Source organism: Corapipo altera, unplaced genomic scaffold, assembly GCF_003945725.1.
Source record: "Corapipo altera isolate COAL_440 unplaced genomic scaffold, ASM394572v1 49, whole genome shotgun sequence".
In the NCBI taxonomy this organism is placed as follows: domain Eukaryota; kingdom Metazoa; phylum Chordata; class Aves; order Passeriformes; family Pipridae; genus Corapipo; species Corapipo altera.
The window spans coordinates 20,817,104-20,886,527 of record NW_020884879.1 but is presented as its reverse complement, the minus strand read 5'-3'; the positions used below and the strand labels follow the sequence as shown (position 1 = coordinate 20,886,527).

Here is a 69,424-nt window from a genome sequence, read left to right as displayed (position 1 = left end):
CTATCACTGTTCATCTGTAATTCAACAAAGAATTCTTGAGTAATTCTTTCAAGGGAGGTAGAAAGTACTGTTATCCCCATTTTATTGACTCCAAACCTGAAATAGACAGCTCATTAACTAATTTGAGGCCCCAGAAAGAAAAGTTATCAAAGACAAGCTTACACTGTAGGAAGTCATGAAAAGTTCACGCTCTTAAGTAACAGGAAACACTGCTTTCTGCCTTCAGAGTAAGTTTCATCACCAACATTTTCCACATGAATATTTAACACTCACAAAAATGTCACATTCTCCTCTTTTCTTTTTTCTTGTTTTATAGGAAGAGTATCCCAGAATACATATTATATCTTCTGTTCATCTCTGCTCTTAATCTTGTAGCTCTCATGGAAAAGTTTAACCCACATATCATTTTACTTAAGACTTCGTGCATGAATTTCCTCTCTGAATCTCTTGGCCATATGAGTAAAACCAAGACCCAGCCGTGTCTCCAGGAGGGGATGACCTGGAGTTCAACATTTCTGTACAGAGACGACCTGTGCCAAGTGATCCAAAAAAATCTCAAGAAAGGTTACCTCAGAGAAACCAATGCCTCTAAAAATGCTTTTTTTTTTTAGTAAAGGCTATAAGGTTTCTAGACAACCACCTCAAACATAAATTCAGACAGCTAAACACAGGCAAGAAAAAGCCTTGTCCTCAAGTGGGTGAGGAAGACGCTCCACTGATGTGAGACTAGACCAGATGGCACAAGAGCCTAGTTAGCAAAGAAGACAAGTTTCCGAACCACTCTACATCACTCATTCGACCCTTTCCTAAAAGGCTGTCTCTCATGTTAACTACAATTTTCTCTCTGCAATGAATCCTCAGCCACTGTTTATTGTTTGGCATCAGTTGGGTGGTATCAATCCTGGCAATCTTTTTTTGTCATGTAAATATCTAGGAAGAATAAGAACAAAACAATCAATTCATATCCCATAGACCACTGAATCATCTCCTGGCAATGACAACTTCAAACCACTATTTACATGGCTGGAAAAGGACTTACAACTTAGATGCTTTGTGACATTGGCAATCCTTTTGCCCTCTACTTGCCCACACTTCAATTTTCTAAGACTTTCATCAGGGAAGAACATTAAGGAAAGATGGCTTGTAATGCAGTATCAGATACAGTGCTTCAAAAACTTCAGCTTTTAATCACATTTCATTTTTAATAGTCATCTCCCAGATTACTTATTTTTCAGACAGAAGCTTAAGTCATTTGAACAACTTTGTGAGCAATTTCCTTTACCCTATTTCTTCAGACATTTGGAGTAATTTCATATGTACCAGCTCTTTACATTATTTTCTAGCTCATCACTTTTACTATCGTTTAGACTCAGAGCTCATTTCTTCGATGTACCATAATTTGTTGTGGGAGCACAGGATTTCAAAGGACAAAATATCTTCATCATCTAATGTGCAGCACAATCTACATGTCAAAAAGAAATAGGAAGGTTATTATTTATGCTTCCTTTCAACCCACTCTCTTGCACAATAGTCAGATTGCTACATTCAAATTACAGCACACCACATCAAAGAAGCTTCATTTAATACCAGGCAAGGAGAATTCATACACTGAGTCTTGAGGTGTAAAATCCTGTAGTTTATATTGTATAGAGTAAGAGAAGTCCAGCTCCCTTTGTCCCATCATTGTTCACTGCTCATTAGACTAATCTGTAACATCATCCAGAACATAGGATTTGGATCCTATGTGTAACATTTCTTCTATTTCTCTTTTTCTTGCTCCGGTTTATTTTTGTTCTTTCCTATTTCACATTTCCTCTTTGGTGGAAATCTGATTTAGCCAACCAAGACAGAACCTCTTTTCATTTCATTTTCAACCCATGCCCTGAAAGGTGGCTGATGCAAGTTGCCTGAGTCTTGGGTTGGATGCTAAGATAGCATATTGTGCCTGTCCTTCTAACTCGTGAAACTGCAAGCTAAAAATCCACATCAAAAATAAAAAGTGCAATGTTAGTTTTTGTTGTTCTCTCCATTTTTATGTCTACTTGTGTTGTTTGTTTCCCAACAAATGATATAGGAGCATAAACTTAAGAAAAACTATTGAATCCACTCCAAATATGTTTTTCCAAAAGGACATTTGATGAAGTCTTTAATACTACCTATAATACAGTTTAACAAGAATTCCCTTCTAAAACATTTTCATACACAAAGGAAAGCAATTAGAGGATGCTGATTAAATGAAAACTTACTTTTTATTATGTATTTTTACAGATTTTATTTTAAAATATATATTTAAAAACCCCACTTAATAAATTAAACTTCAAATTCTATAATTACTTTTCTTCTTTTTTTCTGTATCTTTATTAAAAGATTAAAACAATTGCCAGTGTCAACTGCAGACTTAATAAACCAAGGTCTTCATGCTGAAACTTCATGTCCCTACTATCATAAAGTGAGTCAGACTAACAGATGAGACCATTTAGGAACACTTATGAAAGTAACACCATTAAAAATAAGGTTTGGGGGATTTTTTTAAATTATGCAGGTAGTATGGATTTGTGGGGATGTGAGTATTAATGCCTGTAGTGGCAAAAGGTAATAGTGATTTCTGATTGAAACCTGACCATTTTAATATTGACTTTGTTCCATCACATATGCTATCTCCTTTGAAATATGCGTGACAGTTCTGACAGCAAACCTCCATCTAGCATCACTCACCTTTCTTACAATCACCCTTGGGGTTTTTGCCATCTCACCCTACACTTGCAACACCTTCTCCTTCCATTACATCCAGCCACAGCAATCTTTTCATTCAAAAGGCATCCTAAAGATTGCCTTCCTTGTGAGCACATAGAAGGATATTACTCACTCATACAACTAATTTTCCCATTCATTTAAAATTATTGAGTTTTGCGGAATGCTGCAATATGTTAGTGATCAGCTGTGTCTGTTTCTAGGTGAAACTACCACTACTACTTCTAAGCTGTGGTACCTGTGGTTCTTTCCCAAACCTGGTGTGAGATGTGGCTGTATCCTACCAGCATGCTGGCATCACCCTACCTTCTGCTTCCCTCCCATACTCTTACATTCACTGGGAAATAAGACATGTGGGCAGTTCAGAAGAAAAGGATCGGCATTCCAAACACGGGAACAATGTCCAGATGACAGCAAGACAAGTAGTGCAGAACACACTGTGGAGTGGACTTGCCTCTCAGTGATTTAGGGGTTTCCTACCACTCTTTCTCAGTGAAACTTGATGGAGCTCAGATCTGCTAAGGAATTCCCACTAGAGCTCATCTCTCCTAAAAATAGCCTTTGTTCCATAAAATCATCCATCACGATAAACACTGCCGAATAATAAATTCTATGTCAAGGCCTCAGATGAGTGATTGATCTTCCTGTGATAACTCTTGTTCTTTCTTACCAACTTCAGTCTGAAATGTTACTTATCACTTGTTTCATCCTGTTCAATATAAAGTTACAAATCCAGCCAAAAAATAATTATGCTTTTCTATGTGTCTGCAAATGTTTAGCACACTTCTGGGCTCTGCAAGATAGCAATAATAATAATCACTGAACAGTAGCCTCCAGCCTTAGAATAGCCTGCAAATGTTAATGCCTAATTAACATGTCAGTGTGCAACATACCCTTGAATTGGAATTCACAAGGTAAAGTAGAAATAGAAAGACACCAAAAGGCTAAATAAACAGAAAGCAATGGATAGAGTCCTTCTGAAGGACAGAGATTTTGTTCTTCAAAGCCAAAAGTCCTTATTATCTGCAGCATTTTTTACCATACATGAAGTACACTATTGTATAATATTCATTTAAAACAAACCCCATTTTGCTACTTCACAAGGCATGATTCTATCCAACTTTACATGCATGGATGTCAGGTACAGCAGTACTTCAAAGTCTACTTCTAACAGAGAAGGAAAAGCCACTTGAATTTTGGCTAGCTCAACACAACTGAGCACAATGCAAAGGCTCACTGAAGTGTGGCAGAACTGAACATTGCCACCCTGGCACTTACTGTGCTCATTTCCATATCAATCCGACACATGCTTCTCCAAGACAAAGCTGTTTCACACCACTGCAGCTATTTGAACTTTGGAAATAAATGGAAAGGTTTCTGTGTTATGGTTAAAAAACAATGAATTTCATATCCTTTGTGCACAGGACACAGTTAATGAACACTGCCCTTTATAGGGCTGTATTAGTGATTGTGGGCAGAAGGAATGCATTGTAACAGAGCTGTGCTGTGCAGGAAAGACAAGCATCACTTTAAATTCAGAACACAGGGCTGACTACTAATAGTGATGCCTTTCAGATTAGAAGATTATATTCACTGCAACTTTGTTAGCTTGCTTAATGAGCCTATAGCAAAACCTGGGAATCGGCAATAAAGTGAAATTTAAGTCATTTTACCAAGGTCACACAGAAACCTGTGAAACAATAAACGGTCTATCCCATTTGTGTGTCTGCTCATGTTTTGATAAGACCAAGTTTCTTCTTTGCCCCACAGAGAAAGAAATACTTTTGAGACCTCTCACAAACCAAGAATAAAATATATTGTGCCATACAAAACAGTAAGATGTAGAGCATTAAGAGGGAAAAACCAAACATCAAAAGGACCAGAAGCTCTGTCACATCACATTAAAACCTACGGCACTATTGTGTCCAAAACAGTATTACTGGGAAAGAACCACCTCTTTCCTGCAAGGAAAGCAAGTGAATGTTTCAATGATGTAAAACAAAGACCATTTAAAATCACTACTTTTAGCTAAGAGCAAACTAACCATTTTTAAACTTGAAACTTCACAGGCATGTAAAGAACTCATTATTGTATATGAATAAGACTCCTCAATCAAAATGCCTGAAATCCCTGCCATAATAACTTTATTTAGATTGAAAAGAAACCATGTAATCTACTACTCAGTTAACAATAATTCCTTATTCTCTGCTCCCTGGGTTTTCCTTACAATGTTCTTTTCACAGTGATTACAGGGAAGAAAAAAGAAGGCAATAAAAAAATCCCTTATTTGGAAAAAAAGTATCAGAAAGTACATTCAAAGATTATATGTCAACTTGCCACAAGTCGAATTTTATTTCATCACAAAACAGCAAATGAGGAGAACAATTTTTGCTCCCATACTCTTTGAAGAGTAGATGCTTTTAGGTACTTTTAAGAAAACAGAAATAGAAACAGTGCCTGGTATCTTTTTGTTCTCCAGCAACAGCAGGATAGCAGGCTCTAAGCTCATAAAATCACAGAAGGATTGTGGTTGCAAGGGACCACTCAAAAACATCTAGCTCAGCCTCTGCTTAAAAGCAGGGTCAGCTAGAGCAAGTTGCTCATGGCTGTGTCCAGTCAGATTTTAAATATGATCAAGCAACTACCCCTCTGGGCAATCTGTTCCATTGTTTGATCACCCTCACAATAAAATGTGCTTTCTTATGTTTAGATGGAATCTTCTGTATTTCCATTTGTGTCCTCTGACTCTTGTCCTGTTACTGGGCACCACTGAGAAAAGCCTGCTTCCAACTTCTTTGCACACTCCCGTCAGGTATTTCTGCACATGGGTAAAACACCACTGAGGCTTCTGTTCTCCAGGATGAATCATCCCAGCTCTCTTATCTTCTCACTGTCAGATGCTCCTAGCTCATAATCATCATCATGGCCCTCTCCTGTACTTACTTGGGTGTGTCTCCATCTCTCCTGTACTGGGAAGGCCAGAACCAGACACAGTTCTCAGATGTTATTCACCAGTGTTAAGCTGCAGGGATGGATCACCTCTCTCAACCTGCTGGCAACACTCCTCCTAGTGCAGCTCAGGACACCATGAGCTGCCTTTGCTGCAAGGCCTCATTGCTGGTTCCTCTTCAGCTTTGGTCCCCCAGGACCCCCAGGACTTCTGCAAAGCTGCTTTCCAGCTGGGTAGTTCCCAGACCGTAATTGTTATTCCACGGAGTTATGCCTTCCCCCTTCCAGGGGCAGGAGTTTGCATCTCCCATTGTTCAATTCCATGAGACTCTTAGCAGCCCATATTTTCAGCCTGCTGATGCCTCTAAATGGCATCAAAATTACCTGGCATATCAACCATTCCTCACAGTTTTTTACTGTCTACCAACCAGATGAGTGTGTATTCTACGACAGAATCAAATTATTAACAAAGATGTTAAACAAGATCAGACTCAGATATACCATTAGTAACTGGACTCCAACTTGACTTTGCACCACTGTTCATAACACTCTGGACCCACCTGTTCAGCCAGTTTCCAGTCCACCTTATTGTCCACTTACCTAGACCATACTATGAGAAATAAATAACCTGGGTTTATTACAAGCAAATGAACTGAGTAGAAAAGCAGAAGGGAGGGGCTTTTATTAACCAAAGAGGTTTTTTTTTTTTTCTTTTTTAATTAAAATAGGTGTGGCGCGGAGTTGTAAGGTGAATGGTTCTGTCTGAACCTGACACCAGGGAACTTTTTGTGGCCAGGAACAGGGAAAAATAAAAAAAATAAAGATACATCTTCTCTGCCTCGCGGCAGCCTATTACATCCAGGGGGGTAGGTCACAATCAATCAAAAAGAAGGGTAACACTCCTTCCCTGGTCAGAGAAATTACCTTTTAAGGTAAAAAACGGCATTCATTGAATATGTAACAACTTACATAACCAAAAAAATTTAAAAGGTGGGGATTTAAACGGGGGGTGTGCTTCCAGACCCTAGCAGCTTTGGACACCTGGTGCACTGAAATAAAACCTTCCATTACGCTTCGTCTCACAGGTTTTTTGCCATCTTTTTAAAACTGAAGGAGGAATTTTTCCCCACAATACTTCCTCAGTTTGTCTAAGAGGATATTACGTGAGACCACGTCAAAAGCCTTCATCAAGTCAAGATAAACAACTTCCACTCCTCTTCCTTCATCCATAAAGGCAGTCATCTCATGACAAGAACTACCAGGTTGGTCAGACATGATTCCTCCTTCCTAAAACCATGCTGACTATGCTTAATCACTTTATTGTTCTTTGTTTTCAAAAATGGTTTCCCAAATTATTTGCTCTATCCTCTTCTCAGGGATTAAATGCTGGCCTGTAGCTCCCCAGATCCACCTTCTCATCATCCCCTTGAAATAGGATGTGATATTTTCTTCCTGCTGGTCCACAGCCCAATGACCTTTCAAAGCTGATTGAGAGTGGCCTTGCAGTGACATCAGCCTGCTCCCTCAACAGTCATGGACACATCTCACCAGGTCGCCAGACTTCCACATGTCCAGTTTGTTTAAATGTTCCCCAACATAATCCTCTTCCACCAACGTAAATCTGCCTTGCCCCAAACGTTCCCACTGATTACAGGGGACCAAGACTCCCAGAAAGTTTATTTTGCCAGTAAAGACCAAGGCAAAGAAGGCAAGGAAAGCAGGACCCCAGCAGAATATCACAAAATCTATCCATTGTCAAAATTGAGTGTTTTCTTCTTATTCCAGAAGGGTAGTCAGCTGTCAACAAGTCTTCAGTTGTCAATTTTGCCCAAGCATCAATACAATCAATTATCAGAATACTTCCAAAAATTCTTATTTATTAATGATACATCATTGTTAGCAGACGGTGATCATAACTGCTTGTTATGACCAAGTATAGTGGTTTGGACCAAGTTTTCCCCCTGCAGTTATAAAATGGTACAACCCCAGGAGGGTGGTAACCCTTGAAGTTTTCAAGTTTTGTCCAATGAGTGCTTCTGCAACATATAAACATATCACAACCAAATGGAATAGAAGAGTTGTAGTTTGGTGGTAGAAGAAGCAGCCATGTTGTGAAAGCCACAAGGAGAAAAGGGTAAGAGCCCCTGGGGGGCTCTGGCCCCCCAGCCCCTGGCTGGGGGAAGCTGCAGGGACTTGGAACAGCGTAACGCTGGGCTAAGTGCCTGTAGTTGAAAAGCTGAAGGAGATGTTTCTCCACCGTGGGCAGCAGCAGGAATAGTGGCAGCCAGGACTGACCGGAGAAAAAGCGGTGGCACAGAGCCAGAAGAGATAAGACGGAGCAGCAAATAAACATGCAGCAAAGCAGAAAGAACTCCTGCAAGCCTGAGAGAGAAAGAACAGCAGCAGAGAACAGAACTAAGTTCTACAGAGAGGAAGTTTGAGGGTAAGAACTGCAAAACTCCCCTAAACTTCCTTTGAGATCCCTCCAAAAATGGAGGGGGTGGACTCTTACTGATTAGAAGTCCTAGATGGAGTAAAGGAGCTAAGAAGCTCGGTTGTCCTGAGAGCTCAGCCAGGACAGTGTATAGGAGGTAGACCTTGAGCCCTCCCTTGCTGCAAGCTACAAAGAAGCTCGCAGCCATCTTGAAGCAGGGCACAGAAGCTCTGCAAGGGGCTGAGTCCCCTGAAGATACCAGACCATCACAAAGACCCCCTGTGCTTCATGATATGACCGTGGTGATAGCGACCTTTGTCTGGGGTGAACGCAGCCCACGGAAGACCCTTCACCTGCGTCAAGGGGCTGCGAGGGGCTTGGATTTCCCCCTCGCGTGTGCTGGCAGAGATCCAGCTATCAGCTGCTGCAAGAAAAGAAGAGAGAGAGCCTGCTGCCTTAGAGACATTGCTGCTCTGAAGAAGGGATCTGTCCTTCTTCCCTCCTGGACTTTTATTTGGAGGGGAGAAGAGATCTGATCCACTGTAAATACTTATGGCATGGTAGAGATAGTTGAGATCGTGTGTATAATGTATTATAATATTTATTTGTACAGTCATTGTAATATATTCCCTTTCCCCCATTTTGAGTCCGTGTGATTGTCTGGAAAACACATCTTACACTAGGTTGAGATGTAGGAGGGGGTTTAGACTAGGGAATTGGATTTGGGGAATCTCAAACCATGACACCAAGCTTAAGCAAAATATATCCAGCTCGGACATGGGCTGAAAATGCTGATGGTGAGAATAAAAAGGAAGAAAGAAGGAAGGACACAATTTCCTAGGGATCCTGCTACAGGACAAAAGTAAATGTTGCAACTCATAGTATTTTAAAACTCACAGTTTATTCACCTGAAAATTCTGGCCATAACACCCATAAGGTTCTCTATCCAGAAGCAATCCTCGAGAGAAATATTCTTTATAACTCAAAGCAGACCTAGCCTCTGGAAGGCAGAAATTTCTTAACTCCTTAGAGGCTGCTGCTTCTGCTTTCCTACTTGAGGACTCCCATCTGAGAAAGAATCACAACAGGCATAACTGAATAGAAAACTTTTAAGTCCCATTCATAGCTCAGTGAATCGTCAGAATAATATGCAACAGCTGAACTACACATGTGAACCTGGTATTCCACAAAAAGCCTATCTTGTCTACTTTTATTCCATAAAAAGACTATTATCAGGATACCACCTTGAAACCAACTTAGGTGTAACATGATATTATGAGTAAGGTTAGGGCATCAGAAGATACAGATGTCAGCAGGCTGAGAGTAATCAGTTGGGTGCCAAAGGGGCAACCAGTATCCCACACCTCAGAGTCTTGGTCAAGGGTCAAGTCTGAAACTCAAAACCTGAGCTAGAAAACATGAAGACCCAGAGCTAAGAAAGAAATAGACTTTGGGAGAGCCTAGTCCTCAGTGTAGTACTTCAAACTCAGAACAAGGAGTGCAGGCTTCCAGGAGCCCGTAGTGCACAAGTGAGGTACCCCGTGATGTGTTCTAAGGAAACTTGAATGCAGTCAGCCACAGAGCAGTGAATCACAGAAAGTCAGGCCAAACCTGCAACGAGCCAGCCCACAATGGAATTTAAATCCCATCTCTTACCTCTCCCTCAGTCCTTTTTGACCACTGGATATCTGGAGTAGCACAACCTCCCAAGGACAGGAGCTCTCAAACAGTATATGTTAAAAAGGTCATGGTTTTTCAGCCTTTCAAAAGCCAAGGTCCCCCTGAATATGTGCAGAAATATTATCACACAGACATAGGAAGTATTAAGACACAACATAGACACACGCTGATACAATACCTAGGAAGTGGGGACACTTTAGAATGACATAGCAACTGGTGAATTTCATAAAATGCCCCCATTTTATGAAATTCCCAGTTCCAATGCTTATGTCTACTTCCAAAGTACCCAGCTGTACTTTAAAGTTGTGTAGTTTTTACACCTGGAAGGAATTAAACAAAGAATTGCCTTTGGGAGAAACTCCATATCTTCTAACACTGAAGACTATACAGCTGAGAAAGAAAATTGGCCGTTTCGTCATAAAACAAATATCCTCCATGTCATAGATTTCACAGTACCCTGAGAAAGACCCAAATCCCATTGGAAAGTAATGGGATTGAATGCATGGATTCTAAAATACAATGGAATTTGAGTGCCTGTATCCAATTGAAATGCAATGAGATTTGAGTACCTAAGTCTCATAACTTGATTGAAAGTCTACCTTCAGTTTTTCACATGATCATGGGGGCAGGTGGGACTTTGAAAATGTATCACATTATGCCTCAACTAGCACAAAAGAAGCTGCATTTAATTCAATAACATTATGCCAGAGTGCTCTCCTATAGGATTATTTTTTGGGGGTTATTTTTTTAAAACAGAAGGAGCCATTGCTGAACCACTAGTGTTACACAATTAACAGTTTCTGCATTCTTCTTCCTAGCAGAGAAAGCGTTGGGAAGTTCACGGAGGTTGCATAAAGTTCTTTTACGTTAATAGGCTTTTCTGATTCTGCACGCCCTTGCCCCCAAACAAGGTTAAATTAAGCTAGCAAACCAGCTAGCATTAGCAAAAATCATGTCTTTGGCACAAAGGATTACAATGGCCAGACAGATTTTGATCAGACCTATAATATATATACGCTAATCCTCTGGAAAATCAAATAACTAGCACATGAAGGCAGAACACGGATGACATCTGGTACCAATATGTGCAGAAAGAGCCCAGCAAATATTTTCCGCTGTTTTACACATTTAGCAACCAGTTTTGTTGAACTTTCGCCTCCATGAAGGTGAATTGCAGGGTATTGCCACAGGGTGGCTCATCTCGCCTGCGATGGGAGCAAGTAGCTTACACAAGTATCCAAGTGAGGCTGTTCTTTCCCAGAGCCTTACGGATTGCTACAGCCGGAGTACACAGGGAAGAACGACTACAAAGAGAAAACCAGGAAGGGCACAGACACAATTTTAATTCATCTTAACCTTGCATAGTTTCTCTCCCGCCAGTGAAACAACAGTCTTTCCTGATGATTTTGTGGGTGGATAGCACCTTGTCAGGGCACTGAGCCCACATTCCTCAGCAGCCAAAAATCCTACGGACTTTTCTGGAATTTCCAAATGACCAAAAAAATGCAACCTCACACCTTGTTCCTATACCTGTTCACTGTGACAAAATATATCTTGTTTGCTTCAAAGCATATGGGATAGGACTCTTGTTCGATCGACAGTGGCACAATGAAAACTGACTTCACTATCATTGGGCAGGCTGTTAAAAATTTTATGTTAACCTGTACAATAAAATCATGTCTCATCTCTTAAGACAGCAGACTAGCAAACTGAAAAACATGCATTCATAACTATCAAATGCTTCTAGATGTGGAAAAAAAAACAACTCTCATTTGTTTTCAAAAACTAGATTGGTGTAGGTAGGGGACTTTATAAATAACTATTTACAGTTAAAAAAATTCAAACAGAATATACAACAAAATTATTGTAATGGTCAGACATGATCAACTACTACAGAAGTGTTCTTAACAAGTGGAAATTAGTATTCTCTTGTTTCTAACTTTTTTTTTTCTTTTCTGCTGCTATATGTTAAACAACATTTTCATCTTGAGTGATATAAAGTTTAAATTCATAATAGTTACATGCTCAGCATATCTGGTTCGGCACTGCAATTTTTCAAAATGCAATTGATTAAATTTCCTCAGATTTAAGATATTTATTTCTAAAATGCATTTCTAAAATCCAGTGCATTTTCTCTTCTGAGTACTACATATTTAAAACAGAATTGAGAAGTTAAAGAGGGAATTAGATCCAAAAAAGATCCCCATGGCATGGCTTCTGAACTAGTCATTCACAAATAAATGCTTTTCAAAACTATTAATTCTACTCACGACAAATACCAGCTACCCTGCCAACTCTGAGGAAATTGCTTAAAAGACCAGCATCCATAAAAACCAGTAAGTTCAAAATTAATTCCAGACAACCCAGCATAGGCTGAAACAATATGGCACAGGGGAAAAGAAAACAAACAAACAAACAAAAACCCCAAACAACAAACAAACAAACAAAAACTCCCACCACAGCAGCTCCCTAGTACTCTAATAATATAATTCCTGTAGAAGAATTTCACTCTGAGGGTAACAGTAGCCCCCAGGGCAGTATAATGACATGGGCAGTGCCACAGGCCTATACATCTGTTTGCAGTCACAGACTAGATCACTACACTATTTGGGTGCCCGAGCCCTGCAAAAGGTATCGAGTTTACTATAAACAAGCAGATGAGCTGCACAGCAGGAACAAGAGCTGCCATATCTTCCAGAGCCACGAAACAGGAGAGATGTCGGGCAGCAGGCACAGCTATTGCTCTAGCAGCTGCCAGCACCGTGAAATCCTAAAATGCCCATGTACCTGCCAGAAAATAGATCCAAAGAGGGGGAAAGGGCAACCCCAGAAAAACTCAAGTACGTGGTAACCTCCGGATGAAAACTCGGCAGACTTTCTCAGAAATTCTAGGTACTGTGTTTTTACATGATGTATAAAAAAAATACACATAATGTACTTTTAACACAAACTGTGCTATGTTCATTTTCTCCAGAGTTCCACACTCCTGTTTACATACCCTAGGTCGCTACCAGATAGCGAGATGTTGCTTTATTCCTACCACTATTTCAGAACAGTGATTTCCTCCTCCCCTCCACACCCACACACAAGGCCCCCAATTCCCTCAGGAAATTCCCTGATCACTTTCACCCGTGTAATATCACGGCGCTCCACTGTTACTCCCGTTCCGCTGCCCTGCGCACACCCCGCGGTACCGCGGTGCTTTACAGCGGTCCTACGCAAAACCACGCTAACAACCCACACTTGGAAACGGTCGAGGGCTTTCCCGCACCCGGGATCCGGGAAAGCGAAGGCCTCCCTTCCCTCCCGTTCCTTGCTGTCCCGCGCAGAGGCGCAGCCGCCCACAGGGGGCGGCCCCGCCCCGCGGGAGCCACACGGCGAGCCGGGGCACTACAACACCCACAATGCACCGCGCTCCCGGACACGCCGGTTCCTGCAGTCCGCGCGCGGCCCCGCCCCACCCGCCCGGAGCTCCGCCCCCGCGGGGTGGGCGGGGCAGCGCTGACGGCGGCGCGGCGGAGCGGGGCGCGCGCGCGGCGGCGGGAGCAGGTGAGCGGGGGCGCGTGCCAGGAGCGGCGGGGTGGGAGGCGCCGGCACCGGGAATGAGGGGAGCGGGGGCGGGAGCCCGGGTGGGGGCGGCCGCAGGAGCGGAGATGAACGTCACCGCCGCCTGTCCCACGCCAGGCAAGGACGGCTCTCGCCGCCTCCGGTGGCGCAGCTCCCGCAGCTCTCGCGCACCTGTGCGGAGGCGGCCGCGGGCGGTGGCACCGCCGGGTGTGAATGCGCTCGGGCGGGACAGCGAGGACAGCCTCCCCCGTTGCCCGGGGCGGGGGTGAGGAGCCGCGCCTCACCAACTGCACCTCGGGGTGGTTCCTCCGGCGCCACGCCGGGACCCGCCGATCCCCGCAGCCCCCATGCGAAGGGACGGAGGGGTTCGCGGGGCCCCGCCGGTGCCGCGGGATCGGCGGCCGCCCCGGGAGTTACGTAAAGCGGTGGCGGCGCTGCCCGAGCGCGGCGGGGCCGGGCTGGACTGTCCTGGGCTGTACCGGCGGGGCTGGGGCGGTTCTCCCGTTTCAGAACCGTCCCGTCACGGAGGAGGCGGCGCATCCTGATGTGCAGGTTTTGGAGGCAGGGTACATTCAGTAGTTTCTAGTTCTGTCACAGACTCTTTGGAGCAGGAGTTCCCCACCTCCGTGTGTGCGTATGCGCGAGGTGTGATAAATAAGCCCCCCAGTTTCGAGTTCATAACCAGGTGAAAAATGTTGTCAGGTAACTTGGCTGAAGGCGGCACAAAATTGTTATTATTTAAAAAAATCATTAAACCTAACTGAGCAAGTTATTTCTCTGAATATTCCACTTGTTCTTCAGTGGACATTCCACAGTAACACTTAAACCCTAAACATCAGAGGTCAGCTCGTCTGCGTTGTCCAAACAGGCGTAATATCTGTAACCAGATCACAAATAGTATTGCATAGCTAAAAGTCTTTTAAATCCAATTACAGCTGTTAAGTAAGGATTGCTTTGTTTCCAGTCTATTATCCTTGAATCGTGTGGCTTACATGTTTCTCTTTGAACATACAAACCATTAGCTTAAGAGGGTTTGGAATTGCGATAGCTGCAAGCTGGAGGCGAACCCTTTTTAAGTGGTTTCATTACAACGTCTTTGCTTCACCCGCAGAAAGGGAGGTGGCTGCTGTAAACACCGGGATAAGCTGGTGTCATGCTGCTCTGTAGCATGTGACGGCTTGGTTGCCGGGACCGTCCTATCCTGTTTCAGATCTAGTAGTCCAGTGCTTCCAGCAAATGTTCTCTTCCTTCTGTTTCGTTCTTAGCTTAGAGTTGGGAACCAAGCTAAACCAAACACAGATTCTGAAGAAGAAGCAAATTTCCTGCAAAAAGTAGAGTGAATATCGAGACAAGAAAGTGCAGTCTCTGGGTTGTCTCATAGATGTCGTGAGCGATCTGTTTGCTGTGAAAGTTTGTGTGGTTCAATGATTCTACTGCTTCTGTGCAGTGACATGTGAGACCAGTCCACGGTGAAGCTTGGGGAGTAGCAGTGTACAGCTAAATCTTCCCTTCTCGCTGCACCAACAAAAGCAAGGAGTGATGTGGTTTGTGTAAAAGGGTTTTTTAAAATGAAATTATTTACTGTTTCTTTTATTGCATGAATTGGCAGTAAACTATATTCGTAGAAAAGGCTTGATTCGTAAGATCGTGACCCTCATTTGACCACTATTTTTTTCTAATGTTCAGATTGAGTAGAGAATGTCCTTTAGAAGAAAATAGAGTCATCATCACCATGTAATGTGCCCGTGATTTGGAGTGGCCTTGCCGAGTACAAAAGAAACTAAACTAGAAAACATACCCTGGGAGCAGGCTTAGTGCAGTCCAGCTGCTAATAAGCATTCAGGCAGTGGTACCAAATTACAGCTGGTCTGACATGAAAGCTGCTGAAGCACCTTCAGTGTAGGTGTTGGCTTCTTAACACCAAGTATTTTATTCTCAGGTTGGTCTTTGTTATGTTGCATGCCACTATTCTGTGCAGCTGTTCAGAAATGCGTGTGCACTGAAGAGTAGTAAATGAGTTCAAGATAGTGAGTTTTTGACTGGCATTTCACTTTAAAGAAAGGAGTTGTTTTAGGAAACACACTTTTCACAAGTATTGTAACTTGTGAAATTGTCTGTGTCCTTGTTTGTTTGTTTGTTTTTCTTATGATAAAGTGCTGAAAAGCACAAGTGTTTTTTTTCTTCTCAAAATTCTACAGACTCCTAAGTGAACTTCAGCAGATTCTCTGAGATGGGGGCTTACTTTCCTCTCCTGGTTTGTAGTCATGCAGCACAAGATAATCACTTTACTTACAGATTCTTCGATTTGTTGCAGTCTGGTTTCACCTGGGTTCTTCTGTTTGTAGGGATTTAATATCACACATTCTAGTAACATACCTGTGTCGGACATTCTTTAAGGCATGTTCTCAATTCCTTACGCAGGTAGCATGGAAGAGTCACTGAAGTGGCAAGTGAAAAAGGAATTACCTTTTTCAGTGTTTCATTTAGATATTTATTTATTTATTTAGAGAATATTGCTAGAGAAAATTTACCAGACAATACTTCATACCTTGATGTGTCTATTTGTATTAAAGAAAAATTATTGCAAAGTTTACTGTTCAGGGCAGAAAATAGATTTGCTTACTGAGATACAGGTGGAAAAAGGACTTTAGATCTTGGTGTAGCTCCATGAGAACATCTTGTCTCAGGAGCAGGTGTGACTTGTTTTCTCTCATACTGAGGATGGCTGAAGCAGGTCAGCTGCCTGACACGTGGCTTCAGTCACACAGCCGAGCACAGGACTGTGCTGCAACAGAAGCTGCTGGATAGTCCAGAGCCTGTACCTGACCAGCAAAGTCAATCAGCAGGGGTTTATGATAGTGACGTTTCAGCTCCCTGAGGTGCTGCTGAGCATCCATCCTCATCCACAGGGAAGTAGAGGTGTTCCCGAGGAATAACTGCCAGTTTGAAATTGTTCTTGCTGGTGAAGTTACTTGAGCAGTGTGTGTGAGGACTTCCTGATACAGCTAAAAAGATGACTGAATTTGTTTTTTTCCTTCACTCAAGGAATTTGTTCAAGAGCATTTTTCAGTCTTGCTGATGCTGGTTCATTTAAAATTTATTTCCTTATTCATGTTCTCTAAGATTTATTTAGAGCAAGAGAATGAAAGCATCACTTTACCCTCACAGTTAGCAAACTCATTTGGTTTTTGCTGCAGTACATGATTGATAATATGACGTGAATCAGGCTGACCATTTCCCATTCCACAGCCTCCTGCACCATCATGGTTGATTGGTATATTCCTGCGTGAAATGGGTGGTAGCTCAAATCCTGTTAGTCCAAAAAGGTGGCGTTTAATTTGCATCTTGTAAGAGTTCTTATTTCGGTACTTTGCTAAAACAAGAAGTTTTTTGGCGGTTTGATACTGCTGTCTTAATTTTATTTTGCTTTTTTTTATACATATACACACCTGCACACAAAAGATTGGTTTGAAATGGTTTTGTTGAAGAAAAAAATATTAAATAATGTGTTTATGTTTTTTGCCTACACTTGCTTTTCCATTTCAATCTGCTGGAATGGAAAACTGGCTGTTGTTAAAATCCTGCTTCTGATGTGCATGCTTGTAAAACTTAATTGCTCCAATTCAAACTCCAGAAAGTATGCCCGTTTAACATTGTGACAAATACCTGCAGCATTATATGCAATAGAGTTGTTTTGAAAAACACTGAAAACAGATCCATTATACTTCAGTGAATGTGTAATATGCAAATATGGTTTTCACCTAATTTGTTTACTGTCGTGTCTTGATTCAAGTCATGTGTATTGTTGCATGTGTGTTTGGCTCACGTAGTCTGCCCTGAATATCTTACAGAAGCAATTCTGAGAAAACCTCTCGTGCTGTTAAAGTCTCTAAAGCTACATCAGCTTCTTATATGCCCAAAAATTACTGATGCTTTGGGTAAAACAAAATAGTACTTAAATCATAAAGGACAAAAATATTTTTCTCTTTGTAATCTTGCTTTAACTTTTTGTCATTTTAATTTTAATAATTGTGAAAGAGCTGTAAAGTTCTCTGTCAAATATAGAATACGATCTAAAAGCAGCATTTTATATGAAGCCTAATTCCTTGTGAAAATGTTTAGCCATCAATACTGCTATGTATCATCTCAAAGCTCATACAGATTTTTTCCAAATCAGTATCTTACTGTTACTTTGACTTAGAAATGAGAGCAGTATTTTCTGTCCTTCACTGCAGGTACTGTTCCTGAAAAGAAGAGGAAACATGGCTTATACACTGAATGAAGCTTAAACTCCTGAACCAAAAACTGAGAGGTTTCTTCATGAAGGATGGCAACACCATATGTTCCTGTTCCTATTCCTATTGGAAGTTCATCATCCAGCTTTACAAACAGAAACCAAAGAAGTTCTTCTTTTGGGAGCATCTCGACAAGTTCGAGCTCCTCAAAAGGACAGCTGGAGGACTGTACAATTGGTAGTTTTAAAAAGATGAGCGTGCCTGACCAGATTGGTTCTACGTCATCTGCGTGTAGCAGTCCACTTGTTAGGACTAAATTTACAGGTCTGGATCCATCCATAGAATATTGTACTCAGCCTGTAGAAGAAATAGAGCAGAATACGGATTCCAGGAGCTGGGAAGATCGACCGTCCACGCCTACTATACTGGGCTATGAGGTGATGGAGGAAAGGGCAAAATTCACTGTAAGTTTTTGGGTATAGTGTAGTTCATCCTGTAACTCCAAGATAACAGCTGAATGTGCTTTACATTCTCCTTTAGTAATTAATCCTGCAATTCAGGGATATTGGAGTGCTTTACTAGTTTTAACAGCTTAGCTTCAAAGTACTGCCTGACAGGAAAATATCAATCCCGTTACACAGGTGGAAAACTGGAACTCGGAAGCAGTCTTTCCTGTAATTGTGTATGTGGAATAGCAGAAATTCATTCTACTTCAGGTAAATTTCAGCTGGAAAAGTCAGGAATTCCTTGCAGAGTTACAATTCCTTGTTAAATTGAACTTGTAGGAGTTCTAGGTAGCTAAACATCTTAAATAAAATGTAGTTTTTTGTTTGAAATTAATGATAAGAAGCCCTGATATTTGCCTTTTACAGTTATTAGTAGCTTAAAATATTTGCACTGAAGTGTAAACACATAGGTTTCAACTTCTTGCCCTGCTGACTTTAGTTTCTAGTAAGGGGAAGTCTGTTCTGCAAACATCAGTGAGAAGTCACTTATGCCGTATCTCATGCCAGAACACCAACCTAACTAGTTTGTATTGATTTTTCTCAAAGTGTACTGTAGCTGGCAATTCATTTTTTTTTACATGCCATAAATATATCAGTGCATTTCTACATTTGTTTTTGTGGATGTGGTTGAAACATTTCTTTGAGATAATTCAGTAATGTTTGTGGGACTGATGGAAGCTGTTTGTTACTGATTATTAATTACTTCAGATGACCAACATTAATCAGAAATAGGTAAGGAGAAGGAAATAGCAGACAAACTTCTTTTCCTTCCTGTTTTCTTTTATATTAGTGTGGAATCTGGTACCTTTATGACAGTAAAAATACTAATGAAGTCAAGTTCTCTTTGCAAAATATTAAATATTGCTGCTTTTTAAGTATTTGAGAATGATAGCCTGTCTTTTCCTAAGATTTTTTGTTTCTAATATGTTTATACATGGTAGGATAACAGAAGAGCAGAATTTTTTTTCACATGTAGGTTAAAAAATTCCTTTTAAAAAATAACCTTCAAAACTAAAACAATTATTAATATTGCTATATTGACAAAGATTAGACCGAAAATATCACAGAATCATTTAGGTTTGAAAAGACCTCCAAGATCCAGTCCAACCTTTGATCACTGCCTTGACAACTAGACCATGGCCCTAAGTGCCATGTCCAGTAGTTTCGTGAACACCTCCAGGGATGGTGACTCCCACTATCTGGGCAGTCCATTCCAATGTTTAACAGCCTTTTCCATGAAGGAATTCCTAACCTGATGTCCAACTGGAACCTCCCCTGGCGCAGCTTGAGGCTCTGTTCTCTCATCCTGTCACTCGTTGCCTGGGAGAAGAGGACAAATCCCACCTGGCTACAACCTCCTTTCAGGTAGTTGTAGAGAGCAAAAAGGTCTCCCCTGAGCCTCCTTTTCTCGAGGTTAAACACCCCCAGCTCCCTCAGCTGTTCCCTACAGGACTTGTGCTCCAGTCCCTTCACCAGCTCCATTGTCCTTCTCTGGATACACTCCAGCACCTCCGTCTCTTCACTGAAGAAGGAATATGTCAAAAATATACCAAGGCATATTCCAGTGTGCATGTAAGGTGTCCTTCAGCTGTAGTTACAATGACAACTTTGACTCCTTATTTTATGTAGAAGGCTAGTTAATGGTACAAGTGAAACACTCTTCCATTGTTAAAATGCTTGGATGCATTTTTGCTCTTCCTGAATTCACTTCTACTGTGTTTGTTTCTGAAAGCACATAATTAACTGTTTGTTTTCAGTTGGATGTTGAAAATAAGCTTGCTATTTTGAATTAAGGCCAGCAAGTAATTAGTCCTGGAAATTTGGATTGCTTTTGCAGTGCTAAATCAGTAAGATGGAAGACAGTGGAAGTTGAATTGAGATCACTTGTAAAAGAGAGGGGACTTAATTGCTGAATTTGTTTCTTTTACTATTGGTAGCATCTCATAGTTTCCAAAAATATGAATCTGAACTACTTAAGCTGGGTGATGTCCTAACTTCAAGAGTTAGATGTTAGTGCATGTTGGAGTACGTGGCTGCTGAAGGTTATGTGAGAGAAAACCTAGGCTGAAAAACATCTGCTTGTAAGCAGTTGGTCTCAAGCGAATTACCAGTCCTGGAATGTTCAATTAGCACTTTTTTTCTTTCTTTTGAACCAAGTAGAAATGATAATGAGATGCTGAATTGGCCAGAGATTGATACTAAATATTGGCATATTTTCATGGAATATTTTGTATTTGTGGAATAAAGCAATTCATGATTGACTGGAATTAATTGAATTTGTTGAATTCATTTGTAATTTCTTCCAGGATCTCATGTGAAGGAATTGAGAGTTGGGTTTTTTAAATACTCCAGTTCTTGTTTATTAATTAGTAATCTTTAAAATAAATTTAAAAAAAAGGCTAACCATCTTGTTTTCAGCTCATAGGGGAAAGCCAAACATATTTTTGGAGACCATTAATCACAAGCTGATTGCACTCCTTATCACACTTCAGTTGACCATAATTTGTGAAGACTAAAAAAAAAAAACAACCTATCAAATGTTTACTTGGAAACCATTTAAAGTGAAGCTGAGACTAAATGAATTTTTTTTCATGTGTGCATTTTTAAGCAATGCCTTTGCAGAACCTTTGGTAGAATAAAAGAATGTAATAGAATACTGATTAGCAAGTACTTCCACAAGAATATTCCAAAGCTTCTTGTTCTGTGTTTTACTGTGTACTAGCGAAGAGTCTTCATATTTTTTTATTTGTTTTATTTATGAAAATTGTTTATAGTTTTAGTATGATAGGAAAGCTAAAATACTTGAACAAGCTTTTATACATAAAATGCAAGACAGAAGAATTACATTTTAATGCTGTCTTTGTAGGCACGTCATACAACTTGAGTTTTAAAAGCTAATAGCTTTCTCCTCAGTCGCAATCCGTGACTTCCAGAGATGATGTTACTTAGAAGTGAAGTTCTGTGTTTAAAACATAGATAAGTACTTGCCGAAAAATTGCTTTTAGTTTGCAAGGTAGTTATCTGTAGTTTCTGTAACTGTCTGCTACTTAATACATTATAGAATACAAAATTGCTAAAACCAGTCTCACACATGTACAGAGGTTGGCAAGCACAAGGGTTATCATATGTTGGGACTGCAACAAGAAAAATACATTTATCAGCTAAGAAAACGGCTGTGAAAGCGTGACATACTGGAAAATATTTTACTATGTAACAGATTAGAAAATGTTTTAAATAGAACTTGGTTAAGTGCCTGTAAGAGATTTTTTTATCCTTACTACTCTAATATCTTTTTCTGTGTTGTATTTTATTTTTTTTTTAACTAGAGACACATAGACTGGGAACACTAACCCAGTACAATTGCAGAACCTTTCTTTCCTTACATTGGAGAAAGTAAGGTTTTGACATTAGACACTGTTTAATGTTTTCTAGTTGAAGTTATGTTGTTAGATTCGTTGTGTTCAGGCATTTGAGCATTAGTCCTAAAAAGTAATTGTTTGATTTATTTTTTTTATTATTGTTTTGTTTATTTATCCATTTTCTTTTAAATAGGAGTATGGTAGTGCTGTGCTATTGTCTTGCTAAATCTGATTCAAAGGATCCATTACTTCAGTTATACGGTGCTAGTATAATCATTCTGATGCAGTTAGCAGAATGAAGTCATATTTTACCTGGAAAGGCAAAAGCTAATTTTCAAGACAAATGCAACCAAAGGAGGATGTAATTTTGTTCTGCTTCACTTTTCCTTGTGAAGCAAGTCAGATGAGACCTTTGAAAACAATATCACGGTACCTTATTATTAACAGTCATCTTAAAAACAGATTGGCCTCAAGGATCAATGAATAAAACTATAAGTTAGCAAAGGTTAAAGTAGATCACTAAAACATACTTCCTTTACCTCTTTGATAGCTGAGACTTGTGTTTTGCTCGAGAATAAATGTGGGTGCAGTTTCACAGACCCTTTCTTATAGACAGAAATAGTTAAATGTATTTAGGAATTACAGTAACTCCTTCCTTAAATTCTGAAATTAATTTATACTGTTTGTACTGATAATTAAGTTATTTGGGTTTCTTTTAATCTAATTAGAAATTTTTTTTATCCATCAGTTTGTTTCCTTAAGAGATAAAGGATAATTTCAGCCTTCCAGACACTGCAGTGTGATATTCCTGTCTTTCTACACAGGTATACAAAATACTGGTAAAAAGAAGTCCAGAGGAAAATTGGGTAGTTTTCAGACGGTACACTGACTTCTCCAGGCTTAATGACAAGGTGGGAATTATACACTGATAAATTCTCAGCTGTCTTGCCTCACTGTTCTTTCATGTCTTGTTTTCTTTGTCTCTCACATTTTTGTCACTTCTTTTCTTTTCTTGATTTTTTTACTGCATATAAAACACATACTATATTAATGCCTGGAAAATCATGATTCCTTATTTTTTCAAAGATGCTTGAAATCACTACAGCTGATATAAAGAAGGTGTAACAGCTTCATCTGAAGCTTAGTGTGCTTCAGACTTTATTCCTAGTCTATGTGGTAAAGGAAATTAACTCTTCAATGTTTATCCTCCGCATGGAAATAGAACTAGGGACTTGTATTCTCTTGCAGGAACGATCCAATAATTATTCAGTCCATTTCTGTGTAACATACTCTGCTTTTTTCCTGATAAACCTGAAGTTTCATGAAGTTCTTTGTATGTTGGTCAGTCTTCAGTTGCTTTCAACGTCTTCAAAGCTAATTGCAAAATACTATATCAGAACTTTAAAGATGAAGATAAATAGGAATTCTCGGTCTGCAACTCAGTGATTTTAGAACACTTGAAAGCAAAAAATTCTTGTCTGAAAAACACAAGTTTTTATTATTGGTAAATTGTACTTAGCTACCAAAAGTAGAAAAACAGAATTACAGTTTTCTTTGCCCACTCTTCACTCCTAAGAATAATCTTTCATTGCCAATTTAACATATTTTCTGCTATTATGTTCTTTCATGTTTCAATTTGTAACCTTTATAACACTCCCTTTTTTTATTTTTAACCTTACCTGCTTGGATTGATGTGCCTAATCAACTAAGAATTTAAGTGAGCTGAAGTTTTGAACAAAGACTTCGACTTACACATTTCTCCGTGTTCTTGGTTTGACATGTTTGTATATCTTCTAGGCTACCTTTAAAATATCAGTGCAGTCTGAAACAAAATTGTTGAATGTTAATTAGTTTGCAGGTTTCTTTTTGAAGAAACTTCTGTCTTTTAAGATAGTCCTAAGTGAAGGAATGTCTTGGCAATCACAAAAGTCTGACTTCTCTTGAGATGATGATCTTGGTATTTCAACTCAAATTTTGGAAATCACATCATACAGCAGTTTGTATCTTGATCAGCTATGTCCAGTATAGGTCAAGAATTGGCTTACCTGCATTGAATTTTAATGTGGTTATCAGTGGTTTGAAAAATAAAAATGCCACAGGTATTAATTTTAGAATAAATATTTAGATTTTACAAGTGAAGTCCATAGTCTTTAGCATCAAATCTTTGACAAAAATGTTTGGCTTTAGCATGATTTCTAGGTATGAGGATTTCTGTTTAAAAGGAAAATATCTATTTTTAGCTTGAGTCACTGTCTGAAGCTTTTTCATCTTTCAGTATACATCTTAAGTTTTATTATGTTACTTTTCTCTAATTCCCTAGAATGTACAGAATAATGGTATGTTTCAGTTCCCAGAGCTGGCATTTCTGTATTATGAAAAGCATAGTGTCTTACAGACCAAAGATTAAATGGTTGTATGCAAGCATCAGTCATTAGAAGGCACAGAGCAACACTTGCAATTCTTTGTTCTCAAATGGCAAATATAGACATGCAGTTGCATTCATGTAAACTTTCAGGATTTTCTATACCCTTTCTCCTAGAAATCCAATGTAGGCAAAAGAAATACACTATCTTGTAAGTCCTTTTCCTCACCACCCTTCTCAAGGTTGGTGGCAAGTTATTAATTCCCTGAAATGGTACTAGGAACTTGGCATTAAATGCCAATTGAACTGAATAATCAATCACTGTGACTGCTCTGTGACTGTGAATCAGTTTGAGATATTAACATAGCAGGAATGGCCTCTCAGGAAAACCAGGCAAAGAGCAATAAGGGGTTTTGTGTGTGTCAGACATACACTTACATGCATGAGTCCAAACTGAACTAAGTTGGACCTCCACAGTGGCTAAAAAGGTAGAAAATGTGGGAGTAGCAACAGTGTCACAATGGGGGCACATTGTGAGGTGCAGATGAACCTCACAAACCAGGAACAGATGAACAAATACAGCTCAGCTAACTAATAAAAGAAGTTACTGAACTTAGTAATAGCATTCTTTATTTGTCCTGATCTCTTAAAGAACATAAAGAAGGCAAAATAGCCATAGGATCCTGGAAGGTGTTTTGTACTTCCAGTATTTTCTGAAATATTTTTAGTAGGGAATAGCTAATAAAATAGAAATGAATGGAAGTAAAAGAGCTCAAAACCATTAACTGCCCTTTTTTGAATGAAATCAGTAAGTGCAGCAACAGGTTAAGACTTGAACAAATTTCAAGTGAGGAACAAATTCTTTGAATGTCAAAGCTATCTTAATTTCCAGACAATTTAAAAGGTTATGAAAACTCCATAACTACTGAAAGAAGGCAAATAGAAGATGACAGCAAAGTAATCCAATGTAAAGGAAAGATAAGATATTGCCAGTATGGGTACACAAGAAGCCACATAATGATCTCAAAGTCAAAAGTAATTAAAAAATACATATACAGGTTAGTAGAAGGAGAGTAGTACAGGCTTCTGAAGACTAAGGCAAAAGTGCTGAGATGCAAGGTGGACCAACATGTGATGCTAAGAGCAATGGGAAAAGTATTATAAATCATCAGAGGCAGAAGGGAAAGAGGCAGTAAAATAAGAGATCCATTACTTGAGAGCAAACTATGGAAAGCAAACAGTGAATGTTACAGCAAAGACTGAAATAGTGTCTTTTGCTATAATATTAACAAAAATTTAATCTTAGTGGGTGTTGGAACATGCTGGAAGGAGAGGTTAGGAGCAAAGACAAATGCAGACATTTGGCTAGATGCTTAGGTTTTGGTTTTTTATTGCACTTACTGGGCTGGAGAAGTATGAGAAGTACTTTGACCCCAAAGAACTGTGGGAAAAGAACTTTCTAAAGTTTGTTACTATGCTGGTAGAGATGTTGAACAGATAATGAAATGACCAGTCTTAAGAACCAAAAAGTTAACCATTTTTCCCCAAGATTGCCTCATGTCAGGTGCGTAATGTATCACATGATAATGTGGGAGAGAGACATGTAGAAAAGGTGTTGGATACAAGGAAGCAATCATGACCAGAATAACTTGTCTGACCCTCCTGCTGGGTCTGAGGAGTGTTAAAGAAAGAATGCCCTAGGAGTGTGCTGTTGAAAATTAGTCTGCTGACAGCAGTTGGCTTTCTCATACTCTTCATCCACAAAAGTAGTAGTCTGTGGGTAGGCATACTCTTTCCTTAGAAATAAATTACATGATCCATGTGACCAGACAAGTGAAGTTAACCATTATGCAGACATCTGTGTGGTTGAAAAGCTTTCCCAGCAATGGTTATCTGCGGTCTCCTGTACAACTAACACAGGAACTCATTTTGCTATAATCTCTGGGTTCAGTCCTATTCAGTATTATCAATTTAAGAGCTGTTATGGAGCATAGAGGATACTTATATATGTGGTATTTATGATTACTTGGTAGTAGATGAAGGAACGGTGGATGACCAAAGATAAACTTAAAAATATCAAGAGGAGTCTAATATCAAGATGAAATTCAGAAAGAGGAAAACATACACTTAAATAATTAAATGCAGAAAAAAAGAGCAAGGCTTTGACGATAAACTATTCTGTAAATAAGAAACTGGTATTTATGGTGGGATATTTTAATATACAATACTTGTGATGTTTAAATGGCACCCTTCTCATGCTGTGAAATGGTACTTGTATGAGAAAAGGTGATCCATTAACGTGGTTCTTCCTTGAAACTATGTAGAGAGATTCTATCTGAAATGCAGTATCTGTAAAAACTTAATCTGCTGAAAGAGCTACCCGTTAGCATTTTCTGTGAGTCCATAAAGAGTACTTAAATAGATAACACTTGTCAAGGGTTAAATTTTGCTGAGCAAGGATCAGGACACCCACTGAAGAATTGCACTGCAGCTTTGTAAACACTGAATGCTAAACTGTTTTCAAGGCAGATTCTAAAATCCCTGGCACTGGAGCGTTCATGTAAATATATTAGGTGTATGCAGTACATCTCTGACAAAAGTTGGCTTGATCCTGTATTCAGAAAAAAAGATTAAACAATTCTTGTGGCAGTTGGGATATCAGATTTTGTAAAACTAGTTTGCTTTTTCCTGCTGGTTGTAAATCTTCTTCCAAGATTTTTCTGTGTCAAGCATCCCTGCTAAGAAAAGGCTTAAAAAAACTGTTTTTTATGCAAGTGTTGATAGTTAAGCATATTAGAAAAATAATTGGCATTTTTTGATAGGTTCATTGTTATATAGTTTTATGCTTCCATTCATTTGCATATTTCATTTCGGAATTAAAAAAAAAACTAGATATTTCTAATGTCACCTATACCCCATTGCTACTTAAGTAACTCAGTACAATTTTACATGTTACTACTAGGGTTTGAGCTATACATGCGTACTGAAATTTTAATATTCTGGGTGTACAAAGAGCTACTCTTCACCAGAAGTATCGTCAGGCATGTGTTGTAATTTAGCCTGCTAGCCTCCCAAAAAAGATAAGTTGCAGAGTTGTAGATCTGTAATGGATTTTTACAGATAGATAGATAATACTTATTGTCCCTGAGTACTTCAGAAGAAACACCACTGAAATGCTTAGTCATCTGATACTGGACATTAAATAAGAAAGCAAAGGTTTTCATTCCCATTTTTATCTGGTAAGTTTGAGAGGTCATTGGATTGCATAAGGCAGCACAGCAAGTGACAGAACTATGTCTGCAATTTATGCTGTAATTTGAATTGTACTACTTATGCTTGAGACTTACCTTGTGCTTGAACTTAGCAGAAGTCAGAAAGATCTCATAATTCTGAGTGAAGTCAGTGCCTGTGTCAAAATTAGTATTTTGATGAGACTTTTTTCTTGATTTTTATTTTTTTTTAATTGGGTTTCATTTCAATTTCAGCTAAAAGATATGTTTCCGGGCTTTCGGTTGGCACTTCCACCAAAGCGCTGGTTCAAGGATAATTATAATCCTGACTTCTTGGAAGATCGACAGTTGGGACTGCAAGCATTTCTCCAGAACCTAGTAGCTCATAAAGATATTGCTAACTGGTATGTGATTAAACTTTGCTTTTGCATTTGTGTTTGGTTTTTTTTTTTCCAAACTGCTCTTATCAACTCCTAGACTCTAGCAGTGTGTCTTTGAGCAATGTGGTAAGGGATTTATTAGCGTTCATTTTGTGCATTCCGTCATTATGTGAATTATTTAGCATCCTTTCAAATTAATCCTATCTTAACATAAACAAAAGAGAAGAATTGCAGTATTTCGAATTGTACATGGATAACTAATAACAGTTGTAATATTTAAAATGTTAGACTAATCCCATATTACTCCTAAAACATTACTTCTCTGTGCTTAATGCAGAATTGATATACCGTTAATTTATACTAGGATTAGAAGTTATACTTTCATAGTGGAAAGTACCTACACTGTTTGGAATCAGTTTTTAAAATGTAAATTAAACTACAGGTTTTTAACTTACGTGATGCGCGATAGTAATAGGAGTACATCTGTAGATTGCTATATGTAAGTAAATTGAAAAGACAAATAAAAAATTTCCTAACAGTTTAAAAAACATAATGTGTTTAATCAACAAAGTGCGTAAGTCTCTTTGAACAGTATTTTCTTTCATACAAAGTGGGAGATTATTCCAAAGCTGGAAGATGAATAGAGCATAATTCTGGCAAATGAAGTGTAAAATTATTTTAATACAGAACAGAATGAAATTTGAGTAAGCAGATTGCTAGAGGCAGAGCAGTTAGTTCTAAAAACTTTTTCCAGCAGCAGAAATAAAAAAGTTAAGGTTACTGTACCAGACGTTCTTTGAGGAATGAGTCTGAGGATGTATCATCATCTGAAACTTCATTCAAAACAAAGAATAAGGAATTTGCTAAAGCAAACAGCATTACCTCAAGAATTTTAAAGGAACTAAAATGTAAAATTGCCAGTCTGGGGTGTGAGACCATATAATGCTTATATCTACTTTACTTTTTAGTAGAAGGGCTGTTACTGCTTTTGGCACACTTTTATAAGGTTTGACTGCTGTATCTGGAAACTAGAGATTCATATATAAGTCTGACTTTTGGTACTGATTTTAATAAAAAAAACCCCAAAGTGGTTAGGAGATGAATAAAAATAATACTTGAAAAAGCAATAATATCTTTTGTAGAGGGAAATCTAACAAGCAAGTACTTACGACAAGGCTCAAATAGAATGGTTAAAAGACAAGGGGAAAAGGATTGATGGAAATTTAGGAGTATTACATGTGGAAAGCTAGATCACAGTTATGGACACCAATGTTCAGGAACATCTTGAAATTGTCTGAGATCATGAACTATTGTAGAAGGATCATGATGCACTGAGTGACTAATACTAGTTTTCTTGTCTTGAAGTACAAAATGACAGCAAGTACATCCATGCAGATTTGTAAACTCTGTTTTTTACAACCTGGAAAATAACTATTGGTACTGATATCACTGGTTTTCTGAATCAGTTCAGTATTCAGCAATAGTCAAAAAGTTTCATTAAAATTGTTAGATGAACTTAAAAGGGGATAAAAGTTATTGCTATGGGAATCTGAATTGTACTTCCACGTAGTCCAGTGGTAAAACACAGCATTCAGTTTCAAAAGAAGTGTCTGCTAGAGGTACAGAGAAAGCAAGCAACAACAGATGAAGCTACAGAAAAATTTCCCTGCAAGAAGAGTTCTTTTCTCTTTAGTCTCTTGTCTTGGGTAAGAGCTGGCTAAACAAGGCATAGGAAATCATCAAAGGGGATAGGGAAGGTGAGTAAAGAATGTTAATATTTGGATGATTCATAGTCATCTTGCAGTATGTCACACTGAGTGGTGAAGCTTTGTTATGAGATGTCAAAGACAAAGCTTAAATGGTTTCAAAAAGAAATTGAGATCAACCTGTGAGTTTCTGTGTCAGTGGCTATTAAATGTAATTATGTGGGTGAGGTATGCAGCCAAGAAGTTTAAGAACTTCCTTATTGTTAAATTACACAATGATAGGTGTGCCAAAAAAAAGGAATTATTCTCTATTATTCCCTAAATGTCACTTCTGTTATGCTGCTGGAGACAGACTAGTGGGCGGAATGGACTTTTAGTCTACTTAAAATAATCTGAAGGCTTTGTGCTTCATGTTGTTGCAGCTAGTTTGGTATTCAACTAGCTTGCATATATCTTAATAATGGAACATTTTGGACAAAATACTGTGTCGTGATTTAAGGCAAAAACTGAAACCATAACTTTTAGACTGCATTGCTCCTCTGATACAAAAAGGAAATAAAATGTTTCTGGAATCTCTTTGTATTTTGGCTAATGAACAGATGGTTACCTGAAATGTGATTTTCGGAATTCTGATCTTGGCTGTGTAACACTCTGCATGAAGACGAAGTTTTTTAAGAAACTTTATAACCTACTGATACAGGTTATATTCTAATATAACCAGTGGAAGGTCTGAATTCCTCAGGAACTGATTATAACTGGTGAGGTTCGATCCACCTTAATATTTTTATCCACTTATCACAGAATAAAAGTTACTATTAATGGAAATTAATATTTGCACCTCACATGAGCAATGATGAGCATCTGACCATGCTTTCCCATTACAAGTTCACCATTTACTTCTACAGTTTTGCAAATAAGTCAAAGTGCTTGGGTCACACCAAAACCAAATGAGCCTTTTCTCCTTGTAGAGAAGTCTCTTTATTTCTCTTTGTGCTTTATGTGCTTTATCATCACTGGGACACTGACTGTGGGAATTTTGCCCTTCAGGGATAGGAGACCTCATTTGGTTATACCTATTTTTTAATAAAACTAGATTCACAAAGTAATTTAAAGATAAGATGTAGGATGGTGTGAAGAGGACTAAATTTAACACCTATTTCATGGACTTGTTCTTGTATTTTGCATTATATTGAAGTTTCAGTGAAAGATCAAACTGAAATTCTCTTAGAGTTTAATGTGTTCAGGAAAATTTCATATAACTCATGAAGTGGGAGAAAGAAGATGTTTCTGCTAAACAGAAATGTCATCTGGCTTTATAGAGATGATACAGCTCTCCTGCCTCTGCCCCGTGTAAGAGGCTTGGTCAGCTTTGAGTCAGGGATCCAATGTGCCACACTGCCCCTTATGCTGGCATTGCTGCCTCCCTGGAGAGGGATGTCGGCCACTACACAAGTGAAGAAAGAAGCCATGTACAGGAAACTCTGCTACGTGATACAAAAGATTTCTGTGATACTTTTAAGGCAGGATCTTCTATTTGTTAAATGAAAGCAAAAGGTGTAACACATGGAGGGGGGAAGCAGGGTCAGAGCAGACTGAGTAAAGGTAGGCTGCAGATAAATGTTTATGCCATCAGGTGCGTATTTTAGGTAAAGAAACAATCTTTTTGTTGACCTGTGGCTTTAGGTTTCTTGACCTCCTTATGTAAAATAATGAATCTACAGCTTTCAATTTTGAGTAGTTTTGAAAACTGTAGAAAAAGACACGGTTTTCTGCCAGCAGCCACAGGGAAAGCAAAAAAGTTTGACCTGATGTAAGCAGATGATATATGTGGATTAGATATTTTTTACATTTATTTTTCTGGATATTTTGATTTTCACTCACAAGCATTACTGTGTGTTATGCCATGTTAATGTTACCCTTTAATAACACAAGAAAATAACTGAATACATTTAAAATATGTTTGAGCTGCATATGTGAATAAGGATTAAGATGCTGAAGAAAAATGGTGAGCAGAAGTTTTTCCACATAATCAGTTCTTCTGTATTGGGCAAATATGAGTTACTTCAGCATCTTAATGGTTGAATTGTTCTTTTCATTTTAAAAAAATGGACTTGAGCATCATGTCAGAAAAGGGTCATCTCAAACATATTAAACTATTTGGAGAGGAGGGAAAAAAAAACAACCCTGCTCTTCACCTTGAAACATACTTTATATGCTTGAATAACTTTCATTTTGTTTCAAGTTATGTTTTCTGTTCATTTCCCTGATGAATTGTTGCCAGCTATCATTTTTTGTGCTAATTGGAGTTGATAATCTTGGTTTAGGTGGCAGAATTTTTCATTATTTATTTGAGTACATGAGAGAAGCTCTTTTAATAGTACAGATTTAGGCTTATGGCTTGCACAGATCATGGACGGATAGTTGTAAAATATTTATCACATAAATTAAGTAGGGAGAGGAATGATTATAGAAAAAAAAATTTCAGTTTGGTGTAAAGGCTGATGAGGTAAAAGTAGATACAAAGACAAGATTTCTCGCCAACCTTTGGCCACCTGTACCTACACATATGCAATAAGCATGTGAAAGCAGACTTAGAAAAATCGAACAACAAAATAGGCATTAAGTGTAGTTTAGATAAATATTCTTAAGAGCCTTTTTAGAACTAAAAGTGATGCTATAATCAGTGATTCGTGTTTGAAGAAATTTCTCCTCATTTTGCTTGCCACACCTGAAGCTATTTGATTAGATTGGTAGCTGGGTGAAAGTTTCTTTTCTTGTGTTTGTACTTCATGTCTACCACAAATGCAGAGAATGAGTGGAAGGCAGAAAATTACTGCCTTTTCTGCCTTCCACTCAGGAGGTGGGAGGAGGAGACAGGAAATCCACTTTTGTGTATTCATTGCAGTAGGAGATGATTTCAAGTAGTGAGTGCAAGCACAGCGTTGCTCATGTTACTGCTTGCTAATTAATTGTGAATACAGTGTTCTTATTGGAGGTTATTTGTAGAAGAATGAATATAAACAAGCAGGAAAATCTTAAAAAAGGTAGCTGAAGGGACGTGTTTGGAGATGTTTGAGTTCTCTGAGAAGTAATCTAAACTTGGAAGGTAGAATGAGCAAGATGCTTGAAATACTCTGTAGTAAACCACAGGATTACACATACTTCCTTCTTCTGACTTTTGCAAAGCGATTCACAGAGGGGGATGACAGCTGTTACACAATTCTAAATGGAATGCATTAGTTTAAAATGTATGTTTAGAGATGGCTGTGTAGCATATCCATGGCACATCTCTTATTATTTTATAACTTATTCTTTATATTAAAAATTACTTACTGTATGTATAAAAATATGTACTATATATATAAAAGTTATATACTGTGTATATGTCAATGGATTACGATCTTAGCAAAGTGGATACAGGTGGACATGCTTTAGTACTGATGTTTAGTTCTCCGTATATTACCTGAAGGGATCTGCATATGGATATTAACAACAAACTTTTTCATCCATCTTATAATATTTATTTTTCACCAGGGGAATTTTTCATACATCTTCAATACCAAAGTGATAAACTTGTCAGTTGTCATGTAGCGACAAATTGTATTAAAATTGAAAAAAATGAACATGAAAAATCATGTTCTAAAGTTGCTTACTCATCTTCATAAGTTACATTTTAAATACTCTTCCTGGTGAACACATACAACTGAGGCTTAATACTTTGTTAACATTATTTTGCATACTTGGGGGTAAAATTTGAGGCTAGGTGTTTGTGTCCTTTAAAGAAATACTTCCCTTGTATGATCATATTTGTTGTTGCTGGTTTTGTACTTCAGTAATTCACTCTCTTTTATTTGGTAAAGCCTTGCAGTGAGAGAATTTCTTTGTCTGGATGATCCTCCGGGTCCTTTTGACAGTCTAGAAGAGAGCAGGGTAAGTGCTAAGTAATAGGATAAAATCAGAATGCAAAAGGCAGTTGTTGTTAGAATATTGTAAGATCTGTTGCATGGTATGGAATGAAACACTTCTATTTCGGTTCTTTCACAAAAATCACAAAAGGTTGTCTTTATAAAATGGGTCCAGTCTGATTATTGGTGCATGCTGATCATCTTTGCTCTACTTCATCCCTGTCCCAAAATATATCATCTTCCTTTTTGTCTTTTATGAGCCGTGGATGGCGTTTGTTTTTTAAGGCAACTGCAACTGCTTATATAAGGGAACTACTGAATATAAGGAGAGATTTTATAAGGTTGCATTCATCACATTATTATAATGCTTATGCCTTGGACTTCAGGTCTTGCAGTGAAATGTTTCTTGCTATAAAATCATAGAATAGTTTGGGTTGGAAGGAATTAAAGATCATCTAGTTCCAACACACCTGTCGTGGGAAGGGACACCTTCCCATGTAATGAATGTAATGAAAAGATTAATTCTGACCACTAAAAATAGTGTTCTTGCAGAAAATTAATTAGTGACATGTTACTACACTACAAGTAGTGTAGTAAAACAGCAGCCTTGCAACATGCATGTTTTATTAGAAGTAAATTTCGTTGGCATGCAGAGCTGTATCGAGTCTGCCTAGAACAGATGATGTTAATTTTCTTGCTTTATAGAATAACTGTGTTTTAGAATTGTACATACATTGTTAGTCTTGTAGAAATTGTGAATGTTAACTGATGCTCCTTCAACTAAATTTATATTTACCAGTTTGTTTTGCATGTAAGTAGGAGTGCCTTGGCTCTTGCTAGATTACTGTGTGCATGTTTTTTTTACAAGCTCATATTTGATTTCTGTATAATCACTTTTCATTGTTGCTATTTAAGCTGATGAAAATTTTTAAAAATTACCATAATTATTTGTTCACATAATTAAAAAATCTAAGTGCCGCCTTCATTGAAATTTCGATAATGCCTGCTGTGGTGAAGTCTCAGTGTTATTCTCCCACCACAGAAATTTAATCAAACCATTAAAATAGCTGTATTCTGTTAAGTTGTTAGAGACAACTCTTAAAATTCTGCTCTCCAAAGGACACTCCACCTTATTACAGAGTGATTGAGGTTGAAAGAGACCTCTTGAGATTGTCTAGTCTAACCCTCCTGCTCAGGTAAGGTCAGCTACTGCAGGTTGCCCAGGACCATGTCCAGTCAGGTTTTCAGTATTCTACAGAGGAGACTTCACAACCTCTCTGTGTAACCTGTTCCAGTTTTAGATCACCATCACAGTAAAAAAGTGTTTTCAGGTGTTCAGATTGAATTTCCTGGGGTTGAATTTGTGCTCATTGTGTCTTGTCCTGTCAGTGGGCACCACTGAAAAGTATCTGTCTCCCTCTTCTTCAGTCCCTCTCATCAGGTATTTATACCCATCAGTAAGATCAATCCAAGTCTTCTCTTCTCCAGACTAAAGTCTCTCAGCTTTCTCTTCCTTTCATCACATGAAAGATGCTCAAGTCCATTATCTTTTATTGTGATATTTGAATCATGAGACCTGGGGTTCTGGTGGACAACAGGCCAGCTCCCTTAGCACCCACAGGTGCATCTATCAGGCCCCATGGACTTACATGCATGTACAAGCTGTTTAAGTGCTCCCTGACCTGGTCCCTTCTCCACTGAGGGTAAATTTGTCATGCCCTTCCTTGTCTTTTCCTCTGGCTGCAGAGGTCTGGAATTACTGAAGGCTGGTCTTTACCAGTCAAGACAACAGGTCCATGGTTTCCCTAGTCTTCCTTTTGTTGATTATGTACTTGTTGAGTTCTTTCTTGTTTTCTTTGCTAGATTCAGCTCCAGGTTGTCCTTCACTTTCTTAACCCTGTTTCTGTAAGATCAGACAGCAACCTTATATTCTTCCTGGGTCACCTCTCCATGCTTTCACCCCTAGTACACTTGCTTTTTATGTGTCAGTTCAGAGTTACTTGCTCATCCATACAGGCCTCCTGCAACCTTTGCTTGATTTCATACTTGTTGAGCTCTACCTGCTGACCCAGAAGGTGGTGATCCTTAAATATCAACCAGCTCTCCTGGAGTGTTCTTCTCTCCAAGGTAGTTTCCCGTGGATGCTTTCTTCCAAGCAGGTTCCTGAAGAGATTGAAGTCTGTTCAACCTAAAATCCATGGTCATGGTCATGCTTTTTGGGTTGTGGCTGTTAGGAGCCTGAAGTCCTACCAAATACCAAAAGTAACTTATATCCATCCCTTGCAGGTTGTTGCTTTGCTTTTCCTAAACTGCCTAACTACAGGAAAAGCACTAAGGTTCACATATGTATTCCTGGAGTTCATTTTTAAAGGTAGCTCAAAAATTATGTCTGTTTTGTCTTACTATTTTCATACAAAGCATTGCCAGGAAAAAAAAATCTTCTCTTACTGTTTTCCTGATAATGGAAATATGGATGTCTTCTGTTTGGTTTATGTCTGTTCTACTATTCCAGTTCCATAAGGACTTGCCAAAACATATTTATCTTTTTAGGGGGAGGGATACAGGTACGTCTTCCTTTACAAGCTAACTAGACCTTACAGAAATTTAATCACAGAAAAGTAGACAAAATATTCACTAAAGCAATCTTTTTTGTCATGTCCTTGGTAGCTGTTTGCACAGATCCTTTCCCAGCCATCTGTGTTTCATGATCCACTGAAGAAGGAAGCAAAGCTGTCTTCCAACTGGCTTAGTTCTGTTGCCCTTTCAGAGCTATAGGGAAAATTGGTCCAACCTGGGTGTTAGAACTGTCCCAGACTCCAGGTTTCCAGCTATTAAAAGAGCAAGATATCTCATTACACACCATTCTCTTTCTCAGCTTTGGTTCACCTTTCTGCTATTACAACCTCCTTCAGAATATGTTGATGTTTTCTTACTCATTGAGAACAGTGACTTCCTTTCCTCGGGCAGCTGATATCCAGACTGCAGTAGAGATGAGTTTTTCCAAAAGGCTTTCAGTTCTCATGCAGAGCAATGAAACAGTCTACAACACTTATGCAATATTTTTTAGCTATTTTGTGAATAGGGAAATTTCCATGCACATAAATATAAAGGTAGAAATAATATATATTCTTAAATAATGGCCAGTTTTGAGCTAGGGGCCTGCAACACCAAATATTTGTATAAAATACAGTCAAATTTACTTGATTGGCGTGGATGAAACAGGATGACTGCTTAACTGGAGTGATAGCTAAAGCAATCACTACAAATGCTGTGTGAAGAGTAAATTGCATGCCACATGTTCTTGGCTCTATTAGACATGAATAAAACTATAATTTAACTGGTGACTGGCCTTCAGTGTCTGTCAAAAAAGATAAATTTCCTATCTGAGTCAACAAAATAAATTAAAATTCAATGAAAAAATATGGTTAGTGGATTGGAAAACTCTGCATTTGTTTGAATTGTATAATTATAGGAAAACTTAACATTTTAAGGATGATGAATCTGCTTCAGTTAAAGCCAAGGATAGTACCTTCTTGATGTTTGTAGCCTGTTTTAAAACTTAAGAAAAACAGTGTCTTAACAGCATTGTTCTTAACTGAGCTCGTATAAAACATTTACAGTCGTCGGACTCTGAATTAGTGGTTAGTTGCTGGTAATGTTAACTCAAGAAAGCCCACATGAGATTCTTACTTATTGAGAACATGTAAATTATTAAATCAGAATTGCATGGTACTGCTGCGGGACTTGTGCTTTCCAGTAAGAGATGAGCAGGCTCTGTGCCAAGGCTTCTGTCACTTCCTGCATTCAGTGGATGTTGCATGAGACACTGGCTCATCACCTTAAGTTTTGAGATTGCTCATTGTCAAATCCATCAGAGTGTACTATAAATACGTGTCATGCTCAGCAGAGGAGCATGGCATACTTGTCATGGCTGAGTAGTTGGGTGTTCACAGCATTCCATTAAACTTCTTCAAAATGTTTTTGTATTGGTCTTCTGTCATGGTTCCATAGTTGTAACAGGTGTTTGGTACAGAACTGTACGGCTTTGTCTTTATCTTGGGTAATGAACATGTAACTCAATCCGAATGTTCTTTGCATTGTGGGAATAATTAGATACTTTTAAATTGATTTCCAAGTCATGTGGAAGCAAAGCTTTGTGAGGAGAAAAGGGAGCAGAGAGTTCAGCCTATATTCTGTATAGGCAAGACGGTTCAAAATCAGGCACTACTTTTCTAAAGTTTCTCTTTAGAGTTTTGTGAGACAAACAAATTATGTGATAAACTATTTGCATTGCAGCTTAGTATAATAAATTCACTATTCAAAACAAAGCAGCATTATTTTATTAAGGACAGAACTTTTTTTTTAAAATTTACATAGCTTTTTATGTAATCAGCCTGAAGAAAAGCAGCTACAATTCTATTACAGATTGATATTTCTAAAAGAAAAATCAATAAAGGCAGTACACTGAAGTTAAATTGAAGATGCTCTTAAATTTGTGTTTTAGGCTTTCTGTGAAACTCTAGAGGAAACGAATTATCGCCTACAAAAAGAACTGCTTGAAAAACAAAGGGAAGTTGAATCGCTGAAGAAATTGCTGAGTGAAAAGCAACTTCATATAGATGCTGTTGAAAGAAGAATTAGGTATGTAGAAATTTTATGGAGTTTAGGAGTTTATCTCCATAAAAATACCTTATCTAGTCACAAGTACCAGCTTTAGATACAGTCTTGGAAAACATTTTCCATACATAACCACACAAAGCAATATTTTCAGTAAGCTCTTTCTCATGTGCTGGCTAAAAGTTATTGAGTACAAATGACTGAGAAACTTGTCCCATCTTTTCTCTCTAAAGTAAGTTTGATTGTTTCCTAATCCTTTAAATTTGCTTTTGAAATGTTGGAAACATGAAATGCCCTGCTAGAGATGAGAGGAGGGGAAAAATTACTTTGAGTTATAAAAATCTGCCTGTACTCAAAGCTTTGACAGAACATAGTGATCAGGCAATTATATGTCTAATAAAGTCTTTAACTTTGTTCTGAATTGCCAGAAATGATGCTGAAGATACTTAAATAACATTGGAGATTGTCCATTTAAACCCAAGGAAAAAATGGTGGAGTCTTATGGTGCCTGTCTGCTAAATTTTGTAGCAGTGGCAGGGGAGTTGATATGCTATTCAGTGTCCCATTAGAGCTGCTGAGTCAGTCACTGCAGCATTTTCTTAGCAAAAGAGTAAATTCCCATGGTCCCACTAGAATTTTGTAGAATCACAGAATGATTTGGGTTGGAAGGTACCCTAAAGATCATCTACTTCCAATCCCTCTGCCGTGGGCACAGATGCCACCCACTAGACCAAGTTGCTGAGAGCCCCATCCAACCTGGCCTTGAATGCTTTCAGGGATGGAGCATCCACAGCTGGTCTGGGCAACCTTTTCCAGTTAGTGCCTTACTACCCTCACAGGAAATAATTTCCTCCTAATAGTAGAGAATTTCTTCCTGATAATGAGATCGGGTGAAAAAACATCCCCTGGGTGTCTGTGTATGACCAGAGACACTGACAGAACTAAAAAAAAAATTATTTTCAAAATGAATTTTATTTTACATACTGTCTGTGTTGTTGAGTCTGGCATATACAGATTGAGTGACAAACCACACCTTGTAAGTTTTAAGTGAACTATAATGGGAAAAGATTTAAGTGGAATTGTTGTGGCTTACTGAAAATTCTGATCAGGATACCATATTCAGTTTGTCACTTATTCCTGAAAGCAAGTAATTACATTTGAAAGATGCTTTTCCTGTTTGACAAGAGAGATATGGTGTGCTGCTGGCTTAAATAGAGAAATAGTCAATAAAAATTAAATAACTTGCATTTTGCTAAAACGTAATGATAAGAAATTCTGTATGGCTAAAGATAAGAAGGCATGAATAGCAAAAAGGGATTTTATTTTGTAGTGCTTTCCCTGAAGATAGATAGGTAGATTATGTTTTTTAAATACACAAACACCCTGCCAGTTTCCCAGATGTATAAAATTACTGAAAATCAGCCAAGTAGTGTCTGAAGTCTTGATGGAAAATAATTTCTGTGATCTATAGTTGTAAAAATTACCAAGAAAACTCAGTATCTTGTTAAAGAACTTCAGCTTGTCTGTCTGATGGAGAAATGAACCCAAAAGAAATAAGACCCTGAGATCAGCTCAGTTGGTCAGACCATGGTGCTAATAATGCCAAGGTTATGGGCTCGATCCCTATATGGGCCATTAACTTAAGACTTAGACTCAGTGTTCCTTGTAGGTCCCTTCCAACTCAGAATATTCTGTGATTCTGTGAAATGTGTCTGTCTTTGCCCTTGTTGAAGTGGAATTTCTATCTGATGGCCCAGCAAGAATAAAGCATCTTATACCTATACACTCTAAAGGCCAAGTACCTAAAATGTGCGTGAGGTAGAAGGGGAGGACAGGTGACAAGACATGAGACTTGTAGGCCTTTATATATTGCTGGCTTTGGCCAATAATAATGTTAAAGAATACTGCTGAGGTATTACTTAAAATGCATGCATTAAAATAAAACAATAGAAACAGTAGGTAGAGTAATTTAAAAAGGGGATGACATATAGTAGTATCACTTTCAACACAAAATGGGTCACAAGCTTTTATTTCCAATTCAAGTCACAGCTTTCAGTTCTAAATTGGTATATGTTTTCCACACAGAGCAATGCTTTGGAAGAAAGGATTTCCTTGGTCAATTTACATGACTTTATTCCCATTTATATACAGGCTAGTCAGACTGTTACCTTGTGTTGCCATTAAGAAAAAAATATTACCTGTCTTTTTATCATCAATGGGAAAACGTATTGTTCTGAAACGTAATATCTGACTTTGTAAAGTTACAGTGAGAAACTTGGAAAACTATTGAAGAAATCTTTTCATCATCCTACCTATCTTCCTTCTGACTACGTTTTGGTTATAACCCCCTTCTGACATTTAGGCAAGATGTGTGTTTAGATCTTCTGCTTGTAATTTTTTACCTAAAGTCATGCACACTCCTCTACGACTTGAATTTTGTAAAGCTATGAAACTGTGATGCAACCAGAGAACCACAGAATGACCTGGGTTGGAAAGGACCTTAAAGATCATCTTGTTCCAACCCCCTAGCCATTGGCAGGGACACCTTTCACTAGACCAGGTTGCTTAGAGCCCCATCCAACCTGGCCTTGAACATTTCCAGAAATGGGCATCCACCACTTCTGTGGGCAACCTGTTCCAGTGCCTCACCACCCTCACAGTAAAGAATTTCTTCCTAATATCTAATCTAAACCTACTCTCTTTCAGTTTAAACCATTCCCCCTTGTACTGTCACTACGTGCTTTTGTAAATAGTCTCTCTTCATCTTGTAGGCTCCCTTTAGATACTGAAAGGCTACAATTAGGTCACCCTGAAACCTTTTCTAGGTTGAACAATTCCAATTCTCTCAGCCTTTTCTTGTAGGAGAGGTGCTCCATCCCTCTAACTGTCTTGGTAGCCGAGAGATTCAGAGGACTGAGTTTAGTTCAGGAATAAGAAGCTGGAGCAAATAAACTGTTTAAATAGCTACCCAGTGCAGACCCTACCTATTTGAACTAATAAAAGAAATGGAGCATGTAGGAGTGAGATTGAGAGGTTCCTAGAAACTGCAAAGGTTAAAATGAAACAAACAGTTCTTCAGTGATGAATGTTTGCTCTATGGATTGGTGGTACTCTGTTCTTATCTCTTGTAGGGATTTATCTTTAGGAAAAATGACTCGTCAAACGTCAGGAGAAGAAAGTGAGTGCAGTGGTGAGGTGGAGTCTTCTGCAGTAGAAGCAGACCAGGGTACCCTGGGTGAGGACAGCTGGTAAATACTATTATTTTACTTATATTTTAGTTATTCTTAAAGTACATTTTATAAAGTGTTTGGTCTTGCATAAATTCTGCACAGCTGAGGAGTTCAGCATTTTATTGCACACCTGTGCTGCATAAAGGCCCGCAGGATAGATAATTTTAGATCTGGAATATGATAAATTGAAAAAGCGTTGTAAATGTTTTGTGGATTGTCTGCATAAAATGACTATGGAGAATCATACTAGTTCCCATTTGACAAAGCTTATTGATCTGTCATTGCAGCTCAGACAAAGAGAACCATGAGCCATGCTGGAGTGGCTCTTTGGCTGGAAATCCTGTCCCAGAAATTGAGGTTGCTGAAGTAGCATATACTCCAGATGAAGAATAGATGAGCAGCAGCTGCTGTTACAGGTTCATGTTTGGGATGTATCTGTGGGTAGCAGCTTAGAGTAGCTGTGAAGAATTTACAGCAAAGAGCAAGAATGCACAATTGAATGTTTACATAAATCCTTACAAATTATTAATGTAAGAAATATACCCAGTGCTGCTTTGATTTCAGTTTTTATCTAGCCTTTATATATTTAATATATTGAAGTCTAATAAGGGCTAAAATCAGGTGAAGTTTAGGTAGTGTACATACACAATTTGGCTCACTTTCCTAGCGGAATGACAAGTTCCACACTAAATCACTGAACACATCTAACTCCCATGTCATATGTTGCCACTGTTGTGACACGTTTGATGTGTTCATGTGGTTGGTATTTGTGTTTTCATATTCTTATAGCCATAAATTAATGCTTGTTGAAGTAAAAACAGACTCATCTATGTGTAAGAATGGAGAATGTGTTGGTTTTAAATTCTGAAGTTGAAGAATGTTTCCCTGGAAATTTTAATGCAATGCAGTAGGAAAACTTCCAGTACCAAGAGAGGAGTACTTACGAAATGGGATTATAGCTGGACATTTTAAAACTGGTCATTTTTGCTGAAGGAACTAATATGAGACCCCCAAAACACTGTGTATTTTTATCCCAAAATAGCATGCTGTAATACTTTTTGTTCAGTAATGCTGCTTTGAAAATCTGGGATACCTTTGCTATATACCCATGTAACAATAAAATCGGTAAGTTTGCCTTTTACTCAGAACACTACCTCTTACCACATTGCTTATGCGTTTATGTTTGTTTAAAAATATTCAAGATTATATGGAGGTTATTGAAAGACTTATAAAGAAGCCATATTTTTTTCCTGCACAGTTCATAACTAGATTGAATCTAGTTGCAATGTATTTTTGTTTCAACATATTTTACACATGGGGATGTTGGTACCTATGTTGTATAGCCTATTTTTCAAAATGTATTAAGACAGGAGATGCACTTTATAATTAAGACTCCATTGTGCCAAGTTCAGTTGGCTAATTGGTTGAGAAAGGGGAGTTGCAGGGAGAGGATTATGTAGTGCCTTTTTGTATTTTACTTGTTCATTACTGCAGAATTTTGTTACAGTGCTCTCGGTCAGTTCTGTGGAGTCTTTGATACAGCTTGTTTCTGTTCACTTATTTACTGAAAGTGCCTTGTTTTATTCTGCTTTTCCAATAGGAAGAATGCTGGTTTGTTTTAATTTTTTTTCCCTATACCACCCACATCGTTGTTTAATGTTGTCAATATGCAGTGTCTTTGTGCTGGAGTTTTCAAAGGGAGCTTTGTACTTCAGACTGTGCGTACAATGACCTTTATGCAGAACTGTATCAACCTTCCTGGTGAAATAAAACTATGGACAAAACACCTGTCTTCTTTTTTCCATTGTAGAAAAGACCAAAACATTTAATGCCTTGTCTAGCAGAAGGATAAAACGCTGTTAGAAAGAGATGTTTCTTACCTCAGTGATTTCATAAAGTTACTCAGCTTTTGGTCTGAGTCCTTTTTGTACCAAAAATTGTCTGCATGAAAATGAATGAGAATGCTGTAACAGACACCAGGAAATTTACTATACTTCTGTTGGAGGTTAAAATAAAAAAGGAACTAATCTTTTTTTTACATTCTACATGAATCTTCATAGAGGTTGAGTGAACTCAATAAAGTTTTGAAACATTATTGAAAATACGTGAAATCTTGTGTCAGATACCACATATTTTAAAAGAGTGAACCTTGCCTATTAAAATAGTGTTAGGTTTACAACTATAAGTGTTTTTAAAATCTTGAAAAGCTACTTGGGTCATACATGCTAAGGATTTCTGAAGTACAGCAGGTACATCTGCAAATCTAGATGCTGAAGAAAGTATTAATATAATTTACAGTTTAGTCATGAGAGAGCAAAGGAATGGAAATTTCAAGGTTTGTAAGATATTTTGCTAACCCAAAATATTCAGTATCACATGAATAGACATTTTTGTTCAGGGGACCTTGATTTTTAGTTACAGAGTTGGAAAATGTGAACTTGTTCAGTAGCCATGTGGTATCACTTCACCTATGTTACTGTTTAATGAATGGTTACCTCCCTAAGGGACATGGAGAATTTGAGGTGCCTGTTCAGGGTGGCCTTGAACATCTTGATCAAGGTTGATTCCAAGTCTTTCCCATACTGAATTTTTTTCTGGTGCACTTGCTTCTATTCTGGCACTATTTCCCACCCATTTCCTTCTCTTTTTACTCACTGCTGCAATTTTAGTATGGAAGAAGCCAAGTTTCAACTGTTTCATTTATAAGAATTTGACAGTAGAAGTCTGTATTCTCTAAGTTGTGCAGAGGAACATTCCAACTGGAATTGTAGCAGAGTGAACTAATACAAGATTTGCAGCTAGTAACCTTGTTCTTTTCTGTTGTAGGTGATTGCCTTAATAGTTCAGCCACAGATTTACAATGGGGTTTTTTTCCTCTTAGTTTTAGATTTTAATACATCATACCCAAGTTAATATTCCAGGGGGGTTGATTTTCTTTAATAATACATCTTTTAATAATCCTGAAGGATTTTTTTATCTTCCAAAGCCCTTGCAGTCTGCCCACACCCCTTCCCTGCTTTTGATTTGTATACTCCTAAATCAATTAAGATGCTGACTAGTACTGAATCAAGAATGAGTCCTTATAAAACTCCCACTCCATACTTTTCCCACTGTGATGACCATTAGTTACTATGAGTACAACAGTGCCATTGAACCAGGTTGAGGAAGGGAATGAAACTGCACCAGGCAGTGGTAGGAGAGGGCAGCCTACGTGGTTCACTTCTCAGTGGGCTGTTGTGCTCACCTCTATGTGTTAACTGTCTGTGTTGGGGGAGGAGGTTGGGGTGTTAGAGTTGCAGAGAAAAAGGACAGGGAAAGCTCCTGTTCTAGGTATGTCTGTCCCAAACTGGTTTTGCTCTCTGCATCTCATTAGAGCACTACATAATTTGATTTTTTTTCTCTCTGTGGTTCCTATTCCTTTGTTGAAATGTAGCTATGGAGCAGCAGCAATTGTCCTGCCAGAAAAAAACCCTCATTTCTAGAACAACTTTCTATAGGAAATCTTATGTGATTTTGTTTGTAGAGGTTTTTTTCCTGTTAGAGCAGGTTCTATTACACACTGGGGGAGGAATTTGGAGGAGTTATGCTCTGAAGTTGCTGCTGCAATCAATTTTTTCAAGAAATGTCAGATAAATAAATACTCCAAGGCCACAGATAACCAAAGAAGGGAAGAATCCTGTAGGAAACACTCCATTTATGGAACACCAGGTCTTAGGAGTCTTTCTTCCTATCATTGCTTTCTATATTTCAGTTAAGTCTTTGTGCCAGAGATCAGAACATTCAGTTTACTATACAGGTCCAACATTCAAAACTAAGTATTTTCCTATAAAATACAGGACATGCTTTAGGGTAACCGAACTGTATGCTCATACCCATGTTTATTTGAATCTGGAGAACTGATAATGCAGCCATCTCCAAAAGATGTCTCTTTTAAACAGTTTGTACTCTGGCTGAGCAGAACAGTTGTTGTTCTGTATTTTTATTATCTTCAACAGATTTTTAATGCATAGGATCTTAACCTCCTAGAGGAAAAATGAGAGAGAATGGAAAAGGCAGAGGAGAAAGGGATTTTCTTGTCCATAGTTTACACTTGAGCATTTTTTCCCCTTTGAAAGTGAAAATTCATTCACTCATTTGCTGACCAGAATCGCATTTCCACAACATGTTGGTTTCTGTGTTGTGAGTGGTGTAGGTTCTATGTTATCATAACCCATTCAGGAACCTCTTTATAAGGTTTGGTTCTCCCATAGCACTGGTGTTTCTTTGCCACCCCTTGCTGCACTAACCTTTATCCCAGTCTTGTTCCAAAGGGCAACCTTTTGTATTTGGTCCTTCTCAGGTTTTGCATTGCAAGAAAGACACTGAGCTGAGGGCTTTTGTTCAGTGTTTTTGATCTCCTTCCAAAGTTTGACTTACCTTTTGTTTCTGATGCAACTGCACAGATCTGGAGAAGTGGAGAGGTAGGAAAAATGCATTCCTTTACACTAAACTCTAAAAGAATAATGTATTCTTATCTTGTAATAGATACAAATTTTTGTCATCTCAGAGTACTAGTGACTGTTGGCCTAATATATACTGCTGTTACATATCATTCTCCAGTTGGATAGCTTGAGCTTTAAGCTGGAGTACAAAATGTTGCTCTTGAAATTTCTCCTTGAGTTGATGAATTCTGAACCACTCTGGTGGTAGTTCCAGAGTCAGGAAAAGGCTGTCGTGAGACATGTCTAAGCATGACCCCATGTCGCATACAAAGCATCCTTTTTCTTCTGGTGGGCACATTTTAAAGCCCTGAACTGCAGTTTTTACCAGCATCATGAAAATAAAGTGATACTGGTGTTGAAGGATCCTGTTTAACAAGGGTCGGGCAGAGTTACACTCAGGCTGCCCAGAATGCAGGATGTGCACGGGCGGGATGTTTCCGAGACAAGCATTTTTCACTCTCATGTAGAAGTAACAGGACAGCTGAAGGAGCTTTGTAAATGACTGAGTCCTCAAATGTCATTCTCTTCAGCTGGATAAATCAGAAAGCCTGATGTGACAGAGAATTAAAATTTTTAACATGAAGTCTTTCTGCAACAGAACAGTGCCTGACACTGAAATTGCAATTCAGGAAATCTAGTGATGTTCTGACTCAACTAGCAAAGCTTCTCTTTCTATAGCTTTAACCTCCAACCAAAAGGGAGAAAAGTAGCCTGTGATGCATTTGTCCTGTGTATAACTCAGATCCTTAGTCTTCCTGTCCCTCCCCGTTTGTGTGCCTTTTCTGTCTTATAACAGATATCAGAGCATCCAGCCCAGGCTGGAATTCTGGTATTGCTTGTACAGATCCCAAACTGCAAGCAGGGCAGCATGGCTCTGGAGGAGGAGGAGGCTTGGAAGTGGGACTGCTGAACTTGAATAATAATTTCAGTCCTCAGAAGTGCTGTCCCTGCTAGTCAGAGCTGAACCCTTCAGCTTTGGGAGACAGGGACATCAGAGAAGAGATCCACCCCCACAGTGCAGAAACCCTGGGTTTCAGTTTGGGTGTTCCTGCCAGTGGGTGCTGGGGCTCATGTGACTAAAGCACTGGTGTAATAAATGGGATTCTGGGGTCAACTCCCAGCTCTGGCTGAGTCTCATCTGTTTTAAGGGAAGTTGGCAGGTTCTGCATCTTAACACTTTGCTAAACCTTCAGAAGCAGTACTCCAACCTATGTTTTTCTGGTTTTCAACACAATCTTCATTGAGACCTTCCCCTTTTTACACCTTTTAAGCTCTTCATGGAGACCTTAAAGGCTTGCTGATTCATACTCAGTACTTCTTTGACTTGAGGATCACAAAGGTGCTCTCCAAATACAGAATTTGTCCCTATTTTGTATCCGAGATGTAGGTATTGTATTTCCTTCTGCTCTGCAAATAAGGAAACTGAGGAAGAAAGCAATTACATGATTCACTCTAGTAGCACGGTCAGTTGGTACAGTCCTAGTGTTGCTGCTGATCCCATAAGTTTGTCAGCAGGTTTAAATTAGATGATTTGATGATCTGGTGAGACTGTTGCCTGTATAATACAGCAACTTTGTCTTGAGATATCTCAGCTGGGTTTCAAGTAGGTCTAAATATCCTTGCTGATACATTACTAGCTGCTGCTAGATTTTATAATATTCCTTTCCTCTATGTGTTCAAACTGAAAACACTAGGAGGTTTGCATTAATACAGTGGAGAAACAAGCCTCCGCTCTCTGAACCCCCTGTGGATTAATGCTTTTCATCTTTTTCATCTAGACAAAACCACAGCTGTTTTATGGAAATGCTGAGAATGACTATGAAATGCTGCTTGCTGTTTGGCAGTTAATGTGGGTTTGTCAAGCATTGCTCATCTGACAAGCGCCTACTGGGAGAAGGTTGCACACTGACCTTTCCAGATCTCATTATTGCTTTGCATGTTCGATAGATAGATAGATAGATAGATAGATAGATAGATAGGAGGTAGCTTACGAAGCAGTTGTAACATGTGGCAAACCTACAGCATCTCTCCTCCCAAATTTCCTGTGGCCCTTTCCTAGACATTCTTAGCATTTCTGATAACCAGGTTATGAGGTGGATTTTTTGTGATGTGATGGGGGTCTCCCTTTTCCCCTCATTTTGCAGTATAAATATGCCTGTTACACGGATGAGCAGAGGCAAGGGGAAAGAGCTCTACCCTATTATGGCAGCCGCTTTGTACATTTAGAGAAACTCTTGCTCTGATAAGTTTATTTTTTGTGTGTTTGTGCAATATATGGCCAAAGGGATAATAACTTGCACTGGAAGAAGCAGATGAGAAAACTGTCTCATTCTATGTAATCTTTTGAAAAAAATCAGCCATTCAGTAAGATCCTGATGTGCCTATAGAGGCATTGCTCCTGCTTTGGTGTACAAAAGCAAACCAGAAAAGTGAGTTTCTTGTGGAGATAACTGCAGAGAACACCAGTCAGATCTGACTTTGTTGTCCCTACCTAAATGGGCAATTAAAAAATAAGTTAAGAATGTTGCAAAATTAACGTGCAAAGTAATGTGTTATGAAAGAGCATTAAACAATTAAAAATTAAACTCAACCTTGCTGTGAGTTAACCTGAGTAACAGAACACGTGCAAATAATAACTTTTATCTATTTCTGCTGTCAGCATGCTGCAGTTCACTACTGGCATCCTCTGAGACATGTTTCAGTTCTGAATCTAGAAAACCACGGAAAGACCAGCATCTTTCACTTTTCAATTGACGTGAGTTGCACAAGACTCATGATCATCCAAAGGTCAGAGCACAAGATCTCTCAACAAAGAGGCTTCTCTGTTCTGCTCTGGTGAAGCAGCTGTTGGCTCAGATTTCAGTTTATTCAGACACAATATGTGCTCTAGACAGATTCTCAGGCTACATAAATTAATGTCTCAACTAGTTATCACTTTCCCTCATCATTATTTTCTCCTATTGTCTTCTTTATAAAATAAACCCCTTTGTGTTCACCCACAAGTGCCTGATACAACACAGATAAGATCCGTTCTCAGATTAGTGCTGTTACAGACCTTTTCCAGAACTTCTTGGTTCATGCAGGAGGATTTTTTTTCCCTAGCTCAGTAAACTGAAGCGACACATTTTGCTGACAAGCTTGCAAAGCATTGTGAGCTGAAGGTTTTAACCTGAAAAGGGGGAGGTGGTGTCTGCTAGCCACGTTCCACTATGAACTTCTGAAGCTGTGAACCCAGCCATAGGAAGCTGTCAGTTCACACTGAGCTTCCTGTGCCAAATAAGCCCACTTCTTGGTAAATCAACGTGATTAATTCTAAACATCAACATCCTCAACAGCCTCAAAACCAGCAGCTGCAGTACCTCCCTATAGGCACATACCACCTGTTCCCACCTAACCCAAGGTAGTGCAGACATTACCACAGGACAGACATGCTCTGAACCCTCACAAGGGCTGAGAATTGACTGAGAAAGTTCACAGTTCAGTGTCCTCAGCCTGCTGCAATGACATTCAGCTGCAGCCAGTCACTGCAAGGCACAATTTGCTGAACCAGTATTCAACTGTTCCTTGAAAATGGGTAATTTTGACTGATTTAAGGCTTTGAGCTTTGTCATGGCATGAGTGCATAAAGAGGGGGCTGGTGAACTTCTGCATGAAGGTCTCCAGCCTGCTGGAGTTTTGTGCTGTACACTGAATCCAGAGCTCCTCCTGGAGGTCCACAGAGTCCCAGCCCCACAGCTGACCGAGCTCACTGCTGCTGGGCAGCGACAGCAGCACACCAGGCACTCCAACACCCCATATGTATATAGAGTATGTACAGTAGGAAGGTAGTACAACAACCATACATACGCCTATATGTTGGCAGTCCTAGCTGCCTCCAGTTAGTTCAGCCCCTTGGGTAAGCTGAGTCCAATCACAAAAGTAAAGCTAAGACATCGGGATATATTTACATATGAAATATATCTGAAGACTCACATTCCTCCTAAAGTGCATGTTTTATTTTTTGATGAAAGAGTGCTAAACTCAGGATGGGGATGGGGGGTTTGTCCATGTAAATCCTGTTTGAACCCACAAAACACTCCTTGCCCCTTAAGACAGTAAATCTGTGAATGCTGATGTCGGAGCAGTGGGAGGTATCAACACTCATTACCTCCACGGAAACAGACCACCAGCTCAGACCAATTGGCCTCCCACCTATTTTATTAAATTTAGCTCACAAACCACAGATCCTCGACTTAATACACCTTGCCATTCAATCCTAGGAGAACCAGCTGCCTGCTGTTTGAGAAAGCTAGCTGAGGGAGTACCTACACTGCCCTGCTGGCCTTAAAAACAGCCTGGGTAGCACCGGCTGGTGAGGCAGCACACGGGTGTAAAGGGTTTGGGCTTGTCCCTCACCCAGCCTCTCCAAACCGGCTTTAGCCTGAAGCTGATCTTGGCAAAGAGGAAGACAACAATCAACTGTATCACACATCAACTCGGGAATTACCAGAAGACTGTAGTTGCAGGGAGGGAAAGTCATCTAAGCAGACACACAAACAAAATATAAAAATGTGTAGTGTGCAGGAGAGGAGGGGAGCAGGGCAGCAGAGGGGCCAGGGTGACCCTGCCAGACACAGCCATCCTAACTATACAAGGTTGTTTGGGAATTTCTAGTCACACATTAACATTTCATAACTATACCTTCTAGCTTTATCTACAGATATTGCAGATATTGATCCCAAGTGTATAGTTCAGCAATGGCCAGGTAATTACATGTTGATAACAAAACAATAAACCACTTAAACTGCGATCAAAGTCACATCAACCAGGTACATTTTTCCTACAATATACACCTGACTGAACAGTGCTATGACAGTGGGTCTTGCCAGCCTCTGCAATTGGGACAGATGTGAGAAAATAGGGCAGCTATGTGAAATTATAGTATTTGTAATTGCTTAAGATGTTCAAGCTAATCCCTGCTGTTAAATCATTTCTGAGACTAAAGCTTCCTCCTTATGTTTCTAAAAAAAAAAATGACATAATTAAAATAATATAAGCTCTACATCATGAAAAACTGTGATATTTTCTCATTGCAAATATTCCCTATGCGTGCCCAACCCATTCTTCCACCCCCTACAGCCATATACACAGCCAGCATGTGTATATGCTGCAGCAGTCACTGGACATTTGGTGACACCTTAGGGATTTACAGTCAAACACAAGCTGCCCAAGCAATTGAAATCTTTCAACGCCAGACAACAAACAGTGGTCTCAAATCACTGCCCCAGCACTTTATACATATGTATAAATATAAATGAGTGTATATAAAATGGGAGACACTGTGCACACACACTTTAAGGAGATTCTAATGAGATGTGTGAAAAAATGTATTTTTTGTGTCACTTCATATTTGCCTATAGTATTTTTTTCTTTTTTCACATTTTCATAATTCTTCCTTTCAACTAAGCTCTGGAAAATGCAAAACACATATTTCTGAAAAATGACGAGATGTTTGGGTCAGAGGTGGGGAGAAGGAGGTATTTTGGGCACAGTAAAATAGAAGAATCTCTCACAATGCAACTGTTAAGTGTGAAGGAATGCAGCCCAGACACCACAGCATACAGTGGGGTGGGGTTTTTTATTGGTTCGTTGTTTTTATCAACCAAATCACCTTGGAAAAATTCTTGAATTCTTAAATTCTAATGAAAGATCAATACATCAAAAAAAATGTTTCTGAATATTCTCATATCCTCTAAAGAGCACTGTATCCTAATGATAGTGTAAGGAGGGTACTTACACTTTTGCCTGATAGGAAAAGAAATTTAATGCAACCATGTAACACAAACATGACACTAAAATATTTATTTACTACATGTATATATTAATTATTTTCACTTTTTATTAATATATTTTCACCTTTTTAAAGCTATCCAGGTTAAAAATGTCCAAGCCTGTTAAGAGAAGTAAACATTTTCAAAATAAATAAGGAACAAGAAAGGAAGTCAGCTATAGTACACCATCTGCTGCCACAGTCCTCTTATAAAATATGTTCCAGTTAATAGAGAATACATTTACAGTAACATGTTGACACTATTCACTCTCGACTGCTTACATAATGAACAAATACTATCTTGACATGAAGTGAGACATATGTTTGAGTGTTATCTCAAATTACACAGGAAAGAGCCACTCCCTCAGCTGAATTAAATCCCTAGAACCCCTTTCCCTTTGAAGAAAACCAGCCTCCCAAAGAAATATAGCAACAAGCACTTCGGTTCTGGCAGTCCCTGGTGAATATTGGTTTGTGTACATCACTACAGTGTTTCTGAGTATAGCTTTACCAACCACACGTGTCCTAGCCTGTATGGTATGAGTCTGTCCTCCAGAATCACCAGCCCCTACACACAGACTTGCAGAGCAGCTCACGCAAATGACCAATTTCATTTCTTCAGCTTTCATAAATGTTGTTCCTCAAGTGTTTGGTCTGAGATCAATAAGCTGAAGACATCTGAAGCTTCCCAGGATCAACACTTGGCCAAAACATTGTTGGAGATCAGCAGTCAGACACTGGCTTGTAAAGGAGAAGACCTTCCCTAGGACTTTTTCTCCCCCGTGAAGGGTGTTCACATGGAAAATGGTTACACAAAAACGGCAGGTCCACATTTTCCAAAGCAGACTGAAAGTCACTTTAGTATCAAACTGGAGGCTTAACAGACCTATTTTGGTTAGGTTGCAGAGCACTTCAAGTATGCCAAGTGCTACATAAGTGCCAAGTATTGGTAAGCTACTAATTTGATCAAGAACAGATGCTAAAAGCCAGTTTTTCCAAGTAACCATGGGACTATGTTGGCACAGCCTCGTATTTAGCAAAAGCACAAGTGTCCACAAGCACACAGCCAGCCTTGCACAGTGACGCAACTAGTGCATGCTAATACATTCTGTACCCAGTTCAGAGACTTGCATAGACTGCACACCTTGAAAACAGGATTCAAGCCAGAAAAATTAGCAAATGGATTTCAAGTAACTCAGAATATTTGTTATTTTGTAAAATAATCCTGCTTTCAGGATCATCTCATCCTGAATTTCATCAAGCATTAAAACCAGTAACATTTTATTAGTGTTTGGTTTCCTGCTGAAAGTTGAAAATGTATTTTTAAATTTACGGCAGTTCTTTCTTTCTTTCCTTCTTTTTTGGTTTTGTTTTTAAAACAAAAAATTTAATAGTTCCAGATCTTCTTTACTCACAAAAAACCCAGACAATTTTCCTGGTACCTCCAAAATTTAGGACAGAATTCACACACTTAATTTTTTCCAGTAGGAAATTTATCTGAAGTAAAGTGGCAAGGTTTGATTCACCTTTCATATGGATACAAACCAAAAGCAACTCCACCACAGATAATGAAAGTCCTGATAAACTAAATCTCTCCACAGGGTTTATACATTTTGGGTTTCATCCATGGAACTCATCTTGAAAGGTTCTAAGTATGCCATGTCCAGAAACACACATTTCCTTATGCTTAACCCAAAATCCACTGCATTGAAGATTATTGTAGCCTGTCAAAGCTAAACACCCAACAAATCACAGGCTGAAGTCCACAGGAGAAGGGGTCAGTCTTCTTTTGCTACAGATCTACAGAAACCAAGTGTCCCCCTATTCCCCAAATGGTTCAATCATCAGTAAAATTTAAATTCATTAGAAAATAAGAAACCTAGATCAAGGACTGCTTCCTACACCCCTAGGAACTCCAGTGTTTTAGTATTTCATTGTGATTGACAGCAGGCTACTAGCATAGAGCTTCAGTCTTATTTAATAAACTTTCTAAGTACAAAGCAGCCTATTTAATTTTTGGCTGGCATTTGAACAGTGATTTCCCATATATGCGGTAGTTTAGCACTCAAGAGTGCCATTTGTTCCTTAGGCAAAAAACTGTCACTTGGGCAATAACTTATCAACTTTACAAGTAATCCAGAACTTTTAACCAGGGTTTAAAAGGCATTTCAAGTGCAATGCACCAGTATTACTTCCAATCATGAACTGAGTAAGAGAAAAGACCCAAATGCTCAGAAATTAGAACTATTTTGAAATTATATCATTAAAAATGTGTTACTAATTCCGTTGAGGATGAGTATTACCATAGAAAGTAAAGACTCACCCTAGAAAGACAAGGTAGAGGAAAAATAGACAGAAATTTCTTCTGGATTTTTGACAGGGTTAGTGAAAATCAGTTTTGTTTGGCAGGGATCTATATGAACTTGGACATTTCATTTTCTTCAATCACTGTAATTCTACAACCAAGTTGGAAATAGTTCAAAATGCAATTCAAGCTGACCTATAGAAGTACATGGGATGTTTTTGCCAAAGTTAAAACAAAACAACCTATCCCACTTCAGAAAACCTACAGAAGAGTCTCCTCTTAATATCTAGGACACCATAAGTTGCTCCAGGCAGATGTTTAAATCTTTATGCCCAAAGGAATAGCTGTTAGCTCTTGGGCTCAAAGGAACTTGCAAGTCAGGGCATGTATAAAGCTGAAAACAGCTAATATTCAAATAGTCTGAACCAAATAACCCTTTAGTATAGGACACTGATGACTTACTTAACTTTCTCATTTCAACAGTGAATCCAGATCTGTGCGTAAGTGAGGCACATAGGTTTTACAAACCAGAAGATATGGTAAAATATAAATAAAAATAATAAAAACTCTTACTAATAACAAAACAAATCTCTGACCGATGCTGAAAAAAAATTGACGCTTGGAGGTTTTAGAAACTATTGCAATTTTTGTTTGCTGTTTTTTAAACTAGTTTTGTAATATGGCAGTAACAGTATTGTTAGTTAGATCAGCCATAAAAAACCCAGCCTGTATGAAATGCAACCACATTAAATCAGTAAGGTTATAAAACAGCATTGCAGCTCTTTACACTTGCACTATAATGCACAGTGTTATAAAAAGACCATCCTCTTATGAAGCCCAGGCAGCTAACTTCTTCATTTCATCTTCATCCTCTGCTCTCCTTCTGGTTGATGCTGCAGAGAAAGAGACAATAATCATCAACTAATGTAACAGTCAGAACCATTTTATCTGTTAGCATGAGGACTTGCATAGTGCTTTTCAGTTTGAAGATCTCAGATCAATTTACTGAGTAGCAAGTTGAACATGGATAATACAGGAATGAAGCTCATGAGTGATGTGACTATTTTGCCTTACCATTATCTCACACATAACCCCGAAGTTAAAAATACAGGTCTGATGTAATTCCTACTAAAAGGCTCCTGCAGAAAATACATTTAATCTCTAAAAGCTGTCACAGACAGAAAATGCCCACAAGAATGCTGCCAGTTCTCTCACCACCATGTAAACAGGCACGAGTGACCTACCCCAGCCAGCTGCACATCCTGCTACCTTTCCATTTAGGGCTGAAAGGTTCTGCATATGCAAGTCCAGTCTCCAGATGAACTCATCTCATTTTAAAGGGAGGTGTCATTTATTAAAAGGGACAAAGAAATTCCTGAACTTACTATGCTCAGGTGACATCGGTTAACTACTGTGTTCACAGCATCAGCAATCCCCAGCTCTGTATCAGCTCCCACACAGACTTTCTCCCTTTGCACCCAAATGTCCTATCACACATCTGCATTCACCAAACTAAAACCTTGCCCAAGTAGTCTTCATTTGCTGACTAGATGCCCTACAGCCCAGGTTCAATCTCAAGCTGTCTCCATCTGTGTGTGGGCTGTGTGTCAGGACTGGCACCTCTCCCAACACCAGTGGAACACTGTTGCTGGGTGCATCACCCTCCTGTGCAAGTTTACAGCAGCCAGCTGGCTCCTGCCTGCAGGAGCCACCGTGTTTGGGGATGGGGGGGTGGGACTGCAGCTACCACCTTCAGGAAAAGGATGCAGGAGACCACAGGTCCTGTCCCTATTCTGCAAATGCCACAGGCTCATTGTGTGACTGGGGAAGGTCACTGTGACTTGCTCCATTCACAGTTTCCCCATCTTCAAGATCAGGAGGGTAACATGCATCTCTAATTGGAAGCATTATAGATCCATTAACTGTACTGATTTTGCTTGTGCTTTTGTAAGCACCGAGTTTCAGAAAACATAAGCCAGTTTTGCAAGGCCTTAAACTATATAACTGTAACCAGCTAATTTTGCCTGAAGTAACCATACAGACAGATGAAGTAGAAAATTAAGATAGTGAGAAGTACATGAAGATAGCCTGGATTTAATAAAAATGTCAACTGCCATAGTTGGAAGGACAATGAATGAACAAACCATAATTGACCAGAGTGCAATTTGCACTGCTTTTCTAAATTTTTAAATTTTTTTTTTACTAGCTGTTCTGCAGTTGACTTCTGTATATGATGCCACAATCTCACTCTGAATGTTTGAAACTACATCTCAGCATTTAAATGCCATCTGCCAAAACACATGTAATAGTCTATGAGTCAGCCTGGTCTAGGTAACCTGTTCTGCAGAACACACCATAAACAACCTGTGTCACGTGTGTGCTGCCCTTACCATGAAATATTTATATTCTTTTACTAGCCTCGGTACACAGCAAATCTTTCAGCTGATAGAGGACAACAGGGATATGGTGAAAGGTGGAGTAAAGGTTGTCTGACTCTGGCTTAATTCAAAATGAACAAGGCAGAACTACAGAAAAATAAGACTACAGGAATAAGCCTGTTCAGTAGAAAGCAAGCAAAGGAATGAAAATATTTCTTTAAATGTGTGCTTCCTGCTGCCTCCTTCCTTTCTAATTAAAACACCAGTGGCAAATATCAAACCACTACCCCACAAAGCTGGATCCTTGTGATGCTAACATTTTGAATCTAGGTCAGACTAATTAAAAGAGACTAAGGATTTAATTGCAAAAAAAAAAAAAAAGGTCTTCCCATTGCTCAATAATCTCACTACATTTAAGTTGGAGATTCATCAGTATATCTGCAAGGTCAAGGTCAAGTTCCCTGAGTCTGTCTCCCCAAATCTACAGAGAATTTAACCCTACATGCTTTCATGGAGAAAAACAGATTTACACTGCTTTTTCTGTTAAACAGATACAAAGGTAAGAAAAGGAATTTATAACACTTAAAAAGTTAAAACAGAGTTAAATATATATCTGAAACTCTCTTTTCCTCTCCCCTTTCTCACAGTATGATTTAATAATGAGAAATGTAAAATGGCAAGCAGGCAGTTTACCAGGGCGAGAAGGCAGCGATGTGGACGGAACACTTGGCAACCTGACATCTCTCATTCCCTTGTTCAGTTCTTCTTGCTCCAGTTCTTCTAACTCTGCCATCAACTCATCCTAAATTCAAGGAAAACATTACTTACAAATTCATTGTACTGACAGGGATCGGAGGCAAGGGCACATTTAAATATAGCAAAGCACTATTGAAGAAACAATTTACACCTAAAAACACATATCAAAACTCAGCATATTAGAAGTATAATTTTTACTAAATATGGGCAATAATGATAAACCTTAATTGAAGATTGAAAGAAGGACCACGGAAGTTAGAAACAGGACAAAGAACAAAATTAGAAACAAAACTGACAGCAGTACGGTACTTGTAAAAAAGGCAAACACAGTGGGGAAAAAGCTTCTCTGCTGTCCTTAGGTTTGTTCCAAATCTAGACACTGTACTCTTCAATGGATTCTAATTTTAACATGCTATTTCTCCCATTTTAAAAAGCAAACAGCTTCCACTGGTTTTAAGGCAGACTGCCATTAAACATTATGCTTTAGCCTTATAACACAACTCCAGGATTATATATAATTTCAAAGCAGCACTGGAATCAGAACTGTCCTCTGGGTCCTGCTATTCACTCTTGAAGCACACAACACTCTTGGGGTTTCAGCTGCAGAAGCTGATTTGGACAGATGATCTAATCCACTTGTATAATGCTAAAAATAAAAAAGCTGTACACTTCTTAAAAAAGCAAAGAACCTACTCCTTGGCTGGAGTTTCCTAAAGAAAGGAAGCTAAATGTTAACATCATTTGTAGAGAAATGGACCTTTGCCACACTGATAAAATGGTTTAAAAAGAAACAATGGGCAAAAGTGGTTGAGGAAAATGTGTTTGTGTAGCAAAGAGCTACAAGGTAGTGAAACAGGCTTTGCCTACACATTTATACTTTGTTTATCACGAATGCAGAAGTTAAAATGATAGCTACATAGCCATCACTGGCCTTCCTACCTAGATTTACTTTCTCATGGTTTTATAATTTATGGCCAAAAAATGGCTACAGTTGGCCTACCTGCCCTAGTTTACAGTGCAAATCCTTGGATATGATCTAAAAATTTCAGCGTCAGGTTTACACCTGATGATGTTCAATTCCCAGCTGATCTCTCAAGGAAATGTGCAAGTTGGAGCCCCCTGTTTTACTTAAGCATTTAGCTGAATTGCAAATCTGCTTGTACTTTAAGTGTCTCAGTGCTGTGAATACAAGCTTCTTAAAAAGTTAGTGTCCAAGCTGTTGTGAAGTCAATGGCAAAAGGTATTTCTGAAAAATTCCAGATGGTCATCTAACCCCCTTCCATGCCAAATCAGTCCTTTCCAACCTCCACTGAACAAGAAAACAATTAAGAGGAAGTGTCAGTCACGACAAGCATTCTTTAAAAAAGATGTGAATGAAACAATGATCATGAGCTTACACCTTTAACATAATAATGTAAAGGCTAGAACATTTGCTCTCTAAGTGGAGACTCTAGTTTTAAGTTCTTTTCATTCTCGAGAATAGACTTAGCTACTAATTTCCCACAACTCAAAAATTGTTCTACAAGTAGGCTGTGGAGCATTGCAATAGCTACAACAAATCCCCTTTCTCCTCTTGAACCTAGGCCTCTGCAAGAGCAGAGGGAAGACACTATGTGAACTTGCAGTTTCCAGGCTTTGTCCGCTGGATGGTGTGTATTTCACATTTGATTATCAGAAACAGGACTCCAGGCAAGGATCACCCCTCCCAGAGAGCATTCTACTCAGGCAGGACAGACCTTTTTTGCATTCTTCATGACAAACACTGTGTCAACCCAGGGAGAAAGAGCCCTTATGTTTCTGTGCCTGTCTGGAGCAGGAGAAATCACATGCTTCCATGATCTCCTTACACCCAAGGCACATGAGTGAAGAGAAAATGCATCCAATTGTGTGGTCAAAACATCCTCCAAAAACAATAAAATTAAATATCATCCTTCAACACAAATCACCTCATAACTGAGCAATTAAGTCATTGATTCTAGCACTCTCAAGCTGCAGTGGCCTGCAAACCAGATTTTCCACTTACTGCCCAAGTGCTATAAGTATTAGGCTCCTATGCAAAAGCAGGTACTGGTACAAAGATGTCCCATGTGCCAGTGGCTTAAGTCCCAGAACAGGAACCATGCACATCAACTTAGACTAGTACCTCTTAGGAACTTTCAGATCAATCTAAAACATGCTTACTAAGGCTAGGCCCCCAAAAGTTAAGTACTGATGAAAAGAAAGACACCGTACATCTGCTTGGGATGGTAGTATGTTTTTCAATTGTTTGAAGCCCAGTTTATATAAGCCAAATCTCATTCCTTGTTCCAGTAATGCACATGTTTCTTGGAAAGTCTATTTACATTTGAAGTGGAAAAACAGGAAAGCAGATAATGGGAACAAAATACAAAGAATTATTCCTATTTTCAACAAATTATAACTATTGAATGAAACCTCCCCTTCCTCCTAGTCAAGCAAATATGTACGATATCACACTTATATTTTTCTTTGTTGTCCATTTGGGTATACAGGAATAAATTAGTTAAGGATAGAGTGAGTTGTTTGATTATTCAGGACATTCTTCAAATGATCCCTGATGATCCCAAATCAACAAAATTGAAAAAAAAAAAAAAAACACACAAAAAAAAAAAAAACCCACAAAAAAAAAACCAAACTGCTGTGATGCTGAACCTGATCCCCAGTTCTGCATTTCACAGATCACAAGAATGTTGAGTACCCTTGACCCTTGAGTCCTCAGCCACAGCTGGATCAGAAACAAGTAATAACGTGCTTAGATATACAAAACCAAATCCAGGGGCACTGGATGAAAGTTACTGCAACAAATTTTCAGAAGCTCCTAAATGCCTTGTGGGCATTTCAGAAGAAAAGAGCTCAAGGAAGAAACCTTATTGCCTCCAACGGGTATTACTTCTATATAATGCTTCTACTTCTGTAGAAAATCTGGAAAAAAAAGGAAAGGACCTGCATCTCCCAGCACCAAAAATGACCTTAAAAATGGTCCAAATATTCAGAACTGTGAACAGCAGCCTCTTCACAGCGCAGGAACTGCACTTAGTCAAACGGATGTCTATTTGGGCCACAAAAAATTATATGTTTCAGTGTCCACTTAGAGTAGTACAAATTACATGTTTTAGTGATCTCCTCCTTCCATGGTTCAAATGAGAAAAACAAGTACAGGAGTGTAGTTAAAAATGCTTTTCTTAAAATTTATATATAAATAAAAGTAGTTTTTATAATTTACATATATATTTTAGTATATATTTTATATATTAACATATTTAATTTTTATATTTATATAAAAATTATACACTTGTCCTAGATAAAACCAAGGAATTTCACATCCACACCTTTTAAGAAACAAACCACTGCACAACCAATAACTGTGGAGTCATCTAACAACTAAAACTCACAGGCCTGAAGTACTAACCTCATCAAATTCATCACCAAAGGTGGCTCGGTTTGAGATAGCATCTGAAATTTCCTGGGCAACATCTTGCTGTTCAGTGATATCTTGCATCAAATCATCAATTTTGTTCAAGTCCCTGGAAAGATAACATGGAAACATATTTTTAGAGATACATCATTCAAATCCTACAGAAGAGACTCACTGGAACAGACCCTATTTTCTTTTTCTGCCCATGGCTGTATAAACAGCAGAACTCACAGGGAATAATTTCCTCACCCAGACCTTAACACCTACACTAAAAGCTTCTGTGTGCTTTGGCCAATCCAACTTCTTTCACTTTGGGATTATAACTAAAGTTAAGCTGCAGCAGTGTGTCTCTCTCCCCCTCGGGGCTTCTCAGACCTCTGCCAAGCAACAGTCACACCCCTGGGCAGATCCCCCAAGGTCAGTATCTTTATGGGAGTACTTTACATTCAGTACTTAAAAGGAGCTTCTAAGAAAGATAGCAATAACATTTTTGCAGGGCCTGTTGCAATAGGCCAGAGGGTAATGGCTTTAAACTAAAAGAGGGTCAATTTAGACTTGACACAAGGAAGAAGGTGGTAAAATGAGGGTGGTGAAACACTGGAAACATTCTAAGTCAGGCTGGACAGACTCTGAGCAACATGATCTGGTGGAGGATGTCCCTGTTCACCGCAGGGTGTTTGGACAAGATGACATTTAAAGGTCACCTCTAAGCCAATCCATTCTATGATTACATGGATCTTTCTTGATGTTAAGCTTTCACCAGAACCGAGGGCAACTTAAGAGAACTGTACCCCATTTAAAGACTTCCCCTTATTATTAACTTCATTATTGTTTCAATTCCTGTTTGCTTCTTCCAGAAAAACCTTTTTGATTTAACTCTGTTTATTCAGGCAGGAAAACACCCCTTGAAACAACATAGGGCATATAAAAGAAAAAAAAGAGAGTAATTTTCTTTGTCCATGTCATATTTTTTATTCGAGTCTAATCAGTACTTTGAATCCCACAATCTAGCTTATGGATTCTGAGGAAAAGAGTTCACTTAGTTTCTATAACTAAATTTTCTTCTGGACAAACCAAGGGCAGAGGCCAGTCTCCACTGCCAAGATAGACAATAAAAAACAGGTAACACACAGATCTCACTAGCTAAGTAAACTTCCTTTTAGACTCGATGTTAAGAAAAGATATTTTTTTGCCAAATATAACACTGCAGCACCAATAGCATTCCTTACATCAGATGCCTGAACCAAAAATGAAGTAAAAACTGTCTAACTCGATACAACAGTCTGCAGTGATGGAATAGTTTGAAAGTGGTCAATAAGCTCAACTTGAAAGCTATTAGAAAGCACTTACATATTTTCATGTACTTTTTTCATAGCTTGTGCAGCATAACCCATATTCTTGAGCACTTCTGTGTTCGTGTGGGAATTTTCCAATGCCTCTCTCTGGAACTCAATGGTCGAAAGCGTCCCATCAATTTGACTCAACTGTTTCTCATATCTCTTTTTCCTCTTCAGTGCTTGTAAGGCAGCTGGAATAGGAAGAGGCAAAGTGCACTGTGTGTTTTCATAGCAAAATGCAAGGCCAAGTAGTTCAGCACCAAGCTGACCTCCAGAATTTATAATTCTCACCCTCCTACCTTACTAGCAGGGAGACAAACTTTGACCACACCACATCAGCAGCCTGTTTATCACCAACATGCTGTTGCATGAACATGCTGGGAAGCCTCTTTTAGATTAACTCCTTTTAGAACCACAGGGAAGAGCAGCTTCTTCCTCCACTGCGGGAGATCTTGAACTCCATCCTGTGCACACAGGCAGAGTAGAGAAAATGGGGAAGAAAGAGAAAAACATGAGAGAAGAGTGAGAAAGGAGAAAACACAGGAAAGGAGAAAAGAAGAAGTTGCAAAACATAAGCAAAAACTAAAGAAGACAGCATAAGAAGATCTGTCATGATAACCACACCTCCAGCAGTGCTGCTTTCTAAACTTTGTCTCAACAGCAGTAACTGTGAAGTGCCATGGAAAGCCCAAATGGCCCGACCAGGCAGGTGGGTTGGATCAAAGGAGGACTCACATTTCTCTGGCTTTCAGCTGCATCTATTTCTTACAATCACTTAGGAAGATGATCTTTAAACCTTAGAATCTGAAAACATATAGAACTTTGTAGACAAAGGCACAGTCAAACTCAGCTACACCCCAGTATCTTTGTAAATTATCGAGATTAGTCTTTTATATTTGCTAAGTTATGAGCAGCATACTTTGCTCAGAGTAAATCATTACCAGAACTTGGGACTTTCTCTTGGCCTCAGGGTGTGGAACACACACAATCTCACCACAAGCATTTCCTCACCACTGTCCCTTGCAAACTAGAGATGTGCTAGGCAAAAAACCCACCAAACAAAACCAGGAGACTGAGTTAACCCATTGTTTTTTCAATGCTATTTACACCCAAATTCCTCCCCTCGTCTTCTACATTTAATTTTTTAATCAGGTTCAGAGCCTGCAAGCAACGGCGTGCAGCCCCTCAGACTCAATCAACAGCAGCAACTACTGTTGCCATCCTTTCAAATAATTGCTCATGTACAATGATACTGAACCTTCACACTGGGGTACACAACTTTTCAAATGAAGTTAGGATCTCTCCAAAGAGGGGGCATAGATTTTTGATGTGTAACAACACACTACAAAAATTAGTGCTTAGTTGACAAATGCTTGAATCAACATGGTCAGAACCGCACACTAGGAGCTGTGCAAGGACAGGCATTCACACAGGCTAAGATTCTAGAACATGCAGTACGATGTTTCAGGACAGCAAACCGCAATCATAACACATTAATCACAGTATTCAGGTTCAAGGTTTTCCCAGGTTTTGGGGGATGGTCCAAAGATCATGCATGTTCCACAGAAGATGCTTGAACACCAGATGATGTCTTGCAAATGGCAAATGTGAGAATTGTAAAATTCTCACTGGCAATTCCAAAATAAATCATTTTTACTTAATCCTAAACAAACTTTATGTACTTATTATTTTCCTATTTATTGATGCTTATTATTGGTAGTGTTAGCACACTAACACTTAGCTTTCCTCAAATCAAATTTGATCCTGGATTCTTCCTAGGAAGCTAGAGATTACAGACAAATATAAAAGTCTGAAACTGTAACTAACACGAGCTGTGCCAGAGAGGACCCTAAAGCCCTGTGGACAGAGGAGCACTAACCAGCTGATGCAGAAAGGCTTCAATTGAAATAAGCATCTACCACAGGGCAGTATTTCCAGCCAGCATTATTCAGAAATGGGACTCTGCAATGGTGCTGTTTTTATTGGCTGCTCAGAGAGAAAATGGATTTCCGTAGTGACACACAAAGCAGTTGTTTTTAAAATCCTGAAGATCATTTAATTAAACCACACCCAAATTAAGAAACCACAGGAGAAGCTAAAGTCCTTGACTTCACCTATTCATAAACATCTTCTCCTCATTACTGTAGTGCAACATATTATCTTCATTCTCTTTAGTTTTACCAGTAACTTACAGAATAAATCACTTCAGAGGAAATTAATTCGTTCTTCTTCATTATCAACCAAGGCATAACAATTCCCCACATCACACTATATGATTTTCCTGATTTGTATTAAATGAATGCCCTTTATTGCACAGTGGTTTGTTATAGTAGCTCCTAGACCATTCATGAGTATTACCTTGTTATTTGAAATCTATTTTTCTGTGTTTTACAGAGTATCATGAACGTTTAGTGCTTTTCTACTGCACATTACAAGCATTTTAAACTTTCTGTGTGATTCTTACAGGATTAAAATGCTTCTGCATTATAATGCTACTGCATTATAATTACTAAACTGCAGAAGAACATATCTCTCAAAAAAGAATTAATTGAGCACAGAACACAAACTTACTTTGACGAAGATCATGAAGAATGGCACTGAAAAATGGTGCTGGCCATTCCAAAGATCTCAAAAAGGAAGACAGCCCAGGGAGGATAGGTCTAGCAGGAGCAGAGTCTGAGGAAGCAAGTGTAATTAATAGCAATTGAAGCAGGAAGAGGTGGAGGTCTTCTCCAGGAAAAAAGAAAAAAAAGAAAAAAGCAGTATCATATACTGCTCCAAAGAAGTTGTGCTCCAAAGAAGCTGATTCAACTCCTGCATTTCATAATGGTTAACCCTTGGCTGGGCTTTAGCACATTTCCTGTACTTCTGAGTCCAGCAAGCAGGATACAGCTCACAGATTAGGAAAAACTGCTTTTAATGTGAGCTTCTATTTTATAGTCAAGATAAGTGCCTGGAACAACAGAAGACTATTATGTCAGTTTAAGTATGCATCTGAATGAACTACTATTATTAAAACACAGAAGAGCACTTTTCCAATATCAATAGTATGGTGATACTTTATTAAAGAAGAAAAAATGGCCAGCTGGGCAATAGTAATGCTGGCCACAGTGAGTATCCAGGTTTCAAAAGGAAAGTAGTGAAATAGGAAGAGTTGTGGTACCCTTCTCACGGTTTCATGACAGATCACAACGAAAAGAGAGCACCATGGTAACAACGCCTTCACCTGTCAAGCCCATCACCAACACTCCGGAGTACAGGAAGCACCAATAATCTCATCTTCTGAAGTAGAAATAAACGGATTGTCTAGTAATCCTTAAAATTCCCAGGAAGAAGGAAACAAGTGTTTCTTCAGAAGACATAACATCATTGTGAAAATGCTGGATCTCATTCTTGGATATACCTCACAAACCTCCACTTCAGTCCTGCAAGGGATCAATGGATTGCAACTTCTGATCTCCCTTACACCAGGGACAACCAAAGGCAATGCTGCTGAGGCCATAAAAATCATAGGACCCTAATTAAGTTCACTGCCAGTATGCATAATCCTTAAAGCCTTGTGGAGGAAGCCACACACAGTTACAACTGAATTCAAGAGCAATAATGTACTGAACTAGTTATGAGTATTCCAGTTCATGGCGAGACACTTTAAACATGATCATGAAGATCAGAGAACAGTTGCTGCAACTTGCAGAACAAAGACACAACTAAGGGCTTCCTCTTACCTCCCTGCCAGAATCCCTCATTCCCAATCTGTCCCGCACCCTTCCACAGGCATGACTGTCCTGTCCATAACACACAACTGCCACACCACTGTTTGGTTTCAGTGGCCTCCTGGTTACAACCACCTCACTGAAAAGGAATGCTACAGGGCTACATAAGCACTGCACGAACATAACACACAGCATCTACCTGTAAACCCCTCCTTGCTATTTCAGTTTTCTTCAAAGGTTTTGTCCTCAGTAGTACTATGTGGTTCTTTACAGTTGAAATTTAATTCTATTCTGGATGGCTTCTCTTCACTTTATTCCTTTCATTTAGATTTTTTTTTTTTAGTATCTGTGAAAGACTCCAGGCTGAAACAACACACATTCATAGGTACGTTATTTTCACAGTTACTAGTGCACTTCAGAAAATACGTTTCCTTTTAAATAGAGTTTTCAAATATCCAGTATAACTTTCTGTCCTTTAATTTTTCCTGTATGACCTTCAAAATAATGGAGAAGAAAGGCCAGTTCATCGATGGAGTTGGCAGCTGTGTACTGGCTGAAACTGAGATACCCCAAAAAGTACAGCAAGAGATAAAAAACAAAACAAAACACACACAAAAAGTGTGAGTGAAATGGGAAGAGATTAAAAGGCAGTGTTAACTGTGAAAAAAAATACTCCTTATCATCACGTAACCTCTGCAGGACAAATTCCAACAAACACTGTTGTTTCAAAAACCCTGAAGCTGTCTAGCCACAATAAGATACTAATGGGGAATGCTGGAAATGTATTTAATAGCCAATTTCAGACTAGGTACAGGAACTGCAGAGATACTCACTTCATAAAGGAAAAGCCAGAAGTATTTAAGTGATGTTTCACATCTATTTGCATAGCTAACGCGTTACAGCTTTTACATCAAGTAAAGCCTACTGATGTCACATGAACCCATTCAAGAGTCATATGAACTCATATGAGAAATTGCTGGTGCTTGAATCTGCTCTCTCGTGTTAGTATTACTGACTCGGACTCATGCACCTAAAAATCAAATGAGATCATGCTAATTCTATCTCTAGATAGAAATCTTACTCCAGTCTCGAACAGTCCCATTTTAGTTTCCACAAGCTTCTTTCTCCACAGATGCAATTAAGAAAAATGAAAACCAAAATTAAAAGTAAAAATTAAGAAAAAAAAACACAGCCACATTAAAAATTACCTGTGAGGTCCCTTTGAAACATTAACAAGGCAATGTAGATTAAAACCTTCATTCTCTCATTTGTGTGTATGTTTACATAATGTTATATACACACAGATGCTGGTTAGAACAGATTTTCTCTGAACTATACAGTACAATACACCGTATGTATTATGCTGTTATATGTAAATCAACAGCAATTAAACTGTAAAGCAATTGACATATCAAATGAAGACATTATTGGAGATTTCAGTTCACTCATTATCCTGCTAAATTCAAGCACTCTGGCACAGCAAGGTTAGTTTATCTCGTTTCTCCTCTGACTGTACTTACACTATCTCATTTTGGCTTTAGAACCACTTTTTGCATGGATAAAACTGCCACACACTGCACTTCGTGCCCTACTCCTGCCTCTTTACTGTCCTTAACTGTTGGTGCCTGAGCAACTGACAAGATAAAAGGGAGTATTTTTAACTATGATCAGCTCAACAATCCAGTCTGCAGCATCACTCCATGAACAATTTCATAAATTAAAAACCAGGGGAATTGCATATTGAGTACAGAAGTGCAAAAAACGATTTGGAAGAAAAGTTTCAGATATCAAACATTGCATGCCTGAAGCACAAGGCCAACAAACACCTGAAAGCAGCATCAACCAGCTGAGTTAAAGGAGAAGCAGATCCACCTTCTCCCAACAAGTTTTTATTCCTGCCTGTGTACCATTCTCTCCTTCACAGGTACATGAGCACTCCATGCAGCTTCCATGGCAACTGGATAAGGCGGATTTAAATTACCCTGAGTAAAAAAGATAATCCAGACAAAAATCCCACAACATTTTACAGCTGCATCCAGCTTTCTGAAACACACCCTTCAGGGAGCTCTACTAAGGGAAAGGAAGGGAGCAGCATGGGAACAAGAGTAAGGCAGGATGCATTTCTTCCTCCTGCAAATGTGCCAGTTTATAGTCCAGGTTTGGGATGAAGTTCCAGAGCAGGATGTTTGGATTTAACCAGGAATTTCTACAGTCAAAAGACCAGCCTGTTTTCTTGCATCAGATCTGCAGACTGGGCTTTTGCACAATCAACTCAGCCTTAGTTTCCAGTTGGATCACCTTCCTGAACTAGCTCACTGCAACAGCACAGAGATACTCCAGCTGAAGCCAGGGGAGTAGAAAAGTGTAGGACTGTGACAACCCTGACAGTTCCCATGCTGCAGAGTACCTGGCTTAGATGTGCTGCTCAACTGGCTTTACTCCCTCTGACTGTACCTTCAAACCTGTCCCATCTTGATCCATGATTTTAAATCCTTTGTAACTAAAAGTTAGTTAAAGTTAAATGGCCTTTTGCTAATAGTTATTAAATGCTAAAGTATTACAAATATATTTATTATAGGGCTAAACAAAACACTTCTAACATGCAGCTCCTCACAAGTTCTGTTACATGGCATTATTTTTAAAATTATTAAATAACAGAAAGAGCAGACAAAAAGCTACCTTGTCATTACATCAGAAACTTTTAATTCTAATTTTTCTTCTGTTTCAAAGCATTTAAAGAAAAATTCATTTCAGAATAGACAAACAGGCCTCTACTGGACTTCAGGAAGTAATTAACTTGTTTCTCAAAGCCCTTTATATCCCCAAGACACTGACTACCATCATTTACTTCCCAGAGATGACAACATCGGTATATGCAGGAGCTAGACCTTATTACCCCTTAGTATCTCTCCTTTGCAGCTAACGCCAGCCCAGAACAGTAGTCACTAATGCTCTAAACTATCGTTCATTTTTTGGTTGTATCATGTACATCCTACGTGATTTGAGGCAAATCACTGAATCACTTTGTTCCTCAGCTGCCACCAGTGTGGATAATATGCACTTACTCATGAATACAGGAGATCGTCACATCCTTCAGCTCCTTTTCCACCTGCCCAACCCATACTCAATCTCCGAGCTGTGATCCCCTCCCCACACTGAACAGCAGCATTTTGCGTTCTAGCTATCCAGCCGACACATGCATCCACTGTGGTGCAAAGCACGTGTATCGCATGGGGAACCACAGACAGTAAATTACTGAGGAATAAAGCATCCTATTACCACCCCACCATAATGAATCCACACTAAACACTAACAGATGCCAAAGACCATCCCGCCTCGCGTGTTTTGATACTTGCTGGGAGCCCACAGCCGACTCACAGTGCACACCTGCGGAGTCAGCTGACCCGGCCCTGCCACAGCCTCGGCGAGACCCGAGTCCCCCGTTCCGAACAAACCCCAGGACCCAGAGGCGCTCCAGCCCTGGGATTTAAAGCCTCGCAAGCCCGGCGGGGGTGGAGGGCAGCGGGGTCCGGCCCGCACTCACCTCGCCTGTTCTTGGTGCCGTGCTGCCGGGCTACCGCCAGCTCCCGCTCGATCCGCGTCTCCAGGTACTCCTGCTTCTTGCTGAGCATCTCCTCCGTCTCACGCAGCCGGGCCAGAGCCTCCTGCGGCGAAGGCCCTCCGCGGCCCTTGGAGGCGGCCGAGCCGCCCCCCTTGAAAAACCTGGAGATCTTGCTCATGGCGGCGGTCCCGGTTCGGCGACCGCCGACGGAAAGGTCTAGCCGGCCCGGCCCGCAGAAACCTCCCCGGCCGGCACAAGCCGTGACGGCACTTCCTGAGCCCAGGGCTGGCGGCACCGCACCTGGCGGCAGGGCGGTCCCGAGGGCGGCCCCGAGGAGGCCGAGCTGCCGCTGCTCTCCGCCACCTTCGGGCAGGGCAGGAGGAGCCGGGGAGCTCCGCGGGGCAGCCGTAGGGACCCGGGTCGGGCGGGTGGTGCCCCCGCTGCGGAGGCGGCTGCTGAGTTTGTGTTTCCCCCCCATTTTTTCCCCGTGTCACAGAATCACGGAATGGTAAGGTTAGAAGGGACCACAGTGGGTCATCTGGTCCAACCTCCCTGCTCAAGCAGAGTCATCTTAGAGCACAGGATTGTGTCCAGACGGTTCTTGAATGTCTCCAGCCAGACATTCTCTCTGGGTAACTTGTTCCAGTGCTCGGTCACCTGCACAGTAGAGTTCTTCCTCAGCCTAACTCTCTCAGTCTTTACTCGTAAGAGACATGCTCAAGTCCCTTGATCACCTTTG

At 39.2% G+C, this 69,424-nt stretch overlaps 2 protein-coding genes across 3 annotated transcripts; one reads left to right on the top strand and one right to left on the bottom strand.

The window, feature by feature from the left end:
* The first annotated feature begins 13,317 nt into the window (after positions 1 to 13,317).
* Positions 13,318 to 42,695, top strand: SNX16 (sorting nexin 16). Of its 2 annotated transcripts, XM_027638595.1 has the most exons (8): positions 13,318 to 13,363; positions 17,617 to 18,080; positions 22,306 to 22,392; positions 27,329 to 27,477; positions 33,020 to 33,089; positions 37,569 to 37,705; positions 40,813 to 40,929; positions 41,199 to 42,695. In XM_027638595.1, exons 2-8 carry the CDS (start codon positions 17,709 to 17,711, stop codon positions 41,302 to 41,304), a joined length of 1,038 nt encoding a protein of 345 aa, XP_027494396.1. In that variant the 5' UTR covers positions 13,318 to 13,363; positions 17,617 to 17,708; the 3' UTR covers positions 41,305 to 42,695. The 2 variants fall into 2 exon arrangements, with proteins under 2 accessions (XP_027494396.1, XP_027494397.1); XM_027638596.1 differs by lacking the exon at positions 40,813 to 40,929.
* Positions 42,696 to 54,234: 11,539 nt separating this feature from the next.
* CHMP4C (charged multivesicular body protein 4C) lies at positions 54,235 to 68,947 on the bottom strand. The gene is made up of 5 exons (XM_027638597.1): positions 68,668 to 68,947; positions 61,424 to 61,601; positions 60,068 to 60,182; positions 56,578 to 56,686; positions 54,235 to 54,399 (listed from the first exon to the last, which is right to left on the bottom strand). The coding sequence occupies exons 1-5, from the start codon at positions 68,861 to 68,863 to the stop codon at positions 54,335 to 54,337; spliced, it is 663 nt and encodes a 220-aa protein (XP_027494398.1). The 5' UTR covers positions 68,864 to 68,947; the 3' UTR covers positions 54,235 to 54,334.
* Positions 68,948 to 69,424: the final 477 nt, after the last annotated feature.

Coding starts and splice junctions, on each gene's coding strand:
- SNX16 (XM_027638595.1), top strand. CDS start 17,709: ATGGCAACACCATATGTTCCTGTTCCTATTCCTATTGGAAGTTCATCA. Junction 22,393..27,328: donor TCTCCAGGCTTAATGACAAG/GTGGGAATTATA, acceptor TTTCAATTTCAG/CTAAAAGATATGTTTCCGGG. Junction 27,478..33,019: donor CATAAAGATATTGCTAACTG/GTATGTGATTAA, acceptor TATTTGGTAAAG/CCTTGCAGTGAGAGAATTTC.
- CHMP4C (XM_027638597.1), bottom strand. CDS start 68,863: ATGAGCAAGATCTCCAGGTTTTTCAAGGGGGGCGGCTCGGCCGCCTCC. Junction 60,183..61,423: donor AAAAAAGTACATGAAAATAT/GTAAGTGCTTTC, acceptor TTATCTTTCCAG/GGACTTGAACAAAATTGATG. Junction 56,687..60,067: donor TTGGTGATGAATTTGATGAG/GTTAGTACTTCA, acceptor CCTTGAATTTAG/GATGAGTTGATGGCAGAGTT.